This window comes from Diabrotica undecimpunctata, chromosome 3 (genome assembly GCF_040954645.1).
Source record: "Diabrotica undecimpunctata isolate CICGRU chromosome 3, icDiaUnde3, whole genome shotgun sequence".
Taxonomy (NCBI): Eukaryota; Metazoa; Arthropoda; class Insecta; order Coleoptera; family Chrysomelidae; genus Diabrotica; species Diabrotica undecimpunctata.
This window is the reverse complement of record NC_092805.1, coordinates 94878343-94950431: the sequence shown is the minus strand read 5'-3', so window position 1 is coordinate 94950431 and position 72089 is coordinate 94878343. Positions and strand designations below refer to the sequence as shown.

At 34.4% G+C, this 72089-nt stretch overlaps 1 protein-coding gene across 2 annotated transcripts; it reads right to left on the bottom strand.

Moving 5' to 3' along the window:
• Positions 1 to 20460: 20460 nt before the first annotated feature.
• Positions 20461 to 62592, bottom strand: LOC140437069 (uncharacterized). 2 transcript variants are annotated; one of them, XM_072526320.1, is made up of 5 exons: positions 61533 to 62590; positions 52983 to 53335; positions 49307 to 49500; positions 35404 to 35796; positions 20461 to 25646 (listed from the first exon to the last, which is right to left on the bottom strand). In XM_072526320.1, the coding sequence occupies exons 1-5, from the start codon at positions 61971 to 61973 to the stop codon at positions 25378 to 25380; spliced, it is 1650 nt and encodes a 549-aa protein (XP_072382421.1). In that variant the 5' UTR covers positions 61974 to 62590; the 3' UTR covers positions 20461 to 25377. The 2 variants fall into 2 exon arrangements, with proteins under 2 accessions (XP_072382421.1, XP_072382422.1); XM_072526321.1 differs by lacking the exon at positions 35404 to 35796 and having other exon boundaries at positions 61533 to 62592.
• Between the last annotated feature and the right edge of the window lie 9497 nt (positions 62593 to 72089).

The following is a 72089-nucleotide window of genomic DNA, read 5'->3' as shown; positions in this document are numbered from 1 at the left end:
TATATACTTATCCCTAAGAAAAGAGCTCGGTTTGGTATGGAGTCATACAGGCTTTGCGAGGCAAGTTCGGGGTAATGTTTACAAAATACTTATGTATACCGGAAATGATACTAACCTGCTCTCAGAAATTCACGGACGTGATATATCACGTTTGACGAAACCCACAAAAATTGTGTTGTCTTTGGCCAATGATTTACTGGAAAAAGGTCACAGGATTGTTACTGACAATTATTATTCCTCAACAGAGTTATTTAACATTTTGTGTGATTTCAACACTGATGCCCTAGGAACTGTACGCATAAATAGAAAAAATCTTCCAGTACAAGTGACAAAAAAGAAGCTCAACAAAGGAGAAACTGTTGCTGTATATAGAAAAAAACTTCTGTCTTAAATGGAGCGATAAGAAAGATATAACCATGCTAAGTACAACTCATGACGCTAATATGATACAAGTACAAAATAAAAGAGGGCAAGTATTGCAAAAACCAGAGGTCATAGTACACTTCTTCTTCTTCGCGTGCCATATCAGAATTCTCCGACTTTGTCGATCACCATTGCGAAGGCTTCTCGATCTTCTACAATATGGAATAATTGTCCTGCATTTGTTATCTGTGTCAATTCACGAATGTTTTTTAACCAAGAAACTTGTTTTCTTCCTACACCTCTACGGCCCTCTATTTTACCTTTAAGGATCAGTTGTCAATATTTTATATCGACATAGTAGACTACAATAAAGAAATGGAGGAGTCGATCTATCAGATCAATATTTAGTCACATATAGCATGGCAAGAAAAAAGTTAAAAAAATACTATCTGCCTGCTAAACGTCCAATGTATACCGTTTTAGGTCCTTACTGGAATTTAGCAATAAGACACAAAAAAGGGTAAGGACAAACTCTTTATTTTTAGCACTTCCACGTTTTTCCGTATCATCCTTGCGCAGGGGCTCTGTTAAACTACTACATGTTGTTACAATTGTTGTATAAAGAGCTTACACTATCTATACGATACTTAGCTTAAACTACTTACCTACACGATATTTAAAAAATTGGTTTATGGGGGTTACAAGTTATGACAAACTAAAAAAGTTTATATCAAATTAAAGCTAATTTTTTTCTTAATATGAGATTATAAGATTATCTGAGAAAAAATGGTCAAAAATTAAGGTTCATCATCATCACTGATTCGACAACCCTTTTTGGGTCTTGGCCTGTTCCAGGATTCTTCTCCATTCTGATCTGTTTCGTGCTTTTTTTCTCCAGTTTTTTATTTTTAACGTTGTTATATCATTTTCTATTTGTTCTAAGTATCTCAGCTTAGGTCTTCCTCTTGTTCTTTTTCCTACTGGCATCTGGCTACTGGAATATTTTGTTTGGTATTTCGCCTTCTTCCATTCTTTCTACATGCCCTATCCAACGCAGCCGTCCTATTTTAATGAATGTCGAAAATTAAGGTTGCCAGCTGTTAAAATAAATATATATATATATATATATATATATATATATATATATATATATATATATCTACACAATCAAACTTATATGGAATCACCCAGTATTTTTTACTAATAATAAGAAATGTATGACAACTTTTTTTGCAGATAAGAGATAGAGGTTTTTGTTGGAAATGCGATTCATAATTGATAAAATTTGATCAAGTACACATTGAAAAATTTTATTATTTGTGTAAAGTTGTAAAACCGAGACGTCAGAGTAAAGTTAAGTTTGTGTTCAAAAAAGGTAATATGCCCTACGTAGGTTTGTCAGATGTTCAGAGGGGAAGAATTGTTGCTCTTGTTAAGCAGGGAATGTCACAAAGGCAATTTTCAGCTACGCTATACGTCTCGCAGAGCGTTGTTTCAAAAACATATGCAAGATTTTTAGAATTGGGTACACTCAGAACAGGCCTAGAAAAAGTCGTCGTAGATTAACTAGTGATCGACAAGACCAGTTTTTAGGTCAAATAGCTAGAAGAAATCCAACCTCTTCTCATCCGGAGCTCCAAAGGCAACTTTTGCAGACTACAGGTATTGATATTTCAGTTGAAACAGTACGAAAGAGACTTCGTTCCCAAAATTTATTTAGCAGGAGGCAGTTTAGGGTTCCCGAGTTATCCTGACAGAACAAAATTGATCGGCTGAATTGGTGTCTGAAACACCAGAACTGGACAAATGAAGATTGGCAAAATGTCCTTTTTTTCAGATGAAACCAGAATTGGCCTGAGATCATATGACCGTTGAATTCGGGTTTTAAGAGGTCGAGGCAGACAAGCTAGACTGCAAACTGCCAGATCCATTCCATAATGTTTTGGGGAGGTATTATGATGGGAGAAAAAACACCTTTGTGTCTCTTACGGCAAAGTTTAACGGGTCGCCGGTATGTCGATTTGGCACTAGAACCCATAGTTAGGCTGTGTCGAGGTGCAGTGGGAAATATTTTCATTTTCATGCACGATAATGCCTCCCCACATACCAGCAGAGTTGCCACAGACTTTCTGGAAACTGAATATGTCACTGTCCTGAACTGGCCTGCCTGCTCACCTGATATTAATCCCATTGAGCATGTGTGGAACCTCATTAAAATAAGGATTAGAGCTCGAAGGGATAATCCAGGTAATGAGGATCAGCTCATTCAAGCCGCTCTAGAAGAATGGGCAAACTTACCTCAAGAACAAGTTGACGATTTGATTAGAAGCATTCCCCGTCGGATTAAAGCTTGTATTAGAGCTAGAGGTGGCAACACTGACTATTAAAATGAACAACAAGACTGTATCTTTCTTTAGTCAACCATTGCAATGTTTTGATTTGTTCGCGTTTTTTTGCTTTTTTGTTAATTTCAAGCATTTGTAACATTTTTTGATTGTTTTTCTTTGATAGTAATTAAACTGTTTTAGTATAAAATGTAGTTCATTTTCCATTAAAAAAAAATTTAGTAATACTTTACAAAATCGGAAATACTGGCCATATAAGTTTGGTTGTGTAATCGGCGCATGCTTTAACAACTCACACAACTGACTCTTCAAACCAGTAAGGTTCTACACAGAGTCTGGGTAAAATGCTATTTGGGAAATTGCTGCTATTTATATCTTCTATACACTGACCTGCAAAAGTAACCAGACACTAAGTTTATTTTAAGTAAAAAAATAATAAGTATTAGAAAGACTTCAATTCTACTGAATTATTTTTATTGTATGTTCAATACCAAACCATAAAATAAAAAACAAATTCCAAAATATTGACTAACGTAAAAAAAAATTAGAATTTTTTTTATTCCGTAGTAAGATATTTTTCAAATCAAATTCATAAAATATTTCTAAAATAAAATCGAGTATATCCCCTTAGAGCTTAAATAACAGCTGTCTCATCCTTTCTGGCATAGGTACACTGGATCAAAGCGGCAATCTCGTTTTGTGGCATTTGTTCCCATTTGTTTATTAGCGCCTGTTCTAACGCTACCTACCATAGTTTCAAAATCCTTATAATTGTGCCTAAATACTCTTTTCTAGTTTTCCCACAAATGCTCTATCGAATTAAGGTCTGGGGAGGCCAAGTTAGAAACTAAATACCAACATCTCTATGTAAAGTATTGCATTGTTATCCTGGCTATGTGCGGCCGAGCATTATGGTGCAATAGCAGAAAATTTTTACCTAAAAATTGCATGTAAGGTAACACATGTTCTTCCAGACATTCCTTAATGTACCTTTCAGCATTAAGGCCGCCTGCCCTAACATAACAAGATCTGTATGTGCTTTCGAAGAAATGCCGTCCCATTACTATTACATCACCAAACTGCGCTCTAGGAGTTAAGCAAAATTGACCATAGCATTTCCTAGATCTTCTCCACACTCTTTGGCTACCATCAGGTAAATATTTCGTAAAACGTGATTCGTCTGTAAACAAAATTTTTCTCCAATCTTCTCCAAAGCTACAAAGTTTTTAAATGTTTATTATAACAAACGAATTGATAAAAGCAACATATATTCTTTAAAATGTATTTAATTATTATACAGGACAATTCAACAAAACTAAAAGGAGAAAACTATGGAATGTCACGTGTCCGATTACTTTTGTGTCAGTATATGTAATGTGTATGCATACAAATGTGCACTTTAATTATAATTTTTATTTTTTATAAAAAATTGATTATTAGATTTTACCTAAATAGTAAACTTTTTTGTGTAAATTGTATTGTTAATATTAATGTTTTTAATTAATTTATTTTGATGTTATAAAATAAAATGTATGTTGAAAGTAATATTTATTATTATAAAACATCAATTTATGTATTTCATTAATTAAAACGTACCTGAACATTTACTGTGATAATAAAAAATAATACTATAGAAAATGTTGATTTATTGTGTATTATTTTTTCAAAAATTGTTTAAACAAATTACATGTTTATGTATTACTTAATTTACGAACTATTTGCATATTTTTAATGTACACAAAAAGTACATACAAATACTACTACTACTACTAAGGATTTCCACAGTTTTCACTGTGTTCCTTCACTCAACCGTTTTCTCCAATTTTCCCTGTCATTCCAGTCTCCATCTCGCAGGGTTCTTTTCTCCATAGCCTCGTCGATTTCATCTCTGAATGATCTTCGGGGTCTTCCTCTCTTTCTTCTTCCAATCGGGCTCCATTCTGTGATTTTGTTTATCCAGCGTCCTCTGTCCGCTCTTCTGACGTGGCCGTACCAGGATAGTTTCTTCTCCTCTATATAGTCGATTATGTCTGATTGTACTCCCATTCTCCGCTTAATCTCTGCGTTTTCAATTCTGTCTCTTTTTGTAAGTCTACAGCTTCTCCTCAGGAACTCCATTTCTACTGCTCTTATTCTACCTCTATTTCTCTTGTTTATTGTCCAGTTTTCGGACCCATATGTCAGGATACTTCTTGTCAGGGTATTATATATTCTCTTTTTTGTCTTTATCGTAATGTTCTTATCCCACAACACTGAGTTTAGTTGTCTTATACAGTTTCTTGTTTGTCTCAGTCTGTTGTTTATATCTTCTTCTGTTGTTCCCTGGTTCGATATTATGGTTCCTAAATTCTTGAATTTATCTGTTCCATTTATTTGTCATATTTGTACTAGGAGACCTCAACGCCCAGATTGGAAAAGAGGGCTTTTTACAACAAATTGCAGGAAAGCATACACGAAAACACGAATGACAATGGGCAAAGACTATGTAACCTAGCAACAAGAACAAATTTGTTAATAAGCTCAACAAAATTTGAACACCCTAAAATACATAAGGTAACATGGAGGTCACCAGATCAGAAAACATATAGTCAAATTGATCCCATAATGATTAATAAACGAAACGAATCGTCAATGAAAGATGTAAGAACGTTCAGAGGTGCGTGTGCAGATTCAGACCACTACATGGTCACAGCCACTATAAGACAAAAAGTTAAAATTGAAACAAAACAAAAAAACCAACATAAAAAGTGGAATGTCAATAAAATGAGTAATGAAGAAGTAAGAAAAAAATATGAAGAGGCAGTAACAGTTCAAATAAAAGAGAAATATAAAGCAGAAGATATAAACACAGAATGGGAGACGATCAAAAAATCAATAGAAGAAGGTGCAAATATGCAGATAGGTAAAAGTCAGGCTAAAACAAAAAACGAATGGTATAACCAAGAATGTAGAGAAATAACAGGAAAAAAAGTGCAAGCCAGAAATAAATGGCTAAGAACAGATAAAGAGGAAGACAGAGAAGAATATGAAAAATTAAGAAGGAATGCTAAGAAAGTGATAAGGCAAAATAAAAGAAGATGGGTAGACAAAAAAATGCAGGAGATAGAACAGGAAAGAACAAACAGAAATACAAAAAGTTTTTACAAAAAAATTAAAGAACAAAACAAAAAATACAAGGCCAAAACAAACGGAATAAAAAATAAAGAGGGAATAGTGATAATAGAGGACCAAGAATACAAACAAGTATGGAGAGATTACTACAGAGAGCTCTTGACGGAGGAAACAACAGAAGAAGAAATGCATAACGAGGAGGAAACGGTGCACGAAGAAGAAGCAGATGAAGTAGATGAAGTGGATATCGAAATTTCCAAAGAACCAACATTAGAGGAATTGGATGAAGTAATACAGAGAAGCAAAAATGGAAAAGCCCCTGGTAAAGATGGCATTAATATGGAACTAATAAAATATGGGGGAAGGGAACTAAGAGGAAAAATACTGGCACTATTGAAAAATATATGGAAAGAAGAGAAAATGCCAGAGGACTGGGAGGTAGGGCAGATCATAACAATACATAAAAAGGGAGACCAACAAATCTGTGAAAATTATAGAGGAATAACGTTACTAAATACAACATATAAAATATTGACATCAATAATAAAAAAGAGCTTATCAAAGATCTCAAAGAAGACAGTAGGACAGTACCAATGTGGATTCACAGAAGGAAGATCTACAATAGATGCAATACACACAATAAAACAAATAATGGAAAAAGCAAACGAGTATAAATTAGAATTGGAAATGTTATTCATAGACTTCAAACAGGCATTTGATTCAATTAAAAGGAACGGATTAATGATAGCACTTAAAAAATTAAAAATTCCACATAAACTCAGGAAATTAATAGAAATGACAATGAGAACTACAAAAATAAGCATAAAGACACAAAGAGGAGAGACAGAGGAATTCATTATAAATAAAGGGATGAAACAAGGAGATGCCTTATCAACAACGCTATTTAATCTAGCATTAGAATATGTACTACGAAATATAAATAAAGGAAATCTCAGAACAAGAGGTGGTCAAATAATTGCATATGCAGACGATATTGCTATTACTGCAAAGAACAGAAAAATAATGAAAGAAATGCTAGAAGAAATAAGAGAGAAAGGGGAGGTAATGGGGCTAAGATTAAATCAAGAAAAGACAAAAATATTAAGATTAGGGAAAAAACCAATGAAAGAAAAAATCAAAATAGGAAGTTCTGAGTTTGAAGAAGTAGAATACTTCAAATACCTAGGAGTTACAATAAGTAAATCCGGAGAAAGAAAATCCGAAATAAAAGAAAAAATATTAGCAGCGAATAAAGCTTATTTTGCAAACAAAACATTACTTAAAAGCAAAACATTGACTAAAAAAAGTAAGATGAGCATTTATAACACCATAATTAGGCCAATATTATTATATGCAGGAGAAACAATGACGATGGTTAAAAAAGATGAAGAAGACTTAAGAATAGCAGAGAGAAAGATTATGAGAACCATACTAGGACCAATCAGAACAGAGCCAAATGAATATAGAAGCAGAAATTAAGGAAGAACTTAAGGAAGACATCGTAACTAAAATAAAGCAATGCAGAGTTAGATGGTTAGGTCACATTTGGCGAGCAGGCGATGAGGCAGTGACATACGCAATGATAAAATGGAATCCAGGAGGAAAAAAGAGAAAGGGAAGACCGAGATCAAAGTGGCTGCAAGAAGTTGAAGAAGACCTCCAAAGGGCAGGAGTCAGAGAATGGAGAGGAAGAACTGGAGACAGGAAAAAATGGAGAGATATTGTCAAGAAGATAAGATAAACAAAAAAGACTGATCCACTTAAGAAATCGGATCTAGAAAGCATTTGCGGTTTAACCCCACACTGGGGTGTATAGCCATTATATATATATATATATATATATATATATATATATATATATATATATATATATATATATATATATATATATATATATATATATATATATATTTATTTGTCTTCCCTCGTCTATCTCTAGGTTTCTCATATCCTTGTTTTCTGTTGTTAGGTATTCGGTTTTCTCTAAGTTTATTTCCATTCCGTTGTTTTTATATTCTTCTTCTAGTTTTCTGAGCATAAAGCTGAGATCTTCTTCATCTTGTGCGATGACTACTTGATCGTCGGCAAACCTTACGGTGTATAGGTATTCGTCTCTTACTGGTATGCCCATTCCTTCGCACTTTCTCCTCCATGGTTTGAGTGTTTTTTCCAAGAATATTTTAAACAGAGTAGGGGACGTAGCACAGCCTTGTAGAAGTCCTTTTGTCGTCTTAAATGGATTGTAGGCTTTATTTCCACATTTAATAGCTACTTTGTTTTCTTTGTATAGTGCTTTAACTGCTTTTATTAGTGTTTGTCGGATTCCGAGATCATTCATTGCTTCCCATAATTTGACTCTAGGTATTGAGTCATATGCTTTCTTTAGATCAACAAAGGCCAGATGGACCAGTCTACCTTTTGCCATTTTCTTCTCTATCAGTTGTTCTAATGTGTACGTATGATCTAGGCATGATTTTCCTACTATGAACCCTGCTTGGTCTTCTCCAATTTTTCCTATTATTTCAGTTTCTAGTTTCTCCTTAATAATTTTCCCGTAAAGTCTACCTACCGACGATATTATACTAATTCCTCTATAGTTTTCACATTTTTTCCTGTTTCCTTTCTTATGTATGGATGTGATGTATGCTTGTGCCCATTCCGCAGGTATTTCTTCTCCATTTAGTTCTCTTTCGAACATTCTATGTAGCATGCGGAATAACTTTTCCTTTCCGTTTTTAATTAGTTCGTTTGGTATTCCTCCGAGTCCTTTGGCTTTTTTGTTCTTCAATGTCTTGATTGCTCTCTTAACTTCTGCCAGGCTTATTTCTATCTGGTCGTATGCCCCATTTCCTGCATGTTCTATATTCTCTTCCTGAAATTGGGGACGGTATTCTGTAAGTAGTTCTACGTAGTATTCTTGCCACTCGTTTTCACTAATTTTGCCCATCTGGGTTTTCTCTGTCTTATTTCGTTGAAGTGCTTTTAATATTCGCCATGATTCTGAATTTCTCGTTCCTCCGATATGTCGTTCTATCTCTGTGCATGCTTGTTCCCATCGTTCGTTCTTTTCATTTGTTACTCTTTTCTTTACCTCTCTGTTTTTCGCTCTATATAGGTCTAAGTCTTCCTGTTTTTTGGTGTTTAGGTATTTTATGTGTAGTTTTTTCTTTTCTTTTATGCATTTCAATGTGTCTTCCCTTAATTTCATATTCTGATGGGTGTTCCTTTGGTCGTCTTCTCCAAGAGCTTCTAAGGCCGCTGAAATCAGGCAGGTTTTTATGTGTTCATGCATTTCATCTAACGTGTCATATCTGAATTCTTCTAGTTTTTGGTCTAGTCTTCTTTTGTATAAATCTTTTATTGATTCTTCCTGCAATAGATGTAATTTGAGCCTCTTTTCGTTTATTGTCTTTCCCGTTGTAACAATCGATGTATGTTTTTGTTTTGTCCAGATATAGGGGAATTCCATCCATGCCACCACAAGTTTGTGATCTGTTCCACACTCTGCCCCTCTTTTCACTCTGGTGTCTTTCACTTTGATGGAGCTTTTGTGGTTCATGATAATGTAGTCAATAATGGACGAAGCAATGAGTAGAAGAAACCTACAGGAAGGGGACTGGCTAAACAGGAAAAATTGGAGAAAACGGTTGAGTGAAGGAATACAGTGAAAACTGTGGAAATCCTTGTATATATATATATATATATATATATATATATATATATATATATATATATATATATATAATGGATCTTAGTTTTCTTGTCTCTTGAGTCCATGTGTACTTATGTGTATTTTTGTGTTTGTAGAATCCGTTCATAATTTTCAAATCATTTACTTCACATAGTTCTACCAATCTCCGTTGTCGTTAATTGTGTCTTCTCCAAATGGACCAACTGTTCTGTCATTGTCTTTTCTTCCGACTCTTCCATTTAGATCCCCCACTATTATTATTTCTTGTTTAGGTTTTCTCTTATCCATTTGTTCCTGAAGTTGTTCGATAAATCGTCCTTTCTCATTAGCTGGACTGTCTTCCGTTGGACCGTATGTTGCTAGCATTATAATTTCTCTGCCATACATCTTGATTTTCAGTTTGGCAATTCTCTCGTTTATGGGTTCCCAATCGTCTATAGATTTTTCCCATTTCTTCTTTAGTAGAATTCCAACTCCAGCTTTTGCGCAGTCTTTCTTTTCTACTCCGCTCCAACAATGGATTAGTTCCCCTATTCTTTCCGTGCCGTTTTCTTTCTTTTTTGTTTCCGTTGTGACGAGGATATCGAGATTCATCTTTTCGAATTCTGATGTTACTTCACTGGCTTTTGTTCTCCAGCCCTGCACACTCCATGTGCCGATTCTTAGTTTTCTCTGTCTTTGTTTTCGGTTGAGTTTCGAAGCCGGGTTTGTTGAACTCAAAGCAGAAGTGCCCCCCCCCGTATCCGATGGGGCTCCCTTCTTCGGAGGTGTGGATTGGCACCCGGGGATTAATTTTAAAATTTTTCATTTCTGCCAATTGTTCGTTAGCCCTTGGATTTTTTTAAGTGTGCTAGGTTGCTAACGCCTAACGCCACAACCCCCTTTTGGAGGACCTATTGTTCAGCCGCCCACTCTGGGTCAGACGCTACTGTTGTCAGTTTTGGTCCGCGTCGGGTATTTCATTTCCCCGATACCACCCATATCTGAGAGGCATTCCCCTATCCGCCACCTGGGGACGCGTCCGGTAGAGGATTGACAACCTCCTCCTCGGAACATACAAATAAAAAAGATTAAAATCAATCAATGTGCAGACACCAGGGAATGATACCCTGTAGTTTCCCTGTTATCTGATCCAACAGTCTTCTCTCCAATGGCACTACAGCCTAAATGAAGCCTTGGCCTCCTCAAAACTATGCTTCCAACCTTGCCGGTCCCACGCCGTTTTTTCAAAGTTCTCACGACGAGCAAATTTTGCGCGTCGCTTCCAATTCATCCAAATAATACCATATGAGCATTTGCTTCAATTATATTGCTAAATTTTTCCATCGGCTGCCTTATAATGAAAATTCTAACTGTTGTTGACCTGCCTTGCAAAAAACGCATCTATCTATCAATTACTCTCATATTTACATGGTGTGACTAATTTTAGTTTTATGGCTCTGTAATTAGTGCATTTTTCTATATCTGCCTTGCTTTACAGGTACTAATATATTGCTTCTCTGTTCGTCTGGCATTTGTCCCACTTTCATAATTCTATTGAAAAAACCTATTAGCCAACTTGTTCTCCATCTCTCCTAAAGCTGTCCACATTTTCCCAGGAATATCATCAGGTCCAACTGCTTTCTTTCTTTATTTTTTGAAGTGTTTGAACAACTTTCTTGTTTGTTATTTTGGTCAACATTGCTGTTACTATCTCCATTATCTAAACTTATTTTCTGTCAAATTCTTCATTTAATAAATTTTCGAAAGTAATTTTTAAATCGCTTTTTGATGTCCTTTACGTGAATCGGTATTTTATTATTTTCACCTAGGATTCATATAATCTGGTTAAAACCTTTGCTCTAAGTATATATTATATACTCTATAACTGCATAATATATCGTTAGTGTTTGTGCAAAGGGTTATAAGTCAAGAAATTAATGTTTCGAGAAAAATGGAGATTAAGGTAGCGATACTTTTCAAACTTAAGTTTAACAAATTATGTTAATTGCCTAAATATGTTTAAAAATCCTAAAAAGAAGAATGAGTACCAGCAGAAAATAAAAGTAATATTAAATGAAAGAGGAGAACAAAACAACATTGAAGAAGAATGGAATGTCATCCAAACAACATATGGCAAAGGAAACATTAGGTGAAACCTCAAGCAGAAGAAACGAGGAATCGTTTGACCAAGATTACCAACAAGTAATAAATAGCAAAAATATAGCTAGACAGAAATGTCTACAAAGGGATTCCCGATTGAATAGAAGGGCATATGAAGAACTCAGAAAATATGCAAAGAAAATATGTAGAAGGAAAAAGAGAGAAATGTTGAATAGAAAAATACAACAAATTACATATTATAATAACAGAAGAGAGACTAGAAAATTTTACAAGGACACCAAGCAATACAACCAAGGATACATGACAAGATCAACAGTTTGCAAGGACAAAAATGGGGCAATTATCAGCGAGAAAGAGGAAATAATGAAAAGGTGGAAGGAGCATTTTCAAGAGCTGTTAAACCCAGAAAAAGAACAAAACGAAGATGAAGAAATAATTCACCACACAGCAGAACAACTAGTTGAGCAACCAACATTGGAAGAAACGATAAACGTCATAAAACATCTAAAAAATAATAACAGTTTTAAATGTCGTTTACAAGATATTATCAGGAATTATATACAGCTGCCTGGAATCGTTTTCGGAGGAGATGATTGGTGAATACAAATGTGGCTTCAGACCAAAGAGGTCAACTATAGACCAAATACATATGTTAAGAGGTATACATGAAAAATGTGTTAAATATAACATACCTATTTACAACTTATATATCGATTTCAAACAGGCGTGATGGATTAGATCGACAAAAGATGTTAAAGTAACTATCTATGTTAGGGATACCCAATAAGTTGGTTAAACTTGTTAAACTGTTTGTTCTCGACGTTTCGCCAACACTAGGGGTAGGCATCTTCTGGAGATGTTACTGCTTGTAACTGCTTGTAACCTGAAACTGACGCCGCGTTGTACTTCATTGTAGCGTTGATTTGTGAATGGGTGTTTTTCTTCTGTGTTGGGTGTGTCTGATGTCCTGCTTTAGGCTTGTGTCTCTTCAGGACGTGTTTTCTTTTTTGGTGGGTGTGGCACTGGGATTTTTGTGGTGTCCACTGGTGGTGCTGTGTTGTTGGTGGTTGTGCTGCTTTGCTAGTCCTGGACAATCGGGGGCGAAAGGGTTTGAAGTGAACGGTTCCTTTCAGAATATTTTTTGATCTAAAAACAGAATTAGTAAATATGTGAAATTTATATGTTTATTAATTTGAAAAATCAGTTTAATTTTTGAGTGAATATCGCGGCGCGTGAGGGCAGCTGTGGACTGGTAACCTCGCAAACGACGGGGTATCGTTGTGCAATGGGATCGGAAAACCACAGAAAACCGATCCCCCCCCCCCCGTCGGTGTCAGTTCGGAAGGAACTTTCGGTATTATAATATACGGCGGTAATAGAGGGGAGTTGCCTCCTGTATGTCAATGTATTCGTCCGGAAGCTCGTTGCTGGCGAGTTCCAGCAGAATAGTGGGTAGGAATGGGAGTTTGGGTTTAGGTCGTGGTCTGAATACATTGCCGAGGGACGAGCAGGTAGTTTTTAGAATGCTTTGGGCTCTGAGGTTTTGGCCCCGAATGGTGCGAATTGTATAACTCCTGCTCAGAGAGGAAAGCCTCTCATTAATGGGCTGGATGTTCGACAGGCGATGAATGAGTGCCGAGGGATAGTCGCATCGTTTTCTGTTGAGTTTGCGTAAGATTCTCCTTTCCAGTGAGATTAGTCTATTGTTGAGGTGCTTTGGCATCACAGCACAGATGCAAGATCTGTACTCGATGACCGGTCTGATGAATGTTTTGTAAGTATGGATAAGTGTACGTGGTTGAGTGCGGCCGAATCTGCCAGTAAGAGCGTTGAGAAGTCCGAGCCGGCTCCTAACCTTACCACAGGTTTTTTCAGTGTCGTCCCTCCAGTTTAGCGTTTGAGTAAACACTACGCCGAGGTAGTCGACCTGGTTTCGGAGTCGGAGTCGTTCTCCCCATAGACTCAAATTGTGCCTTTCGGTTATGATTGGTGTGATGTATTGGCTGCGGTAAGGGTGTCTGAAAAGGATCATCTGTGTTTTGTTAGGGTTAGGTGTCACTCTCCATCTCTGGCACCATTGTTCCACAAGGAGCAGATGATCTCGAGCGAACCTAAGTACGGAGTCGATGTGTGGTGTGGTAGTAAGAAGTGCCGTATCGTCTGCGTATAGTAAGGGCCGCGTTGTACTACGGAGGTAATATTTATATTTCCCACTCGTCTCCCCTCCACTGGTTTCGGCTTGAGGGGGCGTGTCGTCGTTTGTAGTAGCTTTTCTTTCTTCGTGTTTGGCGGGAAGGGTGTTTGTGGATTTTAATATTGGTATCCATGTCTTGTTAATTTTCAGTCCTTCTTCTATCCTATTAAAATTATTTGGGTGCTTATATATTTCCACCGCTTCCCGATACAACCGTGGGTAGTACTGTGAAGTTTTGTCCTGCGCTTCTTCAAACAGTATTCGATGTTCTCCGCTTCCCAAAGCATGTTCGGCAACGGCAGATTTGTCAATATGTCCTAAACGACAATGGCTTTTATGTTCATTTATCCTTGTGTTTGTGTGTCTTTTCGTGGTTCCCACATATACCATTCCACATGTGCATGGTATTCGATATACTCCGGCCGTTGCTAATGGGTCGCGTTTGTCTTTCACCGATCTTAAACAGTCCTTCATTTTCTTTGTAGGCTTGAAAATGGTCTTTACGTTGGCTTTCTTAAGTATTCGCCCAATTCTGTCCGTTACCCCCGATATATAGGGCAAGAACGCTTTGCCTTTACATTCTGTTTCTTCGTCCTTTCTTCTAGAGATGTTGTTCATTGCTTTATGTATTTCTCTTCTGGTATAACCATTAGAGGTGAGCGCTTTTTCAATATGAACAAATTCACTTTTGAGATGCTGTGGTTCACAAATTCGCTCACGAAACCAAAACAAAATATATGGAGTGCACAAAATCGAATCTGAAGGTAGACAACCATACCTACAAATATGCCTCCACTTTTCCCTACCTAGGCTCAATAATAAATGACAACAACAACATCAGTCAAGAAATACAAGCACGGATTCTTAGCGGTAATAAGTGCTTTTATGCATACAAAGACTTGCCAAATGAAAAGTAAGTTACTGAATCGTGAGTGTAAGCTTAGAATTTACAAAACAGTCATTAGACCAGTGGTCACATATGGATGTGAAACGTGGACCCTCTCAACCACTGATGAAAATTAACTGAGAATATTTGAGCTCAAAATACTAAGGAAGATATTTGGACCAACCCAATGCAGCGATGGTTCGTGGAGAATTAAAATCAACCACGAGCTGGATGAACTAATGCAGAGCGCAGATATTGTTAGATTTGTAAAGTCACAAAGACTAAACTGGCTTGGTTACCTAGAAAGAATGCCAGATAATCAAGCTGTAAAAGTAGTCCACAGATGGAAACCCCAAGGAAACAGAACAAAAGAAAGGCCCCGTAAAAGATGGATAGACGACGTAGAGAGGGATCTTAAAATCATGAACATCAGGCAGTGGCGAAGGAAAGTATCCGACAGGGCAGAATGGAAGAACATTGTTAAGCAGGCCAAGACTCACAAAGGGTTGTAGCGCCATTAGAAGAAGAAGAAGATGTTAATTGCCTAAATTTTAATTTCTGGGGATTGATTGTTATTTATAGAACACCTCCAATTGCCAACTTTATTTATCTGATGTAACAATGATTTTCGAAAATAAATACACTTAATGTCCATTGACACAACAAAATAAATCTACTTATTGCTTTATCCACCAAAATAGAAATGACCGCAGACTTGAGTTTTTTTCTACTGTTACAAAAATAAAAACCAATTTTATTTAAATAAAACTAAATTTATTTATATTAACCTGCACTACCACAAAAACATACATCCTAGCTATATAATACTAAAAGTTCCCAAAAAAAGATAAAAGTTCTTATTACAAATTACTAATCTACATCCAATTCATCTTCGACAAAATCAGGATATACGTCACATGCATCACTTTCGCAAGGCAAACTTTTGCAGAAGTCATGAAAAATTTCAGAGACAAGTTTTGTTTTTCTTTATCAGAAATAGCTACCGGACTTTCATGACAAAGGTTTGGAGTCAAAGACACTGTACTGCGGCCTCTTCGCTGAAAGTTTACTTTCTTAAAAGGTTCCAAAGGATTTAATGAAGTTTTATAATAAAGAATTCCATACTGCTCTTTGTTGTATCGTAACCACTTCACTACATTCCTCCAAACAAATTTTTCGTCTTCTTTGTTCACTTTCTTTTGCTGTAAAGAAGATTTAAACAGCGAAGCATAATCATAAAAGTCTTCCCATTTCATTTCTTTTACGACAAATGATTTCCCGTTTCCTGTTTGTCTAACTAGTTGCACTCAGTCATAAGAATGATTTATTAAGGTTCCATATTTGTTTCTAGTTCTCTTTATCATGGAATGGTAAGTGTCACATTCCATATGTGCATGTCCTGCGATAAAGAACTTATGGTCAATGGTTTTCAAATGTCGACTATTTTGTAGTAACGTAAAAAACATTGCCATAACGTGGGTATTCTTATTTTGACCACCACACTTATCTGAGTACAATATAACGTGGGTAATATCCGTAGGAAGGTCAACAAGATGCTTATATAAGATAAGCATGAATCAATTTGACTTGAACTCTTCCGGAAATTGCTTCGTGCCACATATGATTAAAAGATTGTCGGGTAATACAGCCATGGACAATAAGATTAAAGGTCCACAGTTCTCTTTTATAAAACGCAAAGGATGTAACTAGATTAGGTGTTGGGAGACACTGCTGCATATCAAAGGTGTACACTATTGTAGAGGTGTTTCCTTATTGTTTATTTTGCCATTTGTTTTCGATTTGTATGCGTAGTCTGCTTCGACTTGATGAATGGCTAGTTGTTTATATAATTCGTCTTTGTTTTCAGCATTTGCTTTAATTTTTATATGAAGTTGGTCACATGTTTGACATGTATCCTTTTTGGTGTCTTTATAGCTATTTTCATGCTATGAAAAATGTTCTCGTAAACCTTTCTGCTTACAGGTTGGTGTTTGGACTCTTGTTTAGGATATTCTTCATAAATCTTTGCAACTGTATAGTGTGGTGGAAGATACTTTTTGCTTGTTTGGTTTCTGCAATATTGACTTTAGTATGCAGGCAAAAACAAAATGTGGTGTTTAAGTGGCATGGGCATAAATTATCCGATGAAGTTTGAGTAACTTCATCGGATAATTTATGCCATGCCTTATGGGATCCTCTTTTATCGTCGTGTGTTATTCCAGAACTGGAAGCGCCCTTTTGGAGTAAAGTGTTGGTAATAAATTTACTGCTTTCACCAAAAGTTCTTTGAAAGCACTACTTACGAAACAAACAAAATTTTTGTTTAGATTCATCAGCAACTTTTGGCCCAATATTCTTTAAATAAAGTGTGTCTTGTAATATCATTAAACTTTTCCTGACATTTCATGCGACAATTCGTTAATGGTTTGCACTGTCTCGCTTCAACTTCTTTGCCTTTTCGAGTTTTGTAGCTTTGGCCTAAATTTCTTTTCGATTTATTGTCTAACCTTAGTTTTCTTGTGTCACCTTCTATAAGTATATTTCCGCTATTTTATATACGAATATTCCTATTTCGTTTCACTGGTGTTATGTGTAGGTACTGTGTTTTCTAAATTTACGTGACTCACACCAACCACATTTAATTTGCGTGTCTCGACATCTATGGCCATTGACACGGGTACAAAAACGTCTAAAGTATTACATTATACATATAAGATTATTACATTACATTATATAAGATAAATACGGTAAGTTACATTAGATTTGGAAAAATATAGTGTTACAAACTTTGTTTTTTTTTTTAACAAACAATGTTACAATATTTGTTATATACCTACGATAATATAATCTGTAATCTTTTAAAAAGTCAATTAGAGCACTGTACACATTTGGCGAATTAAGTATCTGTTTCAGGTTACCGGTTATATTATGCGCTAGTCCATATAGTCTATAATAACTGCACTCAGCGAGTAAGTGTTCTACTGTAAGGCGGTGAGAATCACAATGTTCACAAGCAGGTGGGTTTTCGGAAGTCATCAGGTATCCGTGAGTGAAGCGAGTGTGTCCTATTCGGAGTCTTCGAATGATGAGTTTGTCCCTCCTAGTCATTGTAGGTATCTTAAATGAGCATACAGTGAGATTGATTGTGTACAGTTTTGTGTTTTGTCCATTCCAATGATTTTGCCATGTTTTACGAGTGTTTTGTTTTATGGTTGCTGCTAGATCTTGATGAAGTTGAATTTTTTCTAGGCTTAGGTCAGAACAACTTGCTTTTCTTACTGCGATATCTGCAGACTCATTTCCAGTGATCCCCACATGAGATGGGGTCCAAAGAATGGTTATTGATGTTCCTCTGCTGTGGTTTTGATGACAGATGTGTTGGATTTTTTGGACTATCGTATTTAACGAGTATATGTTCCCCTTGATGTTGATAAGTTTCGGAATCTGAATCTACGTGTTAATGTAGTTATTAGTCACATTAAAACAAATTTTAATAATAATAACTTACCTGTATTATTTGATTGCACATTCCCAGAATTTTATTAGCTCGGAAAGACCTCATTTTAAACTGTTTTAAAATTTGTTACAAATACGTGCTTAACATTTATTTTGAGGTTAGAACGCCACGTATCAGCAGGTATAAGTTAACTGAATACTGGTGTCAAGAGACAAAAGTTGACTTATCTCTAAACGCACGGGATGAGCTAGTGGCGCAATTGGATATAAGTCATGTTATACTTCTTTGCACGCAATGAATGATAAAATTTTGATTTAGAGTCAGTGGGCACCAACTCATATCTAGATAACGGTGTTATTATTGACTTATGTCTCTGCAGAACCACAGATGAACATCGTAGTGTACTTTTCTCATTTTTCACCCAATGTATCTATACTTGTACCCCTTTGCACGCGTACCAACGATATACTCTTAAAATCTCGTTTGCTCTAGTAAGAGAATCTTGAAGGTTGGTTTGTTTTCTAACAGCACCCATATTGTGCCAAAGGTTTAACCAAAACCACTGGGAGCTAGAAAGACTGAGTAATATGATATTTGGGAAATTGCTTTTATTTATATTGTATATCAAATTTCATACAGACGTGGGAAACGAGTCTTATAAAGCCAATGGATGAATTTGCAAAGCTCTAAATATTATGCACAAAATATGGGGGCGTAAACACAATGCAAATTAATTTTGCTCTTGCGACGATCGCTTATGAATTAAAAAAATGGCATAAGAGGTTCTTTAAACTAGAAACTATATCTGCAAACAAACGTTTCAACGACGTCCCTATTGAAAAAGTTACAGGTAATGAAAGTTTTTTACTATTTTTGACAAAAATTGTAAGCATACAGATTTTTTGTGCAGTTAAGGGAAACACGTGGCTTCTGCTTATTTCATGAATAATGAGGGATGCTCTAAAAAAATTTTTGACAATATTACTGTCCTAGTTATACGTGATATCTAACAAAAAAGGAAGGTATGAATCATTTTATGATATCGACATTCTTTGATCGATGACTATTCTTTTTCTTATCATAGGTTGGAAATTATTGACAATTTTCACTTTATTTATAGATCACCTAAATAATTTACGGAAGCTCATATTAAACTACCTTCTTAAATTTCAGTCTCCACTACTCTTTATTATCTCGTATTTCTTTGTGGATATCTTCTCACCAACTCCGTTGCGGCCTTCCTCTTTTTAGTATTCCAGTTTATAATTTTTTTCAGTAGTTATTTTACTATATCTTTTAGTGTTTTATATCCATGATCTGTCTTATGTGGTCGTTTATCATTCTCTCTGACTACTGATCGTTTATTAAAGTTCATTTCGGCTGTGCTAATCATTTTCTATATTGTATTCTTAATTTGCGAGACTTCCGAGCCGTACGTAACTATACTTTTTAATATGGTGTTATAAAATTGTTTTTAACTGTGCTTGGATATTATTTGGCCCCATAAAATAATAGTTAGTTGTGAGATAGCTTTCCTATCTTGATTATTTCTATACTTTATAGGTTCTTCTAATTTTTCATTCCTTGCTAATTATATTTTTTATAGAGCTTGTCTTGTCCATTTCCTACCTATCGGTTTTGATACTCTGCTCCGAGACACTATATGTTCGTCTGGGTTTTATTGTGATATATTCGAGATTATATATCATTGATATAGCATTTAGCCATAACTATCTGATTGTTTGCGTAAGAAGGATTTTAAGGATCTTTCCACACAATCTGCTAATCGTGCTGGTAAACTAATTCGGCGGCGGTCATTTCTATTTTCATTCTTCAGACACGATTCTGCTAATAGACTTAAAATAGTTGGACGGGATCACAGTATAACGATTCTGGCCAGCATTTGATTATCTCGTTACCTGTAATTCTGACACGATTCGGCGGTTGTTACATTTCTGCATTCGTCGGTGTTTATATCTACTTCACTTTCAGTTAGTAGTTAATTGAAATACTCGTCCCATAGAAATACAATTTTCTCCTTATTGTTACACAGTAGTGTTTCGATCAGTTTCCAGATTGCTGTGTCTGTTCCAATGCCCTTCAAGCATGAATTTATTTTGCCAAAGTTGCCCTTCCATATTTTACCATTTTTCTGGCATATCTTTATCCGCACTATGTATGTACATCTTTTTATCCTATTCTATCTTTTTTCCTGGGAGGTTATTTCTCTTGATCTTTCCTTTAACACCCCTAACCTACCTAATTTATAGGATGAAATTGCATGGTCGTTTAAAATTTAAATAATAACAATAAATTTTATGCTTGATTTATTAAAATCATTACTCATCACATATGTAATTAACATGTCAAATAATAGAATAACATTTTTTAAGTTATAAAAAATATATCCTAATAGTCATTTCTTATAAATAAAAATTATGCAATAGGATTACTATAGGGTAGTAAGTGACGTCCCAAGTAACTAAAAATGTTCTACTATTTCAGAATTTATTTTGCTATAATACTACAGAAATTACGGTATAATTACTATAATAAAACAATGCTAGAAAAGTTTAAAAACCGGACAAATGTGAAACAGGGTTACAGTTTCAAAATAGAAGATCATACTTAACTAAATATAGTAGAACATGGACGAAACTGCTTTAAAGGCAGTGATATAAACCAAAAGTCAAATAAAATAAGTATCCGGATTTGAATAAAAAACGAAGTAGTAAGTCCCTGCTCAAATTATTAGACTCATTCTAGAAATATAAGTTTTTTGGAATTTTAAGCCTTAAAAGAATAGGTTGGATAACAATTAGTAAATAATCATGATACATAATTAAGTTAAAAATGGCGGAACTTTTTGATTGAATTGAATACTTATAATGTGCTAAAAGTGTGCAGTGACTCAACAAACATTTTCCAACTTTAATTTTTTACTTAAATTATTGATTGGTATTCAACTGTCATAAAATTGGCAGTGGTCAGTGTTGATATTATTCTATAGTAATGTTAGTTTTGAATTTGGTTAATTTCTAATCATACACCAAGACGATTAATCTCCGATTGGAATTTTTTTAATATGGATAAATGTAAATCTCTTATGTTACTGCTCTAGTAAAAATACCACATATAGTCAAAGAGAAATAGCAAGAAGATGTGGTGTATATCAGTAATTATTTTAAAGGTTGAGTCAAAAACTTAATAAAAAGAAACGTCCTGTTACGTCGTTTCTGTATGGCAGAAAGCTTTCAGTAACCCCCAAAGGCAACGACTTTGGCTGTAAAACACAGAAGATTCCCATACATATATAAGGAATAAATTGGAAGAAGCAGAATGTTCAGTATCGGTGACCTGTGTAGACCAAAATTTGTACAGCAAAACTTTGTTGGCAAAGAGTAAGATAATACAAATAATTTTGTTTTCATATTTTATAATTTTGATTCACATTTTCAGATGGTTTTCTTTAGTGATGACGCAACATTTCAAATTATGGATGATAGCGCCCAATTTGTCCGAAGACAAAAAGGGGAAAATATAAGAAGAGATGCGCAATAAAAACAATTAAACGTCCCACCCAAGTAAAGATATGGTCTGTAATGAGCGGCAAATGGGACGTTTATATGTGGTAAAAGAAAGCATGCGACAGGACCAGTACAAGAGTCTTGCAGACAAGATTGGTTACACAAATGAAGGAATGGCTTGATAATGGTCGTTAAGCAGGATAGAGCACCTTTCCATACGGCTAAAAGCAATAAAAGTTTTTTGATGAGGCAAGAAATTCCTCTATCAACATGAATCTCATCAAAAATATCTGGGAGTGCCTAAAAAGGAAATTGGCCTAAGAAGTACCAACAAAAAGCTTCAGTTGATAAAGAAAATAATTTTTTATTGGAACCATAATGACCAGTTAAAAGAAATATCAGCAAGATGCATAAATATCATGATTAGAAAAGTGGCTGCACTCCTTAAATGCAAAGTTGGCTTAACAAAATATTAGTATTGTAGTAAAACTATATGATAATTTCAATTTTTTTTGAGAAAAAAAACCAGAATTTGTTAAGTGAGTTTAATAATATGAGCAGGGACTGTAAACTAAAAGTCAAATAAAATAAGTATCCGGATTTAAATAAAAAAAACTGTAAGAAGTACATCTAAAAAGTATTGAATACTAAAATTGGTTTTTTTACGAAATTGCCATCATAACATCGTTATAGTCATTATTGTGGATCAATTTTACTATTTTAATAGCTCACGAAATCAAAACTTTATTGAATAGTCTAAAAAATTAGAATAGTCTAACAGAGCAAAATTGTTATACGTCTAAATACGTCAAAAAAAGCTCTCTATTATTATATTTCACAAATAGCGAAGATCACATTACGTATTTAAAATAGATCCTATCCAAAAATAAAACTATTTAAGAAATAGTATATGGTTATTTTTAAAACTTTAGTCTAATTTTTAAATCGTTAAAAACAGAAGACAGTATTAAAAAAGCTACTAAGGGAAAAAGGCTGCAACCATTGGCATAATAAAAGAAAAATAAAAACAAATAGAATATCCGAAACGGATTTCTCCATGCGAGTAGAGATATTGTTTCAGAATCTCGCACTGAAACCTCTGAAAGGCAGTTCTGTGGATTCTGGGGGGAGGGCTGAAATTCGGTAAGAAACAACAGAAACAAACAACATTCATAGAAATATCACATAATTGAGTGGTTCATAGCTACATTCAACATACGGATACTACGTTCAGAAGAAAAACTGCTAAAATTAGAAGAAGAAATTAAGAAAATAAAGTGGATATTAATAGGATTGGCAGAAGTACAACAAAAAGGAGAGCAATGTATGGAACTAAAAAGCGGCCACCAATTATTCTACAAAGGAGATGAAAATCAAGCAGTATCATTACAGTATAAGGCTATATCGAAACCAAGTAATATCAGTAGACATCTAAATTAACGAACGTTATACGTGTAAAATTGTTCAGGCCTCGATATCAGATCATAGAGATGAGGAAGCAAAACAATTTTACGAAGAAATTAGAAAATCAATGGTGGAAAACAAAACAAATTATGTAATCTTAATGGGCGTTATCAATGCAACAGTAGGGAAAGAATAAAACTAAAATGAAATTATGCAAAAAATATGTACATAACCAATACGTTCTTTAAAAAACCAGAAAAGGAAGATAGACCTGATAAAGCCCAAATGGGACAACAAAGAATGAAATAGACTATTATGACTATATTATTATGAAGCAACAAAAAGCGCAATATTAGATACAGTAGTGTTAAAACACGATAAACACAGGTAGCGGTCACAGAATGCTAAGAACACAAATAAAAATTAACACCAAGATAGGAAGAAGGAAACTTATAAATGCAAGTATAGACGATTAAATCAGAATAATCGAATACAATTAAAAACTGACAGCCTTTATGACAGATTCTTTATTACCCAAGCTTTTTATTTTTAGCCCTAGAAGATATGCTTCCAACTTAAGAATGGGAAAGGAGTGTCGATAGACAGCGAAAACTTAAACCTCCCGAGATTTTCCGATGATGTTGCGTTAATAGCAAAAGACAGAAAAATTACAGGAAATGCTATTTATCCTAAACACAAAATCAAAAGAAATACGACTAAAAGTTAATCTAGCACAAACAAAATACCTAGATATAACTCTGGACAGTAATAGTATAAAAAAGGTTGAATCGTATGTATACTTACGCAAAAAAAAGACCTGTCAAATCTCAACCTAAATGCTTATTTAAATATAAGATGTTCCTTAGCATGGGCAACATTTGGAAGATTACAACCAGTTTTTAAATCAAACTTACCAAATACTACAAAGGCAAAAAATTTCGCCTAATATGCATTGCGGGTGCTGACATATAGAGGCTTTTAACAACAGCATAGTCCACAAACTTAAAGTAAGTCAGAGAGCTATAGAACGAAGAATATTCAACATTAATAAGCTCAGCGATCGCATTTCTAATGAAGAAATAGATGTTATACAAAACATTGCTATGTTAAAATGGAACTGGGCAGAATCTACACACAAAATAATGAAAGACAATCGTTGGACGAAGCGAATTGTTGAATGGCGACCAAGAGCAAATAAGCGAAATAGGGGCAGACCACAAATAAGATGGCCCGATGATATCAAGCGAATGGCAGGCCAGGAATGGGTGCAAAAAATCGAACAGAAAAGTATGAACACACCTAAGATAAGAAATAGGTGTTGTTGATGATTACTACCTGGCTGCGGGGTTGATAATTATTGGCTAATGTGTAAATAGTCGTTCTGGCAGGAGTCTAATATCTATTATATAATCTATACCGGAGTGTGAGATGTGTATAGTCGGTCAATGGTTTCGGAAAGGCCGCAACCTACAACAAAAACAATGAGCATAGGTAAGAGTGTCACAACGGAGGTGCTGGTTGAACTGATAATCAGCGAGTAAGATTTAGACTTAACGAGAAAGATTCACAATAGAAAGAATGGTTGAAAATGGACAGAAGAGAAGGGGTACGTAGAATAATGCGGATTAAAAGGTAGATGAGGCATGGTAAACTGAGTTCCGCACATGTTTTCACCATGCTCTCCTCAATGGGTGGAGATTTTTAGTGGGTAGAAAACCCCTTTCCATAAAAACCTATTGAAAAATGAACATAGAAAAATTAAAAAAGCCGCTGTTTTCGCTAAATGAAAAAAGCTGCGTAGCAAATTTTTTGGTATAATTTAGTAGTAGCTTTAACCAAAAAGAAAATACCGACATAAGTAAGTCAGTAACATATCGAGGAAACATTATTTGTAAACTAAAAATAAGTAACGCAACGCATAAATACTTAATATCATTTCAACTTCCCTAATTTAAAATGAATAATATATGTCTGATATGTCATTATATGAGAGACAGATAAAATGAACTATTAAAAAGATTTTTTCCAAGTAACAAAATAAAACAATTTGTTTAATTTGTATTTTGATAATGATTTGAGAAGTGGAAATCGAATCGCCAAACAGAAAATATTTTTGATTAAAATTGTGTTTTATTCCCAATAAATATAGTAGTTAATCTAAGTTATTTTCTATGGACCTTTTTTTCAAATGTTAGCTGTCACTATGATTCTCACCTTTTTATTTTCTGCTACTCGAAACATTAGACTTATACTACCGTGTATAATCCTACTACCACCAAACAATTAAAGAAGTTTCTTACTTTTCCAAATTAATAATGAATAAACTAATCCTATAAAATAAAAAATGATCGTCAATAGCATTAGTTATTATATTGTGTGGAACAACAATTTCTGTCGACTTGCTTGGTTTGACATCTACTGGTTGTACTGTACCCTTGAAACTTGTAATGAAACGACTGTCCGAGGTGTCAACAAACTCAAATTTATAGCGGTATATCAAGTTTTCATCGTTTTGATTTAACTGCTGCATATTGATTGATGTAAAAATATGTGAACTACCTGTAACTAAAATAAAACAAATTAATCAAGATATTTAATCTTAAAACCAAGAAGAAGTTGTATATTTGTAATGTATTATTAAGATAAAAGTGTAACAGAATTTATGACATAATCAATTCGACCATCTCATGTTTATTTATCAAATGTTCAGAATTTTGGCTTTCTAACTTTTATGAATACATTAATTTTAAAACAGGATTAAACGATTAAACAATATCCAATCTGTAAATATTTTCGTGTTGATAATTCATAATGTCGTGGACCTGACGTAATCATTTAGTGACGTCGATCTACGAACGAAACAATGATATCAGGCATTGCTAAAAACATGCAGTTCTCTTCAGTGCGTTATCGTAGCGAGACAGAGACGAACTAGTTTTTACGTTAGTGAAATGGCTTTAAATATTATTATTTTTTTTTTGTGAACAATCGTTTTTAATATTTTATCAATTTTTGGATCATTCTGAATAAAAAAGGTTAATTCTAATTTTTCTTTAAAGTTAATCGTTTTCAACTTATAAACAACTTAAAACCGAAAAAAAAAAATGAAAAATGATGATTGAAGGCTCAAAAACACACAATTATTTTTGAATTCACTAAACCTTGTTCTACCAGTTTCTGATACTTTAGTTTGGGCTTATTTAATTTTAAAACATTGTTTTTAGTTGTTTGAGGCCCGTATAACAACTAAAAAATGGATTTATACAAAACTGCTTAATACATTAGGACCACTTTTTGTATGAGCGACCTCTTGAACATTATTCTGCGGAATTTTATGGAAGTGATTATGCAAAAAATCTCATGGGAATGTTTTTCCCAAGGAATTCGAGGTTTTCGTCTCGTATATACCTACATATTTAAAAACAAATTTAAAACCAAGATCCTATTATTTTTCTATCATACATTGCTTTGTTATTTATTTATTTGTCCTCTAGTTTTTTTTCCACTTCTTAAAAGGTATATTTATAAGCCAAATTAGAGCAATGTAAATATTTTACATTTTTACACAGCAATTCTTATCGGCAGTGAAGACGGGAAGTCGTAAATTTTTATTACATCTTTCAATGTGAGATAAAATAATAATGCGATGACTAATTGGAATGTTTATTGGATCATTAGCACGTGCAAATCCTACCCTGTCGCCTAATTTCCTAGGCAATTAAAATGGTAAATGTTTTTAGCGTGCATTTATTTTTTCGGGCATGCGTATTTACGAGGTCCACAAGGTTTTGAAACTTTATTAGTTGATATTAACTTATTTTTATCAAGGAGGGTTGTTACGGTCGGTGTTTTTTTTTTGTTAGATAATAAAGATTTGTGGCCTGTAATTATTTTTTCCTGACGTATTGTCTGCGACTGTGAGACATTGAGGTATTATCCCTAAAATATTACAATTCATATAAAGAATAAGTTAAAAGAAACGTGTAACACATTTCGCATTTGGTTATATAAAATATGTTTTTAATAAATCAAATCAAGGACATACACCATAAGGATACCATAAGCGAAGCTTTATGTATTACATTATCAAATGTGACATAGTTTACTGGAGTACTGCAAAGGTTTTTCACCATGCAAGGATGACAGTTATAGCTGTTAATGAACGACATTTTAAAAGCATTGGCATCAACTCAGCCATCCGATGATGTAATGCGCCGTTTCTGAACCTTCTAGTATTTACGACCCAATTTCTAATTAAAATTGTCATGGCACTCTTTCCCTATAAAATAATTTTATTGAAATAGTGTTTTGTTAATTTGATTGTATTTTGATGCTAAAGCTACTCAAAGTATGTTAATAATAAACCTTAACAATTACCACGAATAGGTAAATTCTCTGATAGCTGACTACTCCGATCTGATATTCTTAAATGTTCATAAATCCTATTTTAGATTCTACGTCCCATTGTCAGTGCATACAACTGCCCTACACAACCATTGGCCAAAACTCTACATCCTCTCGCCGAAAATGCTTCATCCTTCGTCAAAAATTCCTTTCATTTCATCGAACTTCTTAAACAATACCCTACCTCACCGTCAGACTTTCTAGTAAGTTTCGATATCGTTTCACTCTTTACAAATATTCCTATAGACGAAACTAAACATTGTGAAAAATAAATACAGTATTCAGCAAGACCACTTATCTCTCATTAAACATTGTATGTCCCACACTTATTTCATCTTCCCAAATCAATTCTACAGACAAATAAATGGTGCCCCAATGGGCTCCCCCTATCTCCAGTAATTGCCAATATCTTTATGGAAGACTTCGAGACCCGAGCACTATCATGGCAGGGATGCTTTGATGTCTTTTCAAACCAATCTGACTGATATACAGCCTAGTTTCCAGTTCACAATGGAGGTGGAAACTGATTTATCCCTACCGTTTCTCGACGTTGTCATAAAGAAAAACCAATCCCAAGGTTTTCATCACTCTGTTGAAGATACCACCCACCCAATAGAGGGCGGGTCATTTATACCTACGATGGTGACGTGGCTTGGGTGGAGGTTGACGGGTTGGGCGTACGGTATTTTCTTTATGAGAGGTCTCCTTTGAGACTTCTCATGAAGAAAATACCGTCCGCCACTCAAAAGTTTACAGAAAAGAACGAATATTTTAGAATATGATGATTTATATTTCTTTGAAAGGTTATACAGTTATTTGAACATATCAAACCTTTAATAAAACTTCGTAACAAAGAGGTAAGTAATATCATTAAGATATAATAAAATTTGCAATCACATTAACATTGGTGGATAAAAAATAATTAAAAAGTCAAACCAACCAACATTAATGTTCAAACGTATATCGCAAATACTAATCAGCACATATTTTATGGGAGAAGTTGTTACACCAGACTAGATTCACAATTTAAAAAAAATATTTTCTATTAAACCAATTTTTTTGTTTCTGAGGTAATTTACAATGTAAAAGTTTTACACTTACTTTCACCGTTGTCAAGATAAATTTTATAGGATATTATCATGCTTACATTTTAGTAATTTACATTTTTATAATTGTACATATATTAATCATTTCAATTTCTGTACTGTGTTCTTAATTTGGTTATAGTTTAAATTTACTTATCTATCTATATAAAAGGCTAGGACGACAAGTCACAGTGTTTGTCCGGTAGGGTACCTACGCCATCTAGGAAAGAAATCTGAACTACCAACATCTGACATTTCAATCATATTTTGTTCTTGAAACGATATGTTTAATTACTAATACTAATAATATTAATTACATTAATAATATTGGTTACTGTCATTTGAAGGTAAGAAGCAAAATAATTTCAAACATGCTATAATCAGAATCCAGAATTCTAGGCAGTAAAATTTTAGAAGTAATAGTGACATTTAATTAATTACAATAAATAATTTTAGGTTAGTAGGTAAGAGTTAAACCTCCCTAAAATTGCGTTTGACACACACAAACATATTGTAAATATTTTACATTTTTTACACAGTAGTTTTTTCGACAGCTAAGACAGCAAGTCGTAAAATTTTAATACATCTTTCGGTGAGAGATAAAATTCTGAAATCGGTCTAATTATTTCATTAGATTATCAAGGCAGTAAACACGTATTTTAGTGTTGTGAGCAAAATAAATGGCGAGAGCAGTCAAAATAAACGATGGCCAAATTTTTCAATGAGAGAAAAAAACTATTAAATACAGTATTGCCCAAAATAAACAGTACTGAAACTGAAACATAGATGTCTCTTTGTGCACGCTTTCATATTCAACTTAACTAGTATAGACCTGTCAAGTAATCCTTAAACAATTAATTATTAAGGCCTACCGAGGAGAAAGTGTTTCATGTGGAGCATTATTTTCGCTCATACGGAATCGGCCGACCTAATAGTGCATGTCTGCAATACGTGTGTGATCAATTCACACAACGGTTTAATAAACGTTCTCCAAGTAATGCTGTAATTTTGAAGGTTTTTAAAAAATTTAGACATACAAGCCAGCCAGACAAGAACAGCGTTGCATCTTGGCTTAAAACGAACTTCCTTGCAAAGAATCCTGGAGGAACTGGGTGCATTTTCGTATGTAATTTAGGTACATGAACAATTATATCCCAGGGATTATCACAGTACAGTTGAATATTGTGCCAGAATTCTTGCATTACAGTATGAAAATCCTGAGAAAAAATGAGTTTTTTAAAAATGTATGGTTTTCAGACGAAGCACATTTTTATTTGTTAGGCCATGTAAATCGTCACAAAAATCGATTTCTGGGCTTTGCCAGACGAGATGAAGTTCAAGAAGTTCCTTTACATAGCGCAAAAGTGAGTGTATGGTGTGCAGTTTCGGGACATGGAATTATTGGTCCATACTTTATCGAAGAAATGGTAGGCAAGTCACACTTAATCAACAGAGGTACATACAAATTTTATCACGCTTTTTCCCTGATCTACGTCAATTTTGTCGTGCACGTAATTTGGAATTTTGAGACCAATTTTTCCAGCAGGATGGGGCAACTTGCCATACTGCTGTCGCAACTCGTCATTTTTTTCAGGGACATTTTCCAAACAAATTCATTTAACGATTTACTGCCTTCCCATATCCTGCACACTCTCCAGACTTAACATCTCCAGACGCATACATTTGGGGCATGGCTAAAACTGCCGTTTTTAAACTGGCACCACAAACCATCAATGAGTTAAAGGATGCCGTTAAAGCCTTTTTCGCGGATTTGAGACAACCTTTATTCCATAGCATTACAAGAAATCTGGAATATCGGTATAATGTTTGTCTTGAGAGAGGAGGAGCTCATGTAGAACATGTTATAAAGTGTCAATAATATGTATTTTATAAAACAATAAAATAATTACAAGTTCAGTACTGTTTATTTTGGGCTATACTGTACAACGTGTATTGTGGACTCCGTGATTTGACTGAAGTGTCAACGAGAACTGAATACAGAATTCTAAAAAATTTTTAAAGTGAATTTAAATCGAATAATGTATCTCTTAAAAATATTACAAACCAGAGGTAAAAAACGCAACCAGCTTGAAGATGACACGAAATATGCTATTCGGAGGAAATTCCACACTTTCTTTTTTCGGATCCTTACCAGTCCCAACCTTAAAAAATGTTGAAGTCGAAATAAATTTCGATGATTCAATGCCCAAAATATCACGACGTATTTTATTGCGAACATTAGGGCAACTGAACATCAAATATATGAAAAGAAGCAGGAATAGTATTTTTTTAGAAACAGATGAAATATGTCTCGGAGACATTACTTACAAAAAATCCGAGAGTATCGTCGTGAAGGATGAAAAGTGTACTATTTAGATGAAACTTGGCTAAATCAAGGTCATACTGTCTGAAAGGTGTGGCAAGATTTGGAAATTAAAAGACGTCGAAAAGTCTTCATTGAAGGGTTTTCAACAGGTTTGAAAATACCAGTGGATAAAGGACGGAGACTGATAATAACACATTATAGGTAGCGATTCGGGTTTTTTGGACAACAGCTTGTTACTATTCGAATCCAAGAAAACCAACGATTACCAAGAGGAAATGGATGCTCAAATATTCGAAGGTTGGTTTTCAAATATTCTACCAAACCTCGAAGCAAATTCTGTCGTTGTTATGGACAATGCGTATTACCACAGTCGACGGTTAGAGCCAACACCAACGACTGTCTGGCGAAAAGGTGAAATCATCAACTGGCTCTCTCAAAAAGATATACCATTCGATGACAACATGTTGAAAGTACAATTACTAAACCTCGCGAAGATACATATACCCCAATTCAAGAAATATGTAGTCGATGAAATGGCTCGTGAAAACAACATAATTGTACATCGCCTCCCTCCTTATCATTGTGAGTTGAAACCTATCAAGCTTATATGGGCTCAAATAACAAACCAAGTGGCAAGAGAAAACTTGAGTTTTAAAATGGAGGAGGTGAAAAGCTTGTTAGCTACTGCCATAAAAAATGTCACACCCGAGTCTTGGAAAAATTATATAAGACACACTATAACAGAAGAAGATAGAATGTGGGACTTAGACACAAGAGTGGATATTTAGGTTGAACCATTAATTATCAATGTAAATAGTAGTGATCACGATAGCTCTTCATCATTCGACGAGTCGTCTTCATACGATGATTAATATTTTGACTTCCTGTGGAGGTCGAACTACTATCAGTGTTACTTTCGTATGTAAGCAAGTTTATTTTGTAACCATTTTTTCCAAACTAAAATACATTTTCTCTAACCTCAATATACCTACTTTGCTCTTTGAAAAAAATGTGACAACTTCTTATATATATATATATATATATATATATATATATATATATATATATATATATATATATATATTATACGTATGTTTATATGTTCACTAAAAGTAAAAGTTAACTTTATATAATTTGCAAGTTCAGAAACAAAAACTGAATTATTATGACTTTGGACTTCCCTAATATTATGTAAATTAGTATATTTAAGATATAAGTAATTCCAATGAAAAGAAACCTTTCATTGAAATAACAGCAGGGGAAATCTGCCTTTTCAATGACTAATTTTTGTAACAATCAAAAAATGTCATTAAGGATAGAAAGTTTCTTTGTCTCGTATATTTTATACAAAACTATGGAATTTGAAAGTAGTTTTTTAGGTGTGATTTTTGTGATTTTTTGATTCACTTCAAAAGATAAATAAGTCTCATATCATATTATATTAAGATTAATTTTTAAAATTCACTGCAACAGTGTGAACGATACGCTACTGAATACTACACTAAGGATTCAATGAACAATTTATCTCTCTATCGAATGGCAATGTTGATCTTCTATTCGTTTCTACTGGTCCTAGAACACGACGTTGTCATGTATGACTTTTACAAAGAATATTATCGTACTTTAGATATTTTCTATATATAAATATTATATATAAATATAATATTACGCATAAATATTGATGTTATTAAATACATTTTATTAGATACCTTAACAGATACAAAACGATCATTATTCTATGATAATTTATTGTCAATATGTCAATGATTAAATTATAAATTGCTAGAATATCTATCATCACAAACTGACAAGCATGTCATCGCCTTAATCACATTCACATTTCTGAGAAGCTACTGTCTAGAATTCTGAAATAATAGTATAGTTAATATTTATTTCGTTTAAATGCAAGCACGCTGGACACGCTGGAATTTGTACGTAGATGGACTTCAAGATAGTCCACAAAAGCAATAGATGCCATGAAAAATCGCCTGGGGTGGATGAAATCCTGACAAAACAAATAAAGTAATTCGGGTCTAAGAAGGGACAATGGCTGCTTGGTCTATTCAACAACTGTCTGTAGACCTGTCATATTCCAAAACTGCGGCAAATCAAAAGTAATAGCTTTTTTCAATTCACAGTTCAGTTCAATTAAATTTTTTCAGTGGGTCAATAACGTTCAAGACGAAAATTTTTATACAGAAAATATCCTAGAAATCCAAGCGATGACTACAGCTTATTTCAAATCGAGTGACGAGCCCTTCTACGAAATAGTTAATCGCGCAGAAAATAGAATATCTATGATCAGAGCATGCAGTGGCGTTGCAATAATAAACAAATTAAATTATTTGAAATCGCACTAATTACAAAATTATTACTCACTTAAATAACAAATTGAGTTTGATTGTACACAGATTGTTTTATAGATACCAAAATTTTTGTTTGTTATAATACCATCTTTAATAATTGATACTCTATAAAGTTTGGTAAAAGGTAATTTCTAAATTTAGTATCAGTTATAAAATATCAGCTTAAAACCGTAATTATAAAGTCATTATTAATGACTTCTTAACGACTCGTTAATGACATACAAAGAACTGATAAGAATTATTTCCGAGAATTTCTAGTCACTGGATTTCAAACGAGTTCGTAATTTAGTCTCATTATGTTGTCGAGTCTCAACAAGAAAGATGCTACCACGCGTATTAGAACTATTTTGTAGAATGGAGATGGTTAAGTGTAATACGAGTAAACAGATCAGATTGACACCAGAATCCAAAGGAATAGTTTACAATGTATTTAAATATATGCAAATACTATTTCCTAAAGATAATCGAACCAGTATTACACAACCTGTGAGTGAAGCTACTGGAGTATCTTTACGTGCAGTAGAAAGGATCATTCAACAAGCGAGTATGTTAAAAAAACGCAGAGGCAAATAATACACTAAAATTTCCAGCTACAACACTTGCTAAAAGGAAAGCAACCGTGACAGACTTGAGGGATTATGACAAACAGTTTATTAGAAACACCATTCATCGTTTTCATGAGACTAAACGTTGTCGTGTATCATTGAAGCTTTTGCAGAAAAGGCTTGAAGAGGTGTACGAGTGGACTGGAAGTGTGAGTTCTCTCTACATAATTGTGAAAGATTTGGGATTTAAATGGAAGAAAACGAAAGATAATCGATGTTTATTAGTTGAACGGAATGATATCCATGCTCTACGGATTAAATATTTGGACAACATTAAATATTACAGAAGCGAAGATAAGTCAATTGTATATGTTGATGATGAAAGATGACAGTGGCAAATGATTGTTCAAAAGCATTTCAAAAGGAAGTAGGTTGGTTATTGTATATGTTGGTGGAAAGATGGGTTGCATACAAAATGCCCTTTCGATTTTTAAGTCGGGAGCTAAGACAGGAGATTATCATGATGCTATGAATTCAGAAAATGATAAAAATGGATGAAAGAACAGTTAATCCCCAATTTGCCTGTTGGATCTGTTGTTGTTACTGATAATGCGTCATATCATAATGTACAAATTAATAAAGCACCCACCAGTAATTCTAAAAAAATGGATATGATATCTTGGTTGACAGAAAAAAGTTACCATTTGTAACTTCAATGTTAAAACCACAATTGTATGAAATCATCAAACTACACAAACAAGATCATATTCAATATAAATTTGACAAAGCGCTGCAAGAATGTGGACATGTTTCTTTAAAACCTCCGCCATATCATCCAGACTTGAACCCTATAGAAATGGTTTGGACGCAAATAAAAAATGAAGTTGCAAAACAAAACGTTTATTTTAAGTTAGAAGACGTAAAAGTGTCGGTGGAACAGGAATTTGTTAGAGTAACTGTAGACAACCGGAAGAAAGTGTGTGAACATGTTGTCAAGGTTGAAGATAAGTATTTGGAAAGTGAACGTCGCATAGATGTAATTACTGAAGAATTAAGGATTTATTTAAATGATTCTAGTGACGACGAAAGTGCATCTGATTGTGAAAGTAAATAATATAATTTAACATTACGATGTACCTATGTAACCTATGTGAATATAAGTTTTCCAAACTGTCCTGTATGTATGTATTATTTTTTTACTTTATTACAATCATTTCGTTTCACATACAGAAAATAATAATATGTATTAAAATGTAGTACAATATTGCCAAAAATATAATCTAATATCATTGTTTAATAAATTGTGTGTACCTATCTTTAACAATTTGATTTAAATCATAAGTATTTTTTGGTACGCCACTGCTTTGTTTGGTGAGGCTTTAATCTTCCTAGAAATTTCCGCCACTACAGTTGAAACAATACGAACTATTCATTAAAATTTTTTTCTTGCATTTAACCTATTTTTTTATTTACTAATTTCTTTGGCAATATATCAATAACATACGCAATAATATAGAATGGTAGTAAAACATGTTAAGATAAAAAGTATTAGCAGAATAGGTATGTTATTAACAGTAAAAATAAATATATACACACCTTTTAGGGTCAATTTAAACATTTGACCAGAAGCAAACAAAATATATATAAATTCTTTTGTACCACTTTTTATATTCAATGTATGAATTTCATTGAATGCCAAGACACGGTCAGAATGTTCTTCATTAACATGATTAAAAAGAGCTGGCTTTCTAAACTTCAAGCCACAGTTGAAAACACATGGACTGTCTTCCAGATCACAGTTTTTTTCGTGCATGCGGATCTTGTCAGAAGTCGTTAAATATCCACAACCAATTTCCTGATTTTTACAAGGGTACTGTACTCTGGTAGTTACATTCTCTAGTGTGAAATTTCGTGTTTTCTTTGTCAAGGAACTGCGACAATTAGGGCAAATACGAACTAACTCAACGCATTGGCTGCATATACTGTGACCTAAAAATAAATAATATTAAATAATGGAATTAGATAATACTATTTTAATGAAAATAGTTAAGGTTCTTATAAAAGATATAAGCACTATGCAAAGAAAAATGACATAATAGGGTTCAATCACTGAAATGACAAATCTTGTGAAAGTCTAATGCTGGTGAAATACCTACATCGACTATCACTCTCTTGTATCATCACCTATTACAAAATAAGGAGTTGCCAGCATCCTCATTTCAAGATCCCTAGGTTAAGCAATATCTCCAACAAACGACAAGACAAGGCACACCTTCAGGCTACAAGTATGGTGGCACCCCACTCTCCTCGGAATTGTGACCACCAAATTTTAAATAATTCGTTTGTTATAAAAATAATTATACACGTTTATGTAAAAAATTTATTAACTCAATTTTAGTGACTCAATTGTATTGTAACAATTAAATGTCTTCTCCTTCACGTGCATCTCCTCTAAGAAGGTTGGCAACCATCATGGCAATTCGCACTTTCGACACCGCTGCTCTAAAGAGGTCAGCAGAAGTGCAGTTAAACCAAGCTCTCAAATTATTCAACCAGGAGATGCGTCTTCTTCCGCGACTCCTTCTACCCTGTATTCTTCCTTGCATTATTAATTGCAGCAAGTTATAACGCTCGCCCCTCATGACATGTATATTGCAGTTTTCTGACTTTAATTGGATTTAAAACTTCTTTATCTTTTCCCATTCTTCTCAACACCTCGACATTCGTGACTCTATCCACCCAACTTATTCTTAATATCCTTCTGTAGGAACATAACTCGAAGGTTTCCAATCTGTCCGAAACATCTTTCTTTGAAGTCCAAGCCTCCACTCCATAAAATAATACGGAGAACACGTAGCATCTCAGAAGTCTTATCTTTAAAGAAATTGAAATGTCCCTGCTGCAGAGTACTTTTTTCAGTTTGTTGAAAGAAATTTAAAATACAATTAAATGTAGGTGACTTTAAAAAACGTTCGTTACCATCTTGTTCTTCGTGTGCCTCATCCTTTAAGGACATTGGCATCATCACGCCCCATTTTACTCTGTCTGCAGCACTTCTGAAGACCTCTATTGTTGTTTTTCCACTCCACTGCTTTAAAATTTTCAACCAAGACGTGCGATATCTCCCCGATCTTCTTTTTTCCTTCCACTTTCCCTTTGTTACGTAAAAATATGAGTCATATTAAAAACCTGTAAACATGTTTATTACTAATATCCTTATTTATTCGAGTATTTTCTAGGTCATGAATACCTGACACACGATGTTATAAAAACAAAGTTCGAGGCGAGTCGATGGGAAATCCAGTTTGCCCTTACCGTTTTCGCCGTCCAGTCTAGTCCAGAGGATTGTCGACTTTTCGAGATAACGGCAGTTTTTGTATATAAACGAAACATTTTATATGGAGGAACAGTTAATGAAGAAGATTCGCGCCCGCGATTTAAATGTTACGTTCGTCTATATAAATTATGTATTATTAGTTAAATAAATTGTTATAAATTATCGTGCTTTTTAATAAATTAAAATAAGAACATTAAATTAGAATTAACTCACAACAAATGGTGTCAGAATAGTGGAATACATAAGATAAATTGTATTGCGAAAATAAATTACAAGTGAATATTTGTAAATTGTGAAAATGACGACGATTTATGAGCTGACAGTGACAATTTAAGAAGACATCTTGAAGACAGAGAATTAGCTTCTACCGGAAAAAAGGCTGAGTTAGTCCAACGACTAAAGAACGCTTTGATAGAAGAAGGACTAGATCCAGAGACTTATATATTTGAAGATGCTGTCCTCTCGTCGATTTCGAAAATTTCTGGTGATGTAGCCAAAGTTTCCGGCGACATCGCATCATTGGAGAACAAAGTATCTGGCGATATTTCGAAAGGTTCCGGCGACATCGCCTCATTAGAAAACAAAGTTTCTAACGAGATTTCTTCTCTGGAAAGTAAAGTTTCTGCTAACATCTCTAAAGTAACTTCTGAGATGTCTGCCCTCGACGATAGAATATCTTCGTTAAAAAGCCAAGTTGCTGCCGATATGTCGGCCTTCGAAGAAAAGATGAAAGAGATGGAAAGGAAGATGGAAGAAACAGGGACAGCAGAGAGAGGAAACAACCAGATTACAGTAGAGACAAAAGAAGACGATACGAAATGTAAGCTGGAAATACGGCCGAAATTTGAAGGAAGTGGAGGTTCTGTCCATGTGAAAGTCCCAACTTTCGACGGAAAATCGTCATGGAACAACTACATGAAACAGTTCGAATCAGCTGCAAGAGCGAGTGGATGGTCTGAAAAAGAAAAGGCTGTAAACCTGACTATCGCTCTTCGAGGAGATGCCTTAGATGTGCTTCAGACCATAGTCGTAGAGGAGACCGATGATTTCAAGAAGAGGCTAAATATGCGATATGGCCACGAACATTTGGAGCATGTATATCAGTCGCAGCTTAAAAATCGTAGACAGAAGAAAGATGAGGCTCTTCAAGAATATGAGGTAGATATTGCCAGATTAGTACGATATGCTTATCCAACAGCTCCCGAAGACATGATGGAAAAGTTGGCCGTTCAAACGTTTATTGATGGTCTTCGTGATCATGAAATGCAGAGAACACTGCGATTAGCTCGTCACAAGACGCTGGTTGATGTCTTATCCGCCGCCCTCAAATACGAGTCAGCTACGCAGGCCTCTGGCGGATACAGTAAAGTTAGGACTGTAAAAGAGGAAGGAGATGAAGACAAACTTGACCAGCTCGTTAATATGATGAAAACGAAGACTATAAAATCAAGAAACCCACCATCAGGAAAACCAAAACGAGTCGGCTTTAGGGGAGCAGCTTCGACCCGGAACTTTTCCAAAGACCCTCTTATACTAATAGCTTCTTTGAAATGTCGTGAAGATAGTGTATATGTAGATGGAGAAATAAATGGTAAAAAGCATACGTTGTTGGTGGATACCGGAGCGACCAGAACCATTATACGCCCGACAGTTATAAACAGCCGTAAGAAACTGTTACCAACGAGGTTGCGACTTCGGACCGCTACAGGTGAAAATGCCAACATTCACGGAGAAATCCAGGTACAATTGGGAATTGGAGCAGAAAAGTTTGTCCATACTGTTATAGTTGCTGACATCGAAGAGGATGTTATATTAGGAATGGACGTAATGAATATGCATGGATTCCAATTGGATTTTAAGAATAAGGTAATCAAAGTTGGCAACGAGGAGGTATTTCTTCATCCACATAATGACAACACTGTGCAAGCAGCCATTAAGGAAGATACGGTCGGGCCTGCGAGAAGCGAAACGATTATAGTAGCGCGGCTACAGGGAATTGTGGACGAAGGGAGACCTGTTATGATGGAGCCTTGGAACCACGACGATGAGGTTGGCCGTGGAATCATAATTGGAAAGGAATTGGTGACTTCGGCTAAGGAAATTCCTGTGAGACTTATCAATGTCAACGACTACCCAGTGACCATAAAGAAAGAGACAAAAGTAGGAACTTGTGTACCTGTGACATCCATAATCCGTCAGGCGACAACATCTGATAATTCCAACGACAAATTCGACCAAATGGTCGCAGTTGCAGGACAGTCTCTGAATCAGATTGACAAAAGGAAATTAAGGGAATTTCTTCGGCAGTATCGTGATATTTTCGTACCGAAAGGAGGAAAGACGGGAAGAACTACCGTTGTTAAGCATAAAATTGATACTGGTAATGCTAAGCCAATTCGTCAAACAGCTCGACGATTACCACAGGCGAAAAGAGAGGAAGCTGAAACGATTGTTCAGGAAATGCAGAAAGACGGGGTGATAGAACCTTCTACGAGCCCATGGGTCTCTCCGGTGGTCCTGGTTAAGAAGAAAGACGGAACGACGAGGTTCTGTGTGGATTATCGTTTGCTGAACAACGTTACCAAGAAAAATAGTTATCCTCTGCCTCGGATCGATGACACATTGGCTGGAAGTAAATTGTTTTCTACTTTGGATTTGAAGTCTGGATATTGGCAGGCAGAAATGGACCCAGTAGATAAAGAAAAGACAGCCTTCACCACAGGATCTGGATTGTGGCAATTCAACGTTATGCCATTTGGACTCTTTAATGCTCCTGCGACATTTGAGAGGCTTATGGAAAATGTGTTGAGAGGGTTATCTTGGAAAACATGCCTAGTTTATTTAGATGACATAATCGTCTTGGGGGAGACATTCGAAGATCATTTGAGGAATTTAGAAAACGTTTTTAATCGACTTAAAGCTGCCCAATTGATGCTAAACCCCAAGAAGTGCCAGCTATTTGAAGGTAAAGTCAATTATCTGGGTCATATAGTCAGTAAAGAAGGAGTGGCCGTGGATAAGGGAAAAATCGATTCCATTAAGGAATGGCCAAAACCAACTGACAAACACCAAGTGAGAAGTTTTCTTGGACTATGTACTTACTACCGAAGGTTTATTAAGAAGTTTGCAGATATCGCTAAGCCATTAACGCGACTTACAGAGGAAGCAAGAGACTATCGCTGGGATACAGACTGCCAAAATGCTTTTGAGACCTTAAAAAAACATTTAATCACTGCACCAATTTTAGGGTATCCACTGCCAGAAGGAGAGTTCGTCTTAGATACAGATGCAAGTAATGTGGGAAGTGGAGGAGTGCTGTCTCAGATTCAAGGAGGACAGGAACGAGTCCTCGGATATTTTAGTAAAGTTCTTTCAAAACCTGAGCGGAATTATTGCGTCACGAGAAGAGAACTTCTGGTAGTAGTGAAATCAGTAGAGCACTTCTATCAATACCTTTATGGAAGGAAGTTTTTAATCCGAACCGACCATGCCGCCCTTAAATGGTTGATGCAGTTTAAGAATCCAGAGGGTCAGATAGCCAGGTGGATCGAACGACTCCAAGAATACGATTTTAAGATTGAGCACCGGGCCTGAGTTAGCCACAGAAACGCTGATTCTCTTTCTAGAAGGCCATGTCCAGCAGAATGTTCCCACTGCAACAAAACGGAATCCAAGGAAGCAGCAGTGCTAAGAACGACGATTGTCAACGACGACTGGACGCCTACTAAGATCAGAGAAGAACAAGAAAGAGATCCAGTTATACAGAAAATTCGAAAATGGAAAGAGGAAAACCGTCGACCACCTTGGCAAGAAATATCAAACCTATGCTCAGTAGTTAAGACGTATTGGGCCGTAATTGGTTAAGATGGCTTGCTCAAACGAGTCCTGGAAAATGATGACGGTTCAGAGAAGAGAAGACAGTTGGTGATCCCAAAGAGCAGAATAACCGAAGTATTTCGTCAGTTACACGACAGTCCATCAGGAGTGCATTTTGGTGTAAAGAAAACCCTTCAGCGAATTCGGGAACGGTTTTATTGGATGAACAGTTCCGACGATGTAAAAGACTGGTGTAAGAAATGTACTATTTGTGCTACGAGTAACGGGCCTTACCGAAAAAGGAGAGCTCCTATGAGACAATATAATGTTGGAAGCCCGTTTGAAAGAATAGCTTTGGATATCGCTGGGCCATTTCCAGAAAGTGAAAATGGAGGCATGTACATGTTGGTAGTAATGGATTACTTTACTAAGTGGGTCGAGATTTACGCACTTCCCGACCAGAAGGCCGCCACCGTTGCAGATAAGTTGATCCAAGAATATATCAGCCGATTTGGAGTGCCTTTGGAGATACATAGTGACCAAGGCAGGAACTTCGAAAGCGATCTATTCCAAGGAATATGTGATAGAAAAAAACAAGAACTACCGCGTATCATCCGCAATCGGATGGTATGGTAGAACGAATGAATAGGACAGTTGGCAAGTATTTGACAAAGATGGTGTCCGATCATCAGCGAGACTGGGACCAATACCTTCCGTTCTTCACAATGGCCTACAGTTAACGAATCAACAGGCCAGACACCAGCCAAAGTCCTATTCGGACGCGAAATGCGACTACCTTGTGATCTAGAGTTTAGGTGTCGACCTGGAGAAGATGTAGCAGGTGAAGATTATGTGATCGAATTACGAAGAAGAATGGACGATGTACATGAGTTGGTCCTTCCCACCTTCAGATCGCTAGCGACCGAATGAAGAAACGGTACGATACACAAGCCGAAAAGGGTTGCTTTAAGAAGAACGACAAAGTATGGCTGTATAATCCCAAGAAGCGAAAAGGTTTTTCTCCCAAATTGCAGCAGTTTTGGGAAGGTCCATACCTCATCATGGAGAAGATCAACGATGTCATCTACCGAATAAGCAAGATTCCGAGGGGAAAGCCGATGATAGTACACCATAACCGGTTGGCGTCTTTCGAAGGTGACCACGACGTAGATGAAGAAGTGGAAGTAAACCAAGTCCAAGATGTGTCTGACCTCACGTTTGAGGAATTCATGGGTGCCTATGGAGGTACCGGTAAAGCGAGACATGGTGTTACCACTGAAGAAAAGCAAGATCTACTCGCGCTCCCCGATGACTACTCGCGCTCCCCGATGACTACTCGCTGGCCCTTACCATCCCGGCCAGTATCAAAGACGCACCAGGCATCCGTCTTTCGAAGGAAGTTTGGTCGAGTTGCAGAACTTCAATGCCAGGTGCCAGCTCCAGGTAAAACCTTGAAACTCCAAGATGCATCACGTTACCTTTTCTACCTGGTAACAAAAGACACTGCCCGTGACCAACCTACCTACCGAGATGTATGGGAAGCCTTACTTCAATTGAGAGAGCACGTACTAGAGTCCGACGTGCAAAAGTTAGCCATGCCAAAGTTGGAGTGCCGCCAATTAGATTGGAGGGTTATCCGAAATATGGTGGAGGAGATCTTTAAAGATACAGAAGTGAAGGTGTTAGTCTGTTGCAATCCGCATAGTTACTGGTGCGGAGAGAAAACCGTCCCTTGTCATTTTTATACAACTGGAAGTTGTAAAAGAGGGTCCAGTTGCCGATACCAGGAGGAACCATCTTTTGAGAGGGGGGCAATGTTACGTAAAAATATGAGTCATATTAAAAACCTGTAAACATGTTTATTACTAATATCCTTATTTATTCGAGTATTTTCTAGGTCATGAATACCTGACACACGATGTTATACAAACAAAGTTCGAGGCGAGTCGATGGGAAATCCAGTTTGCCCTTACCGTTTTCGCCGTCCAGTCTAGTCGAGAGGATTGTCGACTTTTCGAGATAACGGCAGTTTTTGTATATAAACGAAACATTTTATATGGAGGAACAGTTAATGAAGAAGATTCGCGCCCGCGATTTAAATGTTACGTTCGTCTATATAAATTATGTATTATTAGTTAAATAAATTGTTATAAATTATCGTGCTTTTTAATAAATTAAAATAAGAACATTAAATTAGAATTAACTCACAACACCTTGTATAACCACTCGAATAAACTCACATTTTTCTTTTCTTAGTATGTGACCAAAGTAGCTTAATTTTCTCTCTTTATAGTGTTGAGTATTTCTTTTTCTTTTTTCATCTTAATATTTCCGTGTTTGTTACGTGTTGTGTCCATGATATTTTCCACATTCTTCGATAACACCATGTCTCAAAGCTGGCAAGTCTTCTTTTAGTTGCATCCGTAACTGTCCAGGCTTCAACTCCATATAAAAGGGTAGATAATACGTAGCATCTTAAGACTCTAGTTCTAATTTATATTTCCCGTTTTCCATTGCATAATACTGCTTTCATCTTATTATCTTATTGAAAAGGCCTCTGGCTATCTTAATGTGTCGTTTTATTTCAACGCTGCGGTCCCATTGTTCGTTTAGCTCACATCCCAAGTAATTGTATCTGGGTACTTTCTTTAAAGCTTTTCCTTTAACGTAGATTGTTTCGTCTTCAATCTTGTTCTTACTGACAATCATGATCAGTCTTACGCATGTCTTATAGATTCTGACTTCACTCTTGGTGGTCATATATTTATTTCTAAAAAATATGTCTCCAAAAGATATCTTGATATTAGTGATAGTACGAGATCCCACTGCAAGATCACTACATTCATAAGGTAGTTAATCAAACTCACATTTTTACATATGTTTAAGAATAGGAGTATACATTAATTTACCAGTCAAAAAGTGGCCCCAAATAGGTGCAATTCAATTAATGGTAATTCATTTTTTAACCAAAATTTCGTTCATTAATTTTTTAAATAAAATACGTTGCTCATGACGTATATGCTGTTGTTTATATCAAACTAACTATATTTTTGATGTTGATATAAGGTTGCCTGAAAAAAAGTGGTCGCAAATTAGCGTTGCCAGCTGTTAAAAATGCGAGGTATCAAATATAAAATAAAAGAAAGCTAGTGCGCAACGCCACTGGTTTGACATAACTAGTGTAAGTTGTGTGAGTTTTAAAGCATGTGTCGATAGTGTTAATAATATACATATTATCACTTGCCAAATCAGTGTCGTTACGAGCTAACTCTACTTTACTTTATCTTTGATACACCGCGTTTTTACGCGAACAGCTGGCAGCCCTAATTTGCGACTATTTTTTACCTGTTTAGAGATATTTGACCTCTAAAAATCATAGGAACAAGCTGCATTATACTGAGAATGTCAATTTTGGGACACAATCTTCCTCCACAAAGTGTTGTAGTAATAGATAATGCACATTACTATAATAAACAAACTGATAAGGCACCAACATCAACGTGAACGAAAGAATTGATAAAGAAATGGTTAGGGGCCAGAAATATTCCAATAAACAATAGTATGCTAAAGGCGGAACTGTACGATTTAGTAAAAATGCATAAACCAGTATATTATGTTCCTTATGCAATAGACGAGATCGCAATAAAATATGGACATAACATTTTAAAATTACCTCCATATCACCCAGATGTTAATCCAATTGAGGTGGTCTGGGTCTGCTCAATAATGTAAGAGTTATGCGAACAATTATTTGCCACTTTCCCTCCTACTAAGTGGCAAAGTCAACTTTGGTTCAACCAGCAATAATGGAAAATAATATGGATACATTTGTCATCACTTTAAGATACAGATGATGAAGAATCAGATACCGAGGATCTCTGACTCACCATGAGTAAAAAAAAATCTAATTTATTTTATAACATTTTACTGCTCTCTTGTGTCAAACAAGTTTTAATGACTTTTATTTATTTTTTTTGTGACGTATAATGTAGATTCACCAAATAATCAAAGTTATGCCTTTGCAGGAACATATTGTTATCAGAAAAATAAGGTTCCATCCACACATATAATTGAAAAATGATTCATGTAATCTAAATACTCTAATTGATAAAGAAATATGTACTACGGCCTGCGATGTCTGTGAAGATTGTATTACCATAAAATTCATACTTGTCATCATATATTACATTTTTGTTGATAGCGGGAATTACATTTTTTATTTAAATGGTCAATCGGCAAAAATGTTATTTAAAAAATGCAATCTCAGCGCTTAACTTATTGTTGTTATACGATATATTTAGTATCAGCTATTTGTCTGTGTGCCTTTGAATGTGTGACTGTTATATTAAAAAGAATTTAAAACAGTCACATGATAGTAAAAATCATATAATTATTGCCTTATTTAAATATTTATTTTGAAACGTTAAACACTTAGCAGTAAACACTAAACTCTTAGTCGTATTGTAATGACATCATAATTATCTATAATGTGGTGAATATTATATTTTAATCAAATCATTTTTGTTTTCCTTCTATGTTGAACTTTTTACCAACAATAGTTTTTTTTTGTAAAATGTAAGATAAGCTTTTTCTTCATTTGTATAAAAATTTTTGGGACACACTGTATATCATACCTCGCCAAAAATCATTTCCTTACCCATTTAGTCATTAAATTTTTGTCAATTATTTGAAACTCATTTTTTTTAGATATCATACTAAAAATACCCAATATTACTGTGATCATCCACATATTGACAACATTGTACAATTCAAGCGTTTTCGAGTGTTTTTTACAATGTTTGTAATGTTCGAGTAAATTCCATCCTTTTATGACCGAATACTTTCTCTCTCTGCGTACTATAGTCAGAATCCAGAAATCTAGGCAGTAAATTCTTGGAAGTAATAGTGATGGTTCATTGCTATTGTAGGTCTTCCAATGGCGTACGAAAAATATTATAAGAAGTTACGACAAAGCTACTTGTATCAAATAAATATGTACCTACTTATAATTATGTTAATTTTAATGTGATTATTGTTGACATTTGGGTTATTATATATATTAATATAATATACATGGTGTTTGGTAACGAATGGCCATAGCTTAATCTTAGATTCCTGAAATTAAAATAGGCCGATTTAAACTAACTTACTTTAGTACGAAAGTTGATAATAACCAAAATACAGGGGGTCAAAGTTAAACTTTTATTTTTAAATATTTCGTGATAGGCATGGGATAATAACACGAAATTTGGTAAGCTGGAGTTTTTTGGGACGAGAAATCAAAATTCGCCACTAAAAATGATGAAGGATGCCACATACATCTTTCAGTGCTCGTTTAATAGGTTCAATTTTTTTTATCTCCCACTCGATATACTTTTAGAATCAAAACTTTTATTCTCTTAATATTTTTACTTAGAAAATATATACTACATCGCTGTACAACCCATTACTTTTTATTATTGTTTTATAAATTTGAATTAATTACAATAAATAATAATTTTAGTTTAGAAGGTAATAGTTACACCTCCCTAAAACTACGATAGTCGGTGAAAGTCGGCTACTTAGGTATTCAGTTGTTTTGCTATCGAAGTAAACAGTCGTGTGATGACGATGAGTAGAATACTATTTTGATGACGTCACGTTGCCCAGCAACCGTCGATTCTATTCGTCGTTGCTACGCAACGTGACGTCAGCAAAATAGTATTCTACCCATCGTGGCCCCACCGCAGGACATGACTCACATATCGATTAGATTATCTAAGCAGTGAACACTTATTTTACTGTTGTGAGTAATATGGAAAGTGAAAGCACTAAAAGTAAACGACGTCCAAATTTTTCGATGGGAGAAAAAACTATTATATTCAATGTGTATTGTGGACTCCGTGAAAGGAATAAAAGTATGTCGGTCAACGATGTAGTTACCCTGTGTAGTGATTTGACTAAAGTTTCGACGAGAAGTGTATACAGAATTGTAAACAATTTTAAACAAAGTGAAGGCAAATTGAATGATGGACCTGTTGAAACCATTGAAACCAGAGGTAGAAAACGCATTCAGCTTGAAGATCATACCAAATATGCTATTCGGAGGAAATTCCATGCTTTCTTTTTTCGGAACGAAATCCCAACCTTAAAGAAAGTTGAAGTTGAAATAAATTCCGATAATTCAATACCCAAAATATCACGACGTGTTTTATTGCAAACATTAGAACAAATGAACATTAAATATATAAAAAGAAGCAGAAATAGTGTTCTTTTAGAAAAAGATGAAATTGTTTTGTGGCGGAGAAATTACTTACAAAAAATCCGAGAGTATCATCGTGAAGGACGAAAAGTATACTATTTAGATGAAACTTGGCTAAATCAAGGTCATACTTTCTCAAAGGTGTGGCAAGATTTGGAAATTAAAAGTCGTCGACAAGCCTTCATTGAAGAGCTTTCATTAGGATTAAAAACACCAGCGGGTAAAGGACGGAGACTCATAATAACACATATAGGCAGCGATTCGGGTTTTTTGGACAACGGCTTGTTACTATTCAAATCCAAGAAAATGAACCGAAAAAGGAAATGGACGCTCAAAGATTCGAAGGTTGGTTTTCAAATATTCTACCAAGCCTTGAAGCAAATTCTGTCGTTGTTATGGACAATGCGTCATACCACAGTCGACGGTTGGAGCCATCACCAACGACTGCCTGGCGAAAAGGTGAAATAATCAACTGGCTCTCTCAAAAAAATATACCATTCAATGACAACATGATGAAAGTACAAATATTAAACCTCGCGAGGATACACATACCCGTTTTCAAGAAATATGCAGTCGATGAAATGGCTCGTGCAAACAACATAATTGTACATCGCCTCCCTTCTTATCATTGTGAGCTGAAACCTATCGAGCTTATATGGGCTCAAATAAAAAACCAAGTGGCAAGGGAAAACTTGAGTTTTAAAATGGAGGAGGTGAAGTACTTGTTAGCTACTGCCATACAAAATGTCACACCTGAGTCTTGGAAAAATTGTATAAGACCCACTATAAAAGAAGAAGATAGAATGAGGAACTTAGACACAAGAGTGAACATTTCGGTTGAACCATTAATTATCAATGTAAATAATAGTGATCGCGATATCTCTTCATCAGCCGACGAGTCGTCTTCATACGATGATTAATATTTTAACTTCCTGTGGAGGTCGAACCATTTTATTAAGATTACTTTCGTATGTAAGTAAGTTTGTTTTGTTAACCTAGTTTTCAAACTAAAATACATTTTGTACCAATATACTTTGCTCTTAAAAAAAATGAATACTTCTTATATATATATATATATATATATATATATATATATATATATATATATATATATATATATATATATATATATATATATATATATATATATTAGGTATATTCGATTCGATTTATTTTATTTATGTATAATATATATGTGTGAGTGTTTATATGTTCACTAAAAGTAAAAGTTCACTTCATGTAGTCGGCAAGTTCAGGATTGGTATAAGTAATGGCAATGAAAAGAAACCTTTCATTGAAATAACAGCAGGGTAAATCTCTCTACCTGCCTTTTTGATAATTAATTTTTGTAACAAACAAAAAATGTCATTAAAAAAAATTATAGTTTGTCATTAAATGTCATAGCAAGTTTCTTTGTCTCGTATGTTTTGTACAAAATTATGGAATTTGAAAGTAAGTGTTTTTTTTTTGTGATAAGAAGTATACACTTCAAAGTTAAATATGTCTCATGTCATATTATATTAAGATTAATTTTTAAAAGTCACTGCAACAGTGTGAACGATACGCTGCTGAATGCTAAGCTAGAAAGTCAATGAGCAATTTATCTCTCTCTATATTATGACAACGTTGATCTACTATTCCTTTCTACCGGTCCTAGAATGCGATGTTGTCATGTATGACTTTTACAAAGAATATTATCGTACTTTAGATGTTTTCTATATATAAGTATTGTATATAAATATAATATTATACATAAATATTGATGTTACTAAATACATTTTATTATATACCTTAATAAATACAATTAATATGATAATTTTGCTGCATGTCAATGATTAAATGATAAATTGCTAGACTATCATTACAAACTGGCAACGATGTTGTTGGTTTATCGCATTCACAGTTCGGAGAATTTACTGCCTACAAATTTGATTCTCAAGTATAGAAGCTCCGCATTTCACAAGATTCCTGTTCTACAGTGACTGGTGTGCACAAAGTCACGGCGGTGAGGGATCGGTGCCGCTCGTGATGCGTAATTGTTCTTTATTTTTTGGACGACCCTCGAACATGACATGATAAAATATTTTTTTTTCTTATAAACTTACCGCTTTCACATATATAAATTGGTGGGACCATGAATTCTATGCAAACAGGACATACCAATTCTGCAAGAAGATTTTCATCAAGAGTATTATTTACTATTTGCTTTAAAGCTTTTGATTTTGGAATCCTACATTTAACACCGCATGCTTCCGAAATTTGATTAATAACTTTTTTCTGTTTCATGGCAATACTGAATCTAAAATCAAAATAGTTTATTAGCTTAGATATTGGTAAATTAATATTAACCTCAATAGAAATCAAACCACAATAGTTATTATATTATAAATGCACGGTACGATCTATATTCACAACTTTTATATAGGTTAACAATTGTTACAACTTCTAGTATAGTCGCCTCATAGTTCGGTGAGACTGTGTAAAAATATATCTGTAATAAAGCAGGCAATAAAAATTTTAATACTCTACCAAGAGTAGTTATTAACTGCAAAATTATCAATGACTGAGTTGTATAATAATATTGTTACGAACATGCTTTCGGCATAGTCCATATAACGGTTGCAAAAATGCATCAAGAACATTCGCGATGCATCGAGTGAGAGAAAGAACAACAGGTCACGTAGGCGAATTAGAGGTGAGACAACTCCTGAATATTCTCGAACTTAATACTTTTGGTATATATATGACGTGATGTTAGAAGTTTTTTAGTTGTTAAGATACTACCGAACTGTAAACTTATAAATAAATATATTTATATAAATTCGAACCGCTCGTTTTATTTAATCTAGCTACAATATAAAGTTTTAATATTCTCATCGATATTTACATTTAGATGTGCCTTGTAAAATGTATGAAAATATGGGCAGTCACCCAGTTGACGTTTTCATCGAACTGTTGATCAGTCTACGTGGACCAAGAGACAATCAAGACATCCCTATTATGACAAATCATATGCGTTATCTTTTATCGGCAGACTTATGCATCCTTCGGGTAAGATATAACAATATTTGCCTGAGCGACCGAAACCATAAAATATCAGGAAAAATCACGTTTCGCCCCATCTAGTGTTTTGCACTTGGGTAGGTAGGTATAATATTTTATTTTTAAACCAGCGAAAACAGATTTTGCGAAACAAGAATATTTTTAGTATAATCATAACTACTGCAGCGTTCAGTAAATTCAAATAGTGAACTGCAATTGACTTTGGTTGTGACTTCGTCAGTGTTGTTTCTAAACTTCTTTTACCATTTTACGAATATACTCTTAAAATGTGGCGTCCGTGGTGTGATAATAATTCTGCAGCTGAAGAGTCAGCGGAACCCTCTAATCAATTGGAAGATTTACAAAGCTGTGTAGTAAAACGTAAACGACATTTTTAATACCTCTCTGATGATGCCAAACGTATGCTGAAACATGTTTACATCTTCTTCTAGACAGAGGAGAAAGGATTGTGGCAAATAGAACCGCACTTAACTGAACCTATAACCAGAACAATATACAAAAGTATGCGGCTAATATTTTTCCAACTATTGAAAGCCTTCGAAGTGAATTGGTTCGAAAAGACATTCATGTCAAGGTTATGTTCAGCAACAACATTTCGATTATCTCTTAAAGAAAATATTTTTAAGTACAAAATTTAGACAAGCGGCAGACACTAATAGAAAGTACTAGAATAATTTCTTTAAGAAACAATTATATCAGACAGATAACTGAGTATCAAAAAATGAAACGAAATATTGTTTATTTAGATGAGACCTGGTATGATACTTATGACACCGTGAAAAAAAGTTGGACGAATAATAACAAAAAGTGTTTTAATTCAGTACCGCCTAATAAAGGACAGATAATTATATTTTACACTGCGGTGGAGAAAATGGATGGATCGACGATGTATTATTAATAACTGCAAAAAAATTAAAGACGCCTCTCTAGATTATCATGAGGATATGGAAAGTGAAATTCTTGAATCATGGTTTAAAAATCTCTTCTTCCGAAATTACCATAACATAGTGTGATTCTCATGGACAACGCAACATATCATTCAAGATTAATGAGAAAAATTCGAAATATTACTTGGAACAAATTAGAAATTCAGGAATTTTTATTTGAGGCATCATATAGTGAAAAGCAATTGTTGGAGGTTGCTCATAGTAGACAGTACCAGAAGGAAAATGTTGTTGATAATTATTGTGTTAGTAGTAATGGACATACCGTGCTTAGACTTCTTTATAATTGAACCCAATAGAGTTAATATGGGCTCAACTTAAAAGATATAAGGAGAAGAAAAGTGGCTCCTAAATTTTCGTCTACTGTTCTCCATTTAATTAGAAGATAAGTCACAAAGATCACAGCAACCAACTGAAAAACTGTAATCAAACAAGTAATCGGAGTGGAAAATTACTACGTTACATATTTACCAGCATTAACCAAATTAACTATAAATTTAGAAGATATGACTGATACTAGTGATAACAGTGACTCTGAGTAGATTAGTAAGTACATACTTAAGTCGAACTAGGTGTTAGTTGAAACCATTATTTTTATTGTAATTGTAGATATTCTCGTTTTGCTCATATATCTTTGAAATAGGGTACAAATACACTTTTTGATAGGACAAAAAGGTCAAAGTATTTAATATAAAATAGTCGAAGTACAGGTTATTTTATTATAAAATACCTGCTAGATATATGAAAAAAGATGTTAATAAAAGCTTAAGACTTCTTACCCATTTTACACTTAATGAGGTATTAAGTCTTTTCTAACATGGTGTCAAAAACCAAAGTTGTGGTTCTTTAATAGAACCACATAGTTCTGTATATGATTTAAAAAAGGAATTCTCTATTTTTTCGTGATTAAAATAACATAAAGTTATCAGGGATAAAATAGGAAGTTTCAACACTTATGAGCAGTTGTGTTATAAAACGTGCATGAATTCCAGAATTTAAAGACTATTGGAGCCCTTGGAATTGCCTGGTCCTCAAAGAATTTGTACAGAACATTTGAAAATAACGATGATACATATCAAGCATGTGATTTCTCCATTAATCCATAGATATAAAATGTAAATAAACAAATAAAAGCACTAAAAATAAGTAAATCAACTTAAATAATCTTATCTAATAACATTTACACATCTGATGCAAGAGTACAAAAATGCTTTGGCAATAGTCGCATCTGGTGTACTAGACCGTGTTAACTTTCAATTCACTCACTGTTGATTGACAACTGAAGATTCAAGATTCCAAACACTCACTTAAATCAGGATTACATGAAGTTACTGGTCTTACACCATACATGAGTGATATCAGGTTAACCCTTTTCTTGACAATGTAACATTTTCATATTAGACCCTAGGTGAGTTATTATTACCGATTTCTGAGAACATAATTTATGGTACTTTATTTAGTATAATTTAGAATAAGTGATTTATGCAAGGCAGGAATAAATCATGACAAAATGTTTCAATTCACTTAAACATTTCAAAATCAACAAGTCTGATAAATTTCAATTTAACCTTGTCACGATAACATTTTGTTTGAGTTAAGTTAAAAAAAAAACAAGAAGATAAATACAATACGACAAAGATCAGTGAATAAAATCCTATAAAAAAAACAATAAAATAGCTCAAATGCTATTATTTACTTGTACCCTTATCACTTAAAGTAAGTTGTTGATAAGTATGTTTCAATAATAAAAAACACTTGATTTTTACAAACTTACTTAGCTGAAAGAGGTTTCCTGGCTTTACTTTGGCTAATCATTGGTTTTATAATGTCTAAATTAATATCCAAGAGTTTTTCTTTATTTGATAGAATAGCTTGAAAATAACCAAATGGTTCAAGTCTACCTTTTCTTAAAAGTATGGAATTTGCATCATTTCCCGCATTCAGTTCTAACTGATACCTATAAAATTGGCTCTCCATGTCACTTCCAATGAGAAATACACAGGATTTATAATTTTTAGCATCTATTTTTATAAAGACTATAGCTGCTAGTTTTTTATTTACATGTGTGAAATACATTCTGTTCTCGTCAGGAATTTCTTCAAAGTATGGTGGATCAATTATCCAATCCTAAAATATACAAAAATATTATGCAGTCTGAAAACGAAAAAGGTAGAATTACCCAAAATATTTAAGGTTGATCTTCACCCTCGATTAATTTGTTTCTGATCCTAGAGATGGCTCTACTGCGGCATACTACTGTGGTAATTTTTTTAACTTAATCGTAGATTTCTACATGATGACTCTGTAATATTTTCAAACCCTAATATAAATTACAGTTTTCTATCATTATATCCAATGGCTGAGTTGCCAAGTTGTGTAGACAGTAATTTTATCAAATACCTAGTAGACCAAATAAGCAAAGATATCTTTAACAACATCTTTATGTATAATATTTTACTGCTCCGCTGTGTCAATCGGAATATTAAAGTTACGCATTTGCAAGAACATAATCCACACATATCATTGAAACATGACACATATTTATTATGTAAACATTTTTATCGACAAAGAGGTACTTAGCGGCGCTATCTGTGAATATCGTATTACCATTAAATTTATACATGCAATCATATATATTAGATTTTCGTTGATAGTTAAAAATTAAAGTATCTGGTATTATTAAATATTTTAGTGGGATTTATATGAAAAATGGTCAATCGTCAAAAATGTTACTTAAAACATGCGAACATGTCTTTCTTTTGGTCTGTTTATTACTGGTTTCAGGTTTGTTATCTTCCTTATTAGTGCATCTTTTTCTCTTCTTTGTATGTGTCCAAACCATCTCAGTCTGTGTGGATTAATAAATTTCACTATGTCTTCACCTTCGGTTATATTTCTATTTCTTATTTCATGCTTCATTAGTCTTCTATATTCTCCTTGATCGGGCTTTATTGGGCTGTTTATTCTTATCATTTTGCTTTTAATAATTCTTACTTTTTCTTTATATTTTACTTTTTATTTATATTTTTATTTTCTTTATATCTATTTTCGTAAGACATATTACTTTCGCTACGTATGCTATCACTGGTCTAATTGCTGCTCTATATATTTTTGTCTTTGTTTTTTGCTGTTTTTTATCTTTAAGTAGTGAATGATATTTCCAAAACCCGATGTTCTTCTCTCACCTTGTGTGCGTGGTAGTGTCATGCTTTGGATGTACGATTTGGGGTAGTTGATGCCTATTTAGTTATCACGGTTCTATTTGGTCTAATTAGTTCTTCAGTTTCCGTATTCGACCATTTTATAAAGCCAAATGAGTATGTGAAAAGTGGTATTGCGTATGTGTTTATTGCTTTTACTATGTGCTTGGAATTAAGTTTGCTTTTGAGTGTTAGTATCCCAGATTTAGTCATACGGCTCACACTCCATCTAAGGGGAAAATTCATTCATCCCAGATACCTACGGTATCAAAAGGATTGAGCTCTGGTGGGACTCTTTCCGTGTTATCGAGCCCTAGGTGGCTTGGTATGTTGGAGTATCTCCCAAAAATTTTCGTACACATCTGGACGTTGAGAGTACTACAGCTTTCTGCATAGTCTTGTAAAGATGTTCATTCAGACCTAGCTTTTTTATGTTTTCTAGGAGTTTCTTTGGAATTACTCCAGTAGTAGAGAGAATAATAGGTATTGTCTGGGTACTTTCCATTCTCCACTGTCTTTGTATTTGAATTTCCAGATCCCTGTACTTGGCGATTTTTTCGTTCTGTTTAACACGAAGATTATTGTTGTTGGGTATCGCCACATCAATTAATGTTGTTTGTCTCTTTAGTTTATTAACTAGTATGAGATCTGGTCTATTATGTGCCACTGTTTGTTCTGTGAGCACAGTGCGGTCCCAGTATAGCTTGTAGTTGTCATTGTCAAGTATACTCTCAGGAACGTATTGATAATATGGAAGATGGTTTGTTTGAAGAAGTCCCAGTTTGATAGCTATCTCTTGATGAATGATCTTTCTTACTGAGTCGTGCCGTTCCTTATATTCAGTTGCAGCAAATGCCTGACAGCCCCGGTAAGATGTTGGATGGTTTCCTGAGCTTAACATCCATGTCGGCATTTGTCATTCTGGACCTGAGGGTTTTGACGATATATTTCAGGTAATTTTTGGTTTGTATAACCTGATCCTGAATGGCCAGTAGTGAATCTTCTGTTTCAGGGAACATCTTTCCTGGCGTCAGCAAATAGTTCGACGCTATATTGTCGACATGGTCTTGACTGACCTCATTGGGATGTCGCCCGTGCAGAGGTTCACCCATCAAACAGAGAAAGAAATTGGTATGAACCCTGTGACTGTAAGAGAGATGATCGTGAAGATGACTGGAAGTACGGAGGGATGGAATAGTGTTCACAATTACATCCGAGCAGTCATTAAAAAGAAAGAAGAAGAAGAGAAACACCAACCGAGCCAACGACAGAGATAAGATCTAATTACTATTTTAATGGAAATAAGCCACAATTGAAGGTTAAAATAAGTTTATTGACGTTTGAGTCTTTGATCTTTGATCTTGCACTAATAACTTGTTTATACTCCAACAATTAATAAAAAAAAGAATAGTAGTTGGTACCAAAGTACATCTAGCCTTCATCGACCTAGAAAAGGCGTATGATACAGTTCCAAGACTTAAATTGTGGCAACAACTCGACATTAGTCCATACCTTTTAGGAATAATTACAGAAGTATACAGGGAGAACACTACTTACCTAAAAATCGGAAATAGACTATCAGAGTCAATAAAAGTAACTAAAGGACTAAAACAAGGATGCATAATGTCACACTCACTGTTTAATTTATATATTGAGGCAGCCCTCCATAATTGGAAAAACAACTGCCTGAGAATGGGAATCCCCATAGGAAATGACGTACTGTTCTCCCTGAACTTTGCGGATGACCAAGTCGTCCTAGCTCAAGATTTTTATGATCTAGAATTTATGACAAAGCGTCTATACAGAGAATATGTAAAATGTGGGTTACAAGACAGAATGAAGAAAACAGAATATTTAGTTATCAATTCAGATGCAAGGTTTGAAGTGTTCATCGACGAGGACGTGGAAATCAAACAAGTGGAAAAATTTAAATATTAAGTGCACTCATTGCTAAGAACGGCTTGGGACAAACCGAAATTAAACACCGAATTACTCAGAGACGTAAAATTGTAGGATGTCTGAACTCCTTATGGTGGGATCGCAACATTTCAAAAAGGAACAAAAAAAGAATAGGGCAAACCATGGTTGAATCAGTTCTTTGTTATGGCTCTGAAGTATGGACAATTGTCAATGCAGACCTGAAGAGAAGATTGTTAGCAGTTGAAATGGATTATTTGAGAAGAAGTGCTAGAACATCAAGCCAGGAAAGGAAGACCAACGCTACAGAAACGGTCATTGACAGAATAGAAAAAAAGAGGTTCAAAATGGTTTGGACACCTATTGAGAATGCCTGACGAACGTTGGCCCCAAAAACTTCACAAATGGATGCCCCCCTGGAAGAAGAAAAAGAGGTAGAACTTGACGCTCATGGAATGAAGGAATTAGAAGAGCGATGGAATCGAAAGGTTTGGAGGAGGAGCATGCCCTAAACCGGCAGGATTGGCGGAGAAGAACGGGAATACGGCGATAGCCGTCTCCAAAATGTATTGTATTTACAAGTTGGCTTATTCCCATTAAAATAGTAATTACTTTAAAAGCCACAACAAAATAGTTTCAGAACAATAGATAAGATTTAGATAAGAGAAGTGAGTGTTCCAAAAATGTCTTCACCCCACTTTCGGAGTACGGTACGTGCGACAGTCAAATGCACACAAGTAAGAGAGGGTGGTTTTAGTTGGTAGGCAGGACAATAGATACCTGAATCTTTGGCACTGCTATCTTTAGTACTTTAAATTAAACTCTTTAGTACTTTAAATTAAACAAAAACCCAAATTTTAGGGACTCAAAATGGAGGTAGCATAAAAAAATTTCAAACCCCCCCGCTCAGACAAATTCTGTGTACGATACTGGTTATGCAAGAAACACTATTTTTATAAATACTAAAATAATTAACTAAAAACGCCTAAATAGGTTTTTAAAACTAAATAGGTTTTTTATAGATATATTACTTATAGAGTGTAAATTTTATGATATCCTACTTTCAAAATAAAAGTTGCAGTATCTACTATTCTGTAACTCTATAAGTTTCAGCATGACCGGTTCAAAGTTCAAACCGATAACATTCCTATTAAATTTTGTTGTTATCTGCCAAAGTGTTGTACAAAGTAATCGATATGGCAACCCTGTTAGTGTGACGTTTTGCTTGAAGCGTTTCGAAGCCGAACGTAATGCTATCTATCGATGATAAATACTACCATTGCTTCAGATGGAGCCATCTCCCTACATTACAATTTGAAGGCGGCAGTTCAAGACATAATTCTTGTTTAACGAGATTTTTTATATGTTGTATTTAACTTTTTGTTGCAAATATTTTCCACTTTTACAGTTTTATATATGTTGTTATTAAAAAATTTTTCGGTTTCTTACCGGTAACTTTATTATAAGCCGAAACATATTATTTTTTTCCTATTGGAACAAAACCGTAAATTCAAAAATTTTCAAAAAATTCATAAGTATTTCTTATAATCATATCTTGATGCTGTAAAAAAATTAACAAAATCCTATGTTTGGTTTTCCCGCTTTATACTTGGAAAAAAGTAGTTTTTTTGAGTTTTTTCAAAAACGAAAACATGAAGTTTGCTTAAAAGTTGTCAAAATACTTCTAGTTATCACATATACCTTCTCAAATTTTTTCAAATTTTTTGAATTTACAGTTTGTCTTTTGGGGGGTGCAGATCAACCTTAATGAGATTCCTATAAAAATAGGAATTTGATATAACATTAATAGAATCTACCCTCGAAGTTTAGGATATTAAAATAAGAATATAGTGCACGCGAGTGCCTGCGATTAAAAAATTATAATTTCTGAAGCATTGTTTTTTGTAATAAAGATTTCTGTTCATAATTTAGATTTCTTATTTCTTTGTTGGCTTATTTTTTTTTATATAACCATTAGTCAATATTTTTGTCACCCTGTGAGGGGTGTATTTCATAGCCACCAACAAATATCAATACATTTATATCTTTATGTACCTTTCAAATAAGGGTCTTTTCACTCGAAGCATTCTGGATGGCACTGCTTGGAGACATATTTTGGGTTGGGGGAGGGATTATCCCTCTTCCAAGGGATTCCAAAAACTTAACAATGTTTTTTAAAAAATTGTTTTAATGTTCACATATTTCCAATTCAAGAGAGTTAAACAGGAGAATAGGTCTAATATGGGCAGCTTACGGAAAAATTAGGGACATCTTAAGATCAGATATTCCTATGTGCTTGAAGTTCTAATGTATGGAGCAGAAACATTGACCCTTACCAGGAAAGTAATCAATAAGTGGCACAGAGAGCAATCGACAGCTCAATGTTAAATAGATCCCCCAGAAAAATGAGTTTCAAATCAAATAGAAAAACTGGTGTTATAAATTTAAAAAATACAAGATTGAAATGAAACTGAGCAGGACATCTTGCCAGAGTCAGAAATGGACCAAGAAAATTTTAGAATCGAGATCTAGACATGATGCTTATCATAATCTAGGACCTCCTTCAAAAAGGTGGTCAGATGACATCAAGCGCATCTAGCACAACTGGATTCAAAGTGTTCAAGATCGGATGCAATGGAATTATTTATGGGAGTCCTATGTTCAGCAGTGGAATCAAAATGGCTAATGATGATGGTGATTCTCAGTTAATTTAATTTGACAGTAGTGTGGGATATTCTCATGAAAAGTGGGATACAATTTGATCACCAGAGGGAGTTTTGGTGTACCATGTAGAACATCACTGGCACTGATGTTGGTGGCAAACCCTCTTTCTCCTCTGATGAGTTGGAGATTTGACTTTTCAAAACTGAATATTTTTTAAATTACTGGGAACTGAATTTTTTAAATTTCTTGACTTTCATAACATTTTGTATTGGCATTTCGATTTTCAATCACATATGATTTCAAGCTTGAAAATCCAAACATCAAATCAGATATGTTATTCTAAATATGGTGATTTACTCCCATAATATATAAAAGATTTGATCAATAATATTACAAATTAAAATTTTCACCTTGCCCTCAGAAATCTTCAGTGATAACTCAAGAACTTTCAATTTTGTAGACATCCTGTTGCTGCTGGTGATACTATGTGGAAAAAAACTTAACTGACTTGTGTTAATGGTAGAGCAGCTACAAAAAATATTCCACAAAGGCCTCTTGTGCCAACCTCTTAAGCAAAGGCAAGAATTACAGTTCAGAATCTATAAGTGCTTTTCTGCTATTCATTGATGATTACATTTTCAACACTGTTCTGAAGTAAAAGGGTGGTGTTGATTACAACGTGAATACTGGAAGATTTCTTAGAAGAATTTCAATATGTCTCTGTGTCTGTGGAATTTTAGGACAAAAAACTTTAATTTGAAGAGCTTATAGTCAACTATAGTAGGCTCCCAATTTTTTCAAAAGCTATGCTTCATGATAGATGTTTGCATCATCATTTCTATATTGTTTCAGAAGTTTTGAATAGAGTTATTTTATTTTGTTATTCTAGTTTTATTCTAAATGAAAATATTACCAAAGAATATAGTAAAAATACCAAAACACTCCTCCTGAGCGTGGCTGCATAAACTCAAAGCGTGGCGCCGTGGCGAAAATTTCATAATGAAATATGTAGTAAGGGGGAAGTGGGAAAGGAGTACAAACGGGTAACTTTGCATCTATGCCTAAACAAATTTCGATGTCATTGATTTGCAAACTGTCTTTTTTTTTTGTTTTTTCACAATAAAATCTTTATTTTTAATATATTAAATTGTTAAATTTTTAATTTTAAAATGTATGATATTTACAATATTCAAAGTATTAATTTTTTTAATTGTATAACTTTGAATTAAAAATAGGTTTGTTCCAACACAACGAAAAACTGTCACATAACTTTTTATTATACTTTTTTCTGCCCAGAAATTAACGAAACATTTTTAAAAAATTTCAATTAAAAAAAAGTATTCAATGAAACTTTTTACTAAATTATGAAATTTTCAATTTCGCCGAAACTTCCAAACTTCCATTTCATCCATAATTTTTTAATAACAACAAAAAGCATTCGATTTATTTTTGAAATATTTAACAGTACCTTTCAATGAATAGTATATGTGAAAAGTTTTACACTGTATGGGTACTATTTAATCTTGTTTTAAAATAACAAGTATCTAAAACATAATTTTCACAATGAATGAATATTGGTGAAATTATTACAATATAGTCTTAAACTGATTTATACTTAAGATTTGTACATATTTCAATTAAAAATTTGAATCATAATAATTTTTCTAAAAAGATTAATTTATTAAAAGTTAAAATAATATTATTTTCTCTAAAAAATTTTATAAAACGCAAAAATTTAATCCTATTCTACGACCACGCGGCATCTGCATATAAAAATATCTAAAGTTGCATTTATTGCCCCACTCTTTCATATTTTAGAAGCAATAATAGAGCTGACATGACCGCTCCCTAGTGGTACCACGTGCGTCCCACCCTGACTTTCCTTTGCCGACTTTCAAAAATAACAGTGAACAATTCTTCTATAAGCGCCTATATTCTTTGATATTACTGTCCATAAATAACTTTCCTACAAATACTAGATGCAATTCTGCTTAACTTGTTCACTGCCACCAATTTTCAATTGGTTTTAGCAAGGAGCCAAATCATTTTTTGCATAACAATAGTATTTAACAGCTGCTCTTTTAAGAGTTGTTGGCACTGGCTAATGCACGGTGTTGGCTCATATAAGAGCCAGCAGCAGTGAATGAGTTAATTTATAGCAAATAATCCTTACAAGTTTGGAATTGACTTTTTGTGCATACTTGCAGAATCTAGATATATCTTATAAATGGTTAACCATATTTAAGAAAAGCTGACACTCATACTTAAAACCGAAAACATTCAGATTATGTGGCAATAAAATGTATGCCCAATTATTTGAAAAAACATGGAAATGTAACCACTGATATGTTTTTTTTGTTCTTCTTCAATTTTCTCTGGAAGTTGAAAAAAATAACACAACATTTGTAAGTCAATAGAATTACATGAGAGTAATCCCATTCTAGAGGCAGAAAAGGGAAATTTTCCTACAAATTCAAGAAAAAGGAAAACTGCAATGACTATGCAATATAAGTAATAACTAATATTTATACCAATATACCTACTTTATGATCTTCCTCAATGTGATGCTGAAAATAAGCTGCATTTCCATTCCAAGAACATTCGGGTCCTTTATAAATACCATTGTCATTAGCAGGACAGATTATTGTGGCACTGAAACATCCCAATTCATGGTCAACAACTTTATCCCATGGTAATATTGAAGTGCATCCTTCTTTTTCAAAAGCACATGGGAATGTCATAAACTTTGCCAAATTCTCATATGCAACCTGTCTCCACTTTGTACCTTCAAAATGCGCTACAATATGGAGGCATCGACCACACACCTGTTTTGAGCTATCATCTTCTTCCAAAGTGTAAATAGGGCTTATATTTAAAAGTTTAGAGCAATTACTACAAGTGATTTCCTGTTCTAATTTTTTAGTATTGGTTAGTGAAAACTGTTTGCTTTTGTTTTCTAAATTGTCTACAACTTTGGGTTCCATTGGTTTCACTCACAGCGGTTCACCTACTGTTTAAATTGTACCTAAAATTAAGATAAATTTTCCTCTTCCTATTACTTTTATGATCACTAAATAAACACAAAACACCGCCGGTTTAACCGTTTTTCACTCATATCTAAGCCTTGTTGCCAGACTTATATATTTTTCCTAAATTTTTGAGTATGAGGTTTGCCTCAAAAAAATGTAAGCTTGCTTATTCCTCCTTTCAGTGTTGTCCGAGTTTTATCGTTGATTGAATATCTGAATTCGGATATTCGATCAATGGTTTTATTAAAATCCATAGATGTAGGTAGTAATAACACTAATAATAAACTATAATTCAAGTTCAGTGCACTCGTTGTTCCCTATGTGGGTGGACACAAATAAGGGGGCAAAAAAAAAGTAAAGTGTCACTTGTTTCCCATGATATTTATTATGAAATTTTGTTGAGTGTTTTAAGTAAGATAATCTTCTGGCCGAAAAATAATCATTTTTTACTTATACGAGTTAATATGTATGGGTCCGGGTTGTAAATAATAACAATCACTCTAAAACGTAGGGAAAATAATAACAAAACAAGTACGATAGTCGAGGAACTAACCTAGGTCGAGGAATGGAGTTTTTGTTTTTATCAGCTGATTGTGACGTATCCGCACTGCATAGTTGCCAGCGGCCTGCTCTACAAATTCTGGTTCTGAGCCTACAAATTCGTTTGGGTGCTGAAACGGCGGTTGAGTAGTTACCAGTACCACTAACACAATATTGTTTCTATGGGGTTGACCAATGACCAATGACGTCTTGACGGTCAGTTGGAACAGATAGATCATAAACTGTTATATATTACAATAAAATTTTAGATATTGTTCTGAAGCTATTTTCTTGTGACATTTCAAAGTAATTAATATTTAAAAGGTTAAAGTAAGTTTATTGACGTTTCAATTTCCACTTCGGAAATCGTTCTCAAAACACAAACATAAGTTTTGAGAAATGTTTGTATTTTGAGAACGATTTCCGAAGTGGAAATTGAAACGTCAATAAATTTACTTTAACCTTTAATTGTGGCTTATTCCCATTTAAATTACAAAAACTTTAGATTGAATGCAGAGTTTCGACAAAAATCCACATATATCCTTACGCAAAACTACACAAATACATGATGTAGGTTATTCTTCAGACTTACGTGTTTTACATAAGAATCAATTTAAACCCTACAAAATCCAGTTGTTGCAAGAATTAAATGAAGTTGACTACGACTGAAGACTACATTTTAATGGTGTAATAATAATGACGAGAACTTCAGTAAAAATGTTTTTCCGACGAAGCAATATTTACACTCTGTGGGAATGTAAATCGGGCAAATTTAAAATATTGAAGTGAGGTAAATCTACAGTGGATACGTGAAAACAATACTCAAAGACCACCAGAACTGAATGTATGATCGGAAATAGTAAGTACTCAGTTAATTGGGACATTTTTTATAAAAGGAAATTTAAATAATTATGAACTGCTTTTTAGTAATGAAATTGTATGTGCCCTGAAAAATAAATTTGGAGCCAATTTTAATGAGATGCGGTTTGAAGAAAATAAAGCTCTAGCTTATTTTGGTGTAACTGTTCGACGTTCTTTAGATCAGGTATTTTCCGGATCTTTTCTGGTCCACTCGTTTTTATCCTAAAGATTATTTTTATTTGGCGTACTTTAAAAGTAAAATTTATAAAACTAAACCAGCAAGTGTTGCAAAGCTAAGGCAAAGAATTATCAAAGAATCCATATTGAATTCTTGAAAAACATGAAGAAATGTATTGGATGCATTCTAGCATCGGTTAGGATACTCTAAGCTGGTTTTTGAGTTTTAAAGTGCAAAAACTGACCAAATGCTAAAATGCGCTGACCAATAGGCTTAACTTGGTATGTGTATCGAGACACACAGACATGGAGGGGTACGAACGGGCTGACGCCTAGGCAATACAGGGCTGATCTACTTTGCCTGTGAGACTCAAACCTGTGATTGGAGGGCCCTTTAGTACTAGTCAGGTCTAAGTGTCAGAAGGGCTCACAATTGGGCCCTACTCAGATCTACAATAACCATAACCATACATTCAATAATATCGAAAATGCTGTGTAGTCCAATTTTGGGAGTCGCCTAGTTTGTTTTTGCTATCTTAATACCTATTTGCTATATCCTATGTCGCAAATTAAGATTCGATCTGTTGTTTATTTTGTACTCAGCTAGAGGCCTTCTTTAAGTCAATAAATCAAAACTTGTCTTATAGTAAATTTATTTTTATGCATAGTGACCTATGATATCTGGTTTGTAACTCTGCATTCATTAAGATTGAAGATACTGTCTAGTGCTCGTTTTGTAGTCGCCTTGTTTGTTGTTCTATCTTTTTATAACCTTTATCCCCTCCCCTTTCATTTGTGTATCACATGTTAGAATTGTATCAGTTGTTTATTTCGTTTTCAGACAGAGGCGTTCTTAAAGTCAATAAATCAAAATTTTTTGACTTTAGTAGGTTTTTAGTAGATATATTTTCATCCGTAGTGCCTATATCTCGTATGTAATTGTACGTTCAATAATAACCAAGATACTGTGCAGTGCCTTTTTGGTAGTCGCCTTGTTTGTTTTTATCTTAATATAATTTTATCCCCTCCTTTTTCATTTAATGTACCACATGCTGCAATAGGACCAATAACAACGGAGATCTAACGTAATGCCTCTTTGGCATTGCCAATACGTTTGTTTTCTCCTCAATTGTAGTAGCTACTTTTTTCTTTTTCCGACAAGTCCTTACATGTCACGATTTGTAGAACAGTTCTCGAGCTGTGCCACTTTGCGAACAATTTACGTATTGATGACGGTCGAAAAAATCTGTCGCGTATTTAATGATTTGTTTTCCATCAAAAAGTGTTCAACATCGCTTAAGAAGTTTTTACTTAAAAATAGCCATCTTTTAATAAAAAACTCCATCCTCCGTTTACATATAACGCAACCACAAACACACAACACAACAATTACCATCTTCCAGGTCATAGTCTGGATAATTTCAGATCTGATATTCAAAAAACTTATACATCAAGTGACATTCAAAAACACTCACACGACATACAACACACAAATTCCTAACTACACACAACAAACACATTACACACATTGAAATACACATCAAAACTCATCATTCATAGTCACTCCATAAATCACAGAGTATTACAACCAACTACAAATTTTCTTAGACACCTAAACTTAGGCAACTCTTTAAAATATGACATCAAACAAATAACACACTACAAAAACAACTTTATGTAACAAAACGCTCAAAGGATCTCAACTTAAAACTCATACAAATATCGTTTCGTCGAGTAGTCGAGTTACTAATAGCCGAATATTAATCTTATGCTAAAGGAGATTAATAACCAGTCAGTATGCTTACGCTCATCCCAGTTGTTCCGAGTGTCTATTAATATAGACGGACGCCCGATTTAAACAACAGAGGAACTCAAGGAAGCAGTGGTGAGTATACGGAACTATTAAGATTACTAGAACGGAGAGTACCTTGTATCACTCAATGCAACACACTAATACGATACAAAATACACGATAAACCACATCTCTAACCAAGTTCTGTAGTCAAACCCCACTAATCCTAATCGTTCCGCATATGTTAGAAGACGAAAACAATTTCTTTGCAGTCTACGTGAACAAGTTGAATAAGATAGACTACCTTTATACAACGAATCCCATTAATACCAAAGCTCTGCAGAAAAAACTCAAAGTTTTACCCGGAGCCAAATACCTAACCATCACAAACAAATCCAACCAAAAAACATCAATCCCACTTCGCCGTCCAGTCCCAGAAAACATCACATAAACAAATCTAAACGCACGCATTCCTTAATAATTCAGCAATCAAGATATATATATATATATATATATATATATATATATATATATATATATATATATATATATATATATATATATATATATATATATATATATATATATATATATATATATATATATAAATATATATATATACCGGTTTTTAGGCGCCACTCCCTTCCGGTAGGGATCTATGAAGGAGTATCACTGAGCCGCAAGCCCTTATCTATTGCCATACTGCTCCACCATCCACCATAGACCGATCAGACACCAGCATATTCTAGTCTAAGCCGCAGATTCATTTTAGAATTTTAAACTGCTGCGTTGGTCTTTTTGTTTTCTGTACACCGAGATGGGGATCGAACTCACATCCACTGAAGCACTCGCAGTGAAGCGAATGAGAACCGGCCGCTTGGCTATCTGACCGACATCAACACAGATTCAACCGATTATTTATTTAAAACTCAAAATCTACCCATTTATCAAAATTCAAGTCACATACAGTCACCTCTCCTTACAAATCCGCCACACTTACAACCAAATCCAAAATCAACACATCACCCCTTATACCTTATATTCCATATTACAGTACATTAACATTACAGTTACACACAATACACAACATTGAACCTTTACTCCCAACCTTACAATTAAAAAACACAAAACGAAACACATACAACTCCTACATCAAATTGGATCAAAGATGGATCAAATCCATCTCCTACAACTATCACACACAGCAACAAAAAAAAAACACAAGACAACTCAACAAGACAACAAAGCAAATCAAACGAACTTCTTCCCAATAACATAAAGTCTATTCATTAGACATTACAGCATCCCTCAACACATAACCCTAAACCTTAACCCCTAAATATCCACGAATTCTAGACAAAACTAAGAAGCAAAACAATATCGTGATAATCACTATTGGCCCTATATATTTTAATAACACTCCACAAAAGTCACAACCAAAATTAAATCAAACCTCCATCTCGTCATGACAGGTGGTAATAAAAATTTTTCACAAAAAAACATTGAAGACCATTAGTCACAAGGCCACTTCCCTAACATTTAAACTGTCAGAATAATTGTCCGCTAAAATTTTCGAGAAATCTGAACTCGAGAACTTCTGAGAACAGAAATTCTCAGAAGCACTGAAACACTGAAGATTATTCGTTGTGAGATCCCTGGATCGAATAACGTCATCCCCCTGCTCTTAAAATATTGGTCTATATGCTGCCAAAGCGAACGTCACAACACAGAATACCAACGAGAGCCACTATCTCCCCAAACTGCGAACAAAATCGCAAATCATATAAATGGCAGATGCACCATCCGGTTTAAACTATTGCGGCACATACTCGGTATATTCACACAAATGTCCCGCCAGAAAAAGTACTCCCACAACATAGAAACACACACATACAGTCACTACCCTAGACAAATTTCCTCATACGAACTCACTTCCGACATAAAATCGATAATTAATCTCATTCCTATGATCTTTTTCTACGTCTTACCTGAAAAAACTCCTACCAATATCTCTAACGAGATCTTCCGAAATATGTACGGACACGCAATCGTAGTGTCAACCTTCAACTTTTCTATAAATCAAAGATTTATACAAAACAGATTTTAATCCCGTTATATCCCACCTAAGCTCTAGCTCCTAGAATGCACCCACTAGCCATCGACAAAACTACATAACTCCTACATAGTCGATTTTATTTACACAAGGACATGGGAAGATTGGTTTTCTGTGGTTTAGCAAACTCATTGCACAACGTTAAGCTCCATTAAACTCCCACCTCGACTTCTTAACAGAAAATCGTCCCAAACATACAGAAAAACTCCAAGAAGAGGAATGCTTGGAGCAAGTAGCCTAAAACAAGGCTTTACCATCCTTATCCTTCTTCTTCTTCTTCTTTAGCTGTTTTTATTTTCAGGCGTCGCTGTTCCTTACTCTTCGTCGCCACTTATTTCTGTCTACCGGTTCTTCTTCACCTAAATCTTTCTCTCTCAAGTCCTCTACCACACAGTCCTTCCATATTCTCCTCGGTTTTCCTCTACATCTCCTTTCATCAACTTTTAGCAGCTCTATCTTTTATCCCACATAGTTTTCATCTCTACGTCTGACATGACCACAGCCTTTTTTCTGGGGTATTTTTTAAAACTGTAGTCACTCGGCTCTTTACCCAATTAAGTGTTTTCTGATCCTGTCGTTTCTAGTCTTACTCAACATCCTCCGTAATATTTCTATTTCAGCTACCTCCATCTTATTTTTCTGAATCTTTTAAACATACACCAACCTAGGTCTCACCACACTCTTTTATATCTTTCCTTTCAGCTCTTCCCCGATTTTTATATGACAAAGTACCTCACTCATTCGCTTCCAGTTAAACCAACCAGCCCGTAGTTCTCTCTCTACAATAGCCCTTCTTAAACACCCCAACTTCCCCTCAACATTTTTTTGCTCTCGTCTACTAACACGATATCATCAGCAAAGTGCAATGATCAAGCAGCTCTTTGCCCTACTTTTTCTGCTAGTACATCCATAACAACATTAAACAGGTAGGACTTAGTAAAGAGCCTTAATGCAAACCAACCGTGAATGGTAAAATTTCGGTCGTCAATTCGCACAAATCCTTACTTTTGTGTATGCTCCCTCATCCATTTCCTTCACGAGCCTTATGTACTTCTCGGGAACCCATTTCTCTGCCATACATCTCCATAGACCTTGTCTAAGAACTATATCGTACGCCTTCCCAAGATCTATAAATACCAAATATAGCTCTCTTTTCTTCTCGCCGTATTTCTCTATCAACTGTCTCAAAGCAAACAAGGCATCCGTTGTCCTTCTTCCTAGCACAAACCCAAACTGTTCTTCTCCTATGGATGTCTCTCTCCTTAACCTTTACTTTACAGTGTTCTTTCAGATTTTCATTGTATGCGACATTAACTTTATCCTTCTATAGTTCTGACAGTCCTAAATGTTTCCTTTATCTTTTTACAATGATATCATCACACCCTCTCTCCATGCATTGGACATCCTTTTTTCTTCATATATCCTAATCATCATTTGCTACAAAATATCAACCCCTTCCTCTCCAAGAGCCTTTTAAACCTCCACAAGTATTTGATCAGGTCGCACTGCCTTACCATTTTTCATCCTATTTAACCCCTCAACAACTTGCGTGTCTCGCTATCCCTGGTAATATATTCACATTTGGGAACCCACATCCTCCGTCTATTCTCTATTTTTCTTCATTTAGCAACTTTCTAAAGTACTCATTTGCTTTATTTCAATATCGTTACTGTGTTAATCGGTTCTTAACACTCTTCCATCTGCACTTTTAATCTGCCTCACGAGGGTCAAGTCCTTTGATGACTGGTCCCTTGTTTTAGCAATTCCCTCGTGTGTCTAAAACTCTTCATACAGCTATGCAGACTAGCTTTCCTTAGTAGTAACTATAGCGCGCTTTGCTACCTGTATATATCCTTATCTTCCTTCTCTTTAGATCTGTCATACCCCTTTCTAGCTTTTTTCTTCTCTCTAACCTTCTATTACACTGTTCACCACCAAGTTTATTTGTCTCTAGTAGGCCCTTTACCAGATGTTTAATCTACTATTTCCTCTTCCTCTTGCTCCACAACTTTACCGTTCTCATCTTACCAGTCATTTACTTTTTTCCTCAATCTCTTCCAGCACTCTACTCTTATCTTTTAATTTCCACCACTTCACTTTCTGGTATCCTACTTGCTTTCCTGTCCGCCTTAACTTTATCTCCGCATTCACTATCAACAGTCGATGTTGACTAGTTACACACTCATCCTTATGTCTTTACAGTTGGTAACGTCTTTTATCTGACTTCCTCTACACAGAACAAAATCTATCTCACTTTCCCTCCCCCGCCACTATAGGTAACATATTGGTCTTCAGTCTTCATAAAGAACGTGATAAAGAACGTTTATGACAGCCAAATCCCATGCCACTGCAAAGTCAATCACACTATTTCGTTTATCATTTCTTATTCCCATCCCCAAACCTTCATGAACCATTTCTATTCCCGCTCCTTATGTTCAATCTAATCACCTCCATTACCCATATCCTTCACATAGAAAAATCCAATATCGAACCAGAACAAACCGGTACAAATCCAGCATGCAAATCAGGAATATATACATCGCACCTTCCAGGAGCCCCTCAGTTAGTGGCCATTCGCTGGCAGGTAAGGAATTCCAGTGGAGATTTTTCTAGAAATTTTTTTCAGGTGAGTTTTTAAAAATTTTAATATTATTATAGTTTATAGGTCAGTTTGTGTATTAAACTAAATATTGAGAAGAAAGTTAGTTGGATTATTGTAATGTAATATAAATAATATATTATAAATAAACTGTTTTATTTTCTTCTTCTTCTCAGATTGTTTTGTGTTTTGTACGAAAATCCTAGGTATTTAAAACTTGGTACGTACGTTTCTATTGGTATAAACATATTGGGACTCTAGTAAATTTGGCGTCAATTTCTTCTCAAAGTCTTTTTGTTAATTATGGTTTAACATGGTTTTTTTTCTTCTTAATTTTCTAAGGCCTATTAATTTTGTTGAAAGCAAACTTCTGGGGTTCTAAAACTTGGCACATAAGTTTTCCATGGTGTAATAATGATCTTTTGATTTTGCGATCGTCTTGTCTTCTTTTCCTTTTCCTTCATTCTCTCACGTATTTTTAAATCTTTCTTAAAACTTATCATATAGGTTCTATTTGGTGTAAGAACCCTATTGAGTTTGGTATCGTCATGTTTTCTTCTTCTTTATTCTCAATCGTATTTTTACACATTTTTTTTTTCAAAGAATATTTTCTAATCATAAAACTTTATAGATAGGTTACATTTATTGTAGGATAAGGGTTTTTATTAAATGCGGATTCAACACTTGTACAGTACTTGCAAAACCTGTACAGCAACGGAAAAAATTATTTCACAGTTTAGTTAAAAAGGACCAATAAAGATGAATAATGAAGATCTAGCTGAAAAACAACTGCAAAAAACCTGCATAATCTTAGTAAATACGTATTTGCGGTTGCCTAGCATATTTTTAATAAATTTTATAAATTCTTTTTGAACAAGTTTTGCCATTAATTCTTTTTTATTTTTTAAAAATATATACTTATTCATTCACCCGTTTTATTAACTTGTCTCAGCTATTATTAGCTGGCTACACCGTACTGACGACGACCAATGAGTCAGAAATACGTATTTACAAAAGATTTCTATTATTGTCCATCTTTCTATTGCGTATCCTTCTTTTTATGGATTATTTCCGGTTAATATATTCCCTATAATAAGGTTTAACTTATCTTCTTGCCTAAAACTCTGCCCCTACAGATACTCACAGACAGCTGGTAAATGGTATTCTAGCAAAACGTTTTAGTGATAAGATCAACAAATTTTGAGTAAATTATTTCCTCTATATAACTGAGTCTTCTATATACCTGAATTTCTTTTCATGTTTGATAATCTTTTAGCTCTACTTTTAACTTAAATCTTTGATGTATATCTTTGGTATTATTTGTTGCATCATTACGTTGTCACGTTGGATACAATACATGGAAAAGTTTTGTGTTTTATTATGTTTGATAATTGAAAATTTATACCTTATTTAAGGCACTTTCTTTTTATTTCGGCATTAATAATATTAAATAAAACAAGTTTCAATTTGTTCTTCTTCCTAGATTAAAACTCTAACCCTACAGATGTTCACATACAGCTGGTAAATGGTATTCTAGAAAAAACCCTCAGTTATAATCTCATTCAATTTTTTTATATTTACTTACTTATTTATAACTTATTTCCTATCACTTTGGTTGTTAATTTTACTGTTGTGTTTAATAAATTAATTTCTTTAAAATTTTCCTGGTCCGATTTGCCTCCTTTTTTGAAGAGAGGTATTAGGATGTTTAATCTCCATTCTTGGAGAATTCTGTTTTGATTTTTTTTTTGGAATAGTTTTAATACTCATTTGGTCAGATCTGGTCCTCCGTATTTTAGGAGTTTGTTCGGTATTATGTCCTCTCCTGATGATTTTCTATTTTTGTGTTTTGTTGCGTTTGAAAATTAGAAATTATTATGATGAAGTATTTGGTGGTTTAACTGAAGTGGTCTTAGAACTAGTTCATAACAATATTGTTGTTTGTTTCTAAAACATACTTCTCTGATTTTGTATAAACCTATTTTAGGC

What these genes read in the sequence shown, in the direction of transcription:
- LOC140437069 (XM_072526320.1), bottom strand. Translation starts at nt 61,973, where the DNA reads ATGGAACCCAAAGTTGTAGACAATTTAGAAAACAAAAGCAAACAGTTT. An exon ending in ACATTGAGGAAGATCATAAA is followed by an intron (nt 53,336 to 61,532) that starts GTAGGTATATTG and finishes TGTATATTTTAG; the next exon opens with GATTGGATAATTGATCCACC. An exon ending in GTTTAAATTGACCCTAAAAG is followed by an intron (nt 25,647 to 35,403) that starts GTGTGTATATAT and finishes GTTTTATTTTAG; the next exon opens with TTACAGGTAGTTCACATATT.